This window comes from Lactuca serriola, chromosome 3, assembly GCF_051521515.1.
Source record: "Lactuca serriola cultivar US96UC23 chromosome 3, Lser_US96UC23_V15, whole genome shotgun sequence".
NCBI lineage: Eukaryota > Viridiplantae > Streptophyta > Magnoliopsida > Asterales > Asteraceae > Lactuca > Lactuca serriola.
In genome coordinates, this window is record NC_136410.1 from 96,086,993 (window position 1) to 96,159,081 (window position 72,089).

The following is a 72,089-nucleotide window of genomic DNA, read 5'->3' on the forward strand; positions in this document are numbered from 1 at the left end:
TGTTATAGATACACTTCCTCTTTCAGTTCACCATTAAGGAAAGAACTCTTCACTTCCATTTGATGGACCTTGATATTTTTGTGCACTACATATGCTAGAAAAATACGTATTGCTTCCATTCGTGCAACAGGTGCATATGTCTCATCATAGTCAACACCCTCTAGTTGACTGTACCCTTTTGCAACCAAATGTGCCTTGTTGCCAATCACAACACCAGATTCATGTAACTTGTTCTTGTAAACCAATCTTGTTCCAACTACGGTGTCCCTTTTAGGCTATGGTACCAGCTTCTAGACTTGGTTTCTTTCGAGCTCAGCCAATTCTTCTTGCATTGCTAATATCTAATCAGGCTCCATGAGAGCTTCTTTTGAGGTTGTGGGTTCAACCGAAGATAGGAAAGCTGCATAATAACAATGATTAGTTAAGTCTATAGAGGAATCATTTTAAACACCTGTTGATGGGTTCTCGATGATCTGTCCTGGTGGATGATCTCTCGTTTAGATGTGTAAACGAGTTTGCTGATGGTTTGTAGCTTCACTTGAGGGAATATCCTCTACCTCAAATGAGTCTTCGGGTTGATTTGAAGAAGGTAGTTCCCACTCGATTTGAGAGAAACCCGCAAATGAATCTTGGAGTGGTGGGATTGATTCTACGGCTGGTGATGGAAGTTCCCCCTGTACTGAAGATGGGAGTTCCCCCTGAACTGATGATGGTTCCCTCTGAACCAACAATGGGTGTTCCCCCTGGACCAATGAGTGATTGGTTATCCTTTGATCCATGGTAGTATAAATATTTTCAATTTCTTCATCCTCAGAATCTTCATAAGCAGTTGAGTGATTGATCATTGTTGATAGGTATCAGAGCAACATCTTCAATTACTAGAACCTTGATAGTTGTGACTTCTAATGGATTTGAACTTTCCCCTCAACCAGCGAGGTGGAAGTATTAAATGAAGTTCCTTTAGAAAGAGTAGGTCTACATACATCTGCATGTTGTTATTGTGCTATCGGAAACATCAATATTTCTGAAAGATGTGCAATCTCTGTGGGTTCTAAGAGGTCATCATAGTTGACTTCAACTGTGTTTAATGGACCCAAGGATGGTGGGATATCACTTTCTAGGATGAACTTTGTTTCTGTAAGGGGAGTCGTTCTTCGGACATAATAGTCATCAAATTTTACATCGAAGCTTTAGACTATTAGTCTTGTTCGCCTTATGAGAACTCTGTATGCAACCTTGTTTGTGGAGTAACCCAAGAAAATTCCTTCATCCGAATTTGGTTCAAAGTTGTTGAGGTGATCTTTGTTGTTGACCACAAAAAACATGCAACCAAAAATATGAAAAAAGTGTACATTGGGTTTTCGATTGTTTAGACCTTCATAAGGAGTCTTGTTGAGGCGTTTGCAAATGATACTTCGATTTTCAACAAAACAATCAGTTGCCACTGCTTCAGTCCAAAAGTAGAGAGGTAAGTTGGCAAAGCTGATCATTGATCTTGCAGATTCGACCAAAGTTCTATTTCTCCTCTCCACCACTCCATTTTTCTGTGGTGTGTATGGTGCCAAGAAGTTATGGTTGATAGCTTTTTATACCAAAAGCTATTTAACAACTTATTAGTAAACTCTGTGCCATTATCACTTCTTATTCTTCTTACGGGAAGTTTGATCTGAAGCTCTATATCTTTGATGAAGTTGATCAAGATCTATAGTGTATTTCTTGTGGTGAAGGTTGGCTACCGTTGATGGATCGGGTGACTTCCCTTGGTTTGTTTTCCACACTGACATGCAGGGCACAATGTATCGTTATTGAACATCGAAATTGGTAGTCCTTTGACTAACTCTTCAGTCACCAAGTTGTTGATGTATCTAAAGTTGAGGTGTGCAAGCTTTCGATGTCATAACTAGCTCACCTCATATACTGCTTTGACAAGAAGCATATCTACGGTTTGCCAATGATGAAGGAGACATGCAGTGGATACATTGTCCCTTTGGCTTTGGATTTGATCAAGCATTTGTTTCTATCACTCGTCATGATATAGCAATACTCATTGTCGAACTCAACCTGATGCCCAGCGTTGCACAATTGACCACTACTGATCAAGTTCTGTTTAATACCATCTACGTAAACAACTCGTTGAATTGAGAAGCTACCCATAGTTTACACCCTATATCCCCATATTATCTCGTTTTCATTATTCCCGAAGGTGACATGTCCGCTACCATTGATTGGCCTGAAGTCATGAAGGTATTCTAACCTTCTAGTCATGTCCAAGGAGCAGGCACTATGAATTAACCTTCTGATTGATGGGTTTTCGAGGCAGGTGAAGTGTCTAAAAACACCCTTTAATTTTGGTTATTTTAAGGAATTTTGTGATGGTGCTTGACTCCCTTTTGAAGGTTTATAGTGGTGTTTGATTGAATAGATTTTGTCACTGTACATGCCTTTTTGCACGATCCATCAGCTGTAGTGTGATTTTGAATTTTTTTTTTAGTGATGGGTTTTTTGAAATTCCTTTTGTTTGAAAATTTGGCCTGGTTTTTGAAAGTTTTGTTCTTTGAATCAGTTTCCCGTTGTTCACGTCGGGATATGAGCTCCTTTTCCGAGGCCAATTTTGCTTCAACTTTTGGTGGAACAACATCAAATATATTCAGTTGAGGTTTTTTGAAATTCTTAGATCTTAATATCGACCGAGGACTTTAGTCATCAAAATTAGAAAGTTCATGACTCTAGGAACATTTTCCAAACTCAAAATTGTCAATGGGAAGTTCATGTGAAATAGGTTGAAGAGTGGTTGTGAACTTCACTCGGGTCTGCGGTAATGAAGACTAGTGTACCACAGAGTAAGTTAAGGAAGAGTCTTTGTTGGGATATGTCTTGATTTCGGGTTCTTCCATAACAATTTCTTTGTCCACAACTGAACTGGACTGAGAATCGGGACTGATTGTGCCAATGATGGGTAAGAAACTATGTACGTTTCCCAAGGATTCGGGATAAATTTCCTCGATGTCACAATCATTTCTAAGTTCATGGAGTCTACCGAAGTGACATTGAATGTCTTCGGGAAAAGTCTTGTCATTGACTGGATAATGAAAGGCTCGGTCATGTGGGACATAAGGACATTCCACATCGAACCATGGAGGAGAGTTCTCATGGTAGAATAACCATTTGACCTTCCCCAATTATAAGTGTTGTCTACCGTCCCATTATTCACTAGGATCTCAATAGCTTCACTTTCATTAAACCGTTTTTCAATTAAATGATTCAAGCATAAAATTTCTTTTCGGACAACATCCCATTGATTAAAAGCAACATCTAACTGGGTTTCACTAAGAATTCTAGCATCTTTCTCTAACAATAGATCTTTTTTCTAACAAAATGACCTTAATATTTTTGTCTTTTAGTCTTCCTCTCACATGGTACAACTCTTAGGTCATTGTGTTCTTTTCATCTAAGTCCTTGTTGTAGTCTGAAAGGACGGCAGTACATGTTTCATTAAGTCTTTCTAAATGTGGTTCACAATCATGCATGTTATAACCATTAGACTGAATCATAACTTTTACTTGTTCGATGATGTTGAGGGTCCTTTCCATTGCCATGTAGCAAAAATTCTGTTGCAGGTTGGTAGATCCATCATCATCAATTGCTGCTATCATGCATATCTTCCCTCGTTTCCTATTGTTGTATGGCTCGTCATCTTCATCACCGGAGGACCACACCTGATGATCCCTGCGAACCTAGGACACACATGCCATTCTCTTCTCTTTCTCCTTAACCTCCATTTCTTGATCCATTCTCAGATAGAAGGTTTTATCATCCACTACATTTTCTATACAGTCACGTGCAAAGTGGTTTTCTCTGTGACACTTACCAAAACTCCATCCTTGTTGTCCTCAGTAAAAGGACCAGAGTCTTGTGACTTGTAGGTATGTAGGTTCTCTTTTATAAGGGGAGCATTTTGAGGCTGAGGATTATGGTGAAAGTTTTTGGGATAACTTTAGTGGTTGCTCTATTGGTTGAAGTTTCGGTTGAATGATGGTTTATTGAACTGTTGGTTTTTGCGAAAATTGGGCGGTGGAAGTCTGTTGAATTGTGACTGACGAGCGCAATGGCATTTTGAAATTCTTCCTCATCATCTAACTCAACATTTGCTTCATAAGATTGCAAAGAGTTGTCATACTTCTGCGGGTATGATGACTCTCCGGGATAAGTGTACTGGGGAGCTTTGATGGTAAACAAAGAAGTGTGGGCCAATAAAGCAAGTGGACCACCCAAGTCTGCACATTCTTTTAACACAGTGGACTCTTGAGCCAGAAGTTCACCCTAGAGTTTGAAAAGCGAAAGTACATGAATCTTCCTATCACCTTGAACTATCATCTTTTGTAACGCCCGCAAATCCGGGCTAGTCAAATTAGAGACAATAGGGGTCGAAAACGACTTTTCGACAAAAGATTATTTAGAATAAATAATCTTAACCAAGTTGTAGATTATGTTACAAGGTTTTCGTACATATAAAGAACGCCGAAATCCAAGTTATAACGAAGAAGTTATGATCCGTCGAAGTTTCGCGACAGAACCGGCACGATACCGGGAAGCGTAAATAGTGAATTTATGATAGAGCGAGATTTAGCCATAGCGCTCTAAACGAAAGTCGTATAATATGTTAAACTAAGAACATCGATAAAAAGAACGCCCAAATCTGACTTCGTATGAGGAAGTTATGATTTTTCTAAGATTTAGCATAGCAGTGTAGAGCCCGAAATCAGAATTTTAGATCGGTCGATTTTTAGCCGACGGGATCTAAATGAAAGTTGTAGTACTCGTAAATACCAACGCATGGATATAAAGAACGTCGATAATAGAGCTCGTATGCGAAAGATATGGACGAAGCTTAGTCCCTACTTTTCGAGCGCGGCGAATTCGATACAGTTTTGTAAATCCGAGATAGAATGAGAATTAGCCAACGAGGTCTAAATGAGAGTTGAAGATCTCATTAATAGGAACTCAACGGTAAAACGACAGACAAAAACAGAACTCGTATGCGAAAGTTATGGACGAAGCTTAGTCTCTACTTTTCGAGCGCGGCGTATTCGATAAAGTTTTGTAAATCCGAGATAGAATGAGAATTAGCTAACGAGGTCTAAATGAAAGTTGAAGATCTCATTAATAGGAACTCAACGGTAAAAAGACAAACAAAAACGGAGCTTGTATGCAAAAGTTACGGATGAAGCTTAGAGACTACTTTACTATAAAACTCCTATAAATACAAGGGTGAACTCCTCATATTTTCTTCACACCATAAGCCTCTCTTTCTCTCTCTAACTTCTCTCTAGCCTCCCTAAACCCCTCCCAAGTCTAGGGAACCTCCCTATCACGAGAAGAAAGCCCCGGAGCGCCCGACGGCTCCGAGAAGAAAAGCTTTCGGCTCGGAAACGCTGCTCTAGCGAAGCCCAAATTTTAATAAAAACCCATTTTAAGTGAGTTACGCCTATACGATATTTAATATAGCTTTTATTTAAATATAATAACATTATTAGGACCTTAAAATAATTATTTGGGCTATTATTATGAGTTATATTGAGTGTTATTTAACGCTTATATAATAGTAATAATAGCTAGACTATTAATTAGTCGCGATTAACGTTAAAACTAAACTCTAGTGGTATTAATACAAGGTTTTGGTCAAGAAAAAACTGTTTTAAGAAGTAACGAAGAGCTGTCTGAGTGCCGACTCACCACCTTACCAGGTGAGTGCATAGTTACTTTCAGCTTACACATAGATATGAAGTATTTATATATATTACGTGTTGTGAGTGCATAGTTACTTTCAGCTTACACATAGATATGAAGTATTTTATATAAATTACGTGTTATGTGTGCATATTACCTGAATACTTGCTATCTATGCTAGATGAACATTTTTAAACATGTTTTCAAAGATTTAAACTGTATATTTATTTTATATCTACGAAAATGTTAGGGTAAAACATGGGTAGATGTATTAGTTGTTGTGTGATAAAATGAAATAATGAGAGGCCTTGTTATAGATGTTATTGATGATCTAGTCATCTAGCGGAGTATAGATGACGACCACGGACTATTCTAGACAGTTCAGTGGAACACTAGCAGGCTCGCAACCTGTAGGTGTTTATTCGAACTGTGTGTTTATTTGAACTGTGTGCTCACCAGATGTACTCCATCCCCCACATGGTTGCCTTAAGGACATTTATTGTTGAGGAATCCCCTTAGCAGTAGTGTCCATCCCGATGATAATCCTTAGGATAGGTCCCTTATGATAGATGCTTAGGGACGTAATGTGAGGATAACGGGAACGTGTAATCGGGTTTATTTAATTTAATGAAGTTAATAAACTTATTTATTGTGGGTTGAAAACCCTATGTGCTCACCAGGTTTCCCAACCTGACCCACTCAGTTTATTTATATCACAGGTGTTGATATGAAGTGACATTACACTGAGAGATTTAAAGATATGTAGATCACTATTGTAAATAATTGTAAGTTATGTTTATGCTTATGTTTTTGTATTAACGATGACATCCCAAACGTTTTAAAATGAAATAAATACGTTTCTTCGAAAATGTTTTAATAACGTATTTACCATGTTTTTCTGGGAACAAATTCCACAAAATCTTTATAAAATGAAGTACTCTGATTTTTATAAAGCATAAACAAAATCGGTCTTTTCTGGCCGTGAAAATGGGGATGTCACATCTTTGTTGTGGTCCAATGTCTTCCTAGACCATTTAGGAACTGCAGGCTGGTTTCATGGTTGCTTCGAACAGTTCTAGCATTTGATAGCTTCGTGATTATGAGATTGAATCTTTTGACTGAATCTTCAAGACTCTCACCGGGCAGAGCTTTGAAGTTGGTAAATTCGTTGAGGGTAATGGTGAGCTTCTTGTCTTGAGCTTGTTCAGACCCCTGGTAGAGATTTTTGAGCACTTCTCAAATTTCTTTGGCAGATTCACAGTTGATGATGATGTCGAAGTTGTTTGGAGCAACACCACATGAGATTTCATAGAATGCAATTGCATCCTTCTCCATCTTTTCTAGATTATCATTGGTGGGTCTGTTCATCGCTTCTTGACCACCTCCAAGTCTGATTTGAGCACCGTCAGCTGCAACCGGAGTGAGAATTGGGACACGAGGTCCTTCTTCAACAGATCTCCACACATCTCTACCGAGTCTCTCAGATATCTTTCCATTCTCTGGTACCAATGTTGATATTCACTTGCAACGTGTATTGGAGCTCTGTTAGAGCCTCCAACACTGTTTGACTTGTTTAACGAATAAGCTTGTGCCATTTTCCTTCTTTTTTTATGAGCTTTTATGGTATAAAAGGCCTTTTAAATTAGAGTTTTTAAAAGATTTTTGTTTTTCTAAAAAGAATTGAAAGGCAAACACTTTGGCTCTGATACCAATTCTTGATAGAAAAACTTTGATAGTAGTTAGTAACGAGATAATAAGTTGCAGAATAAAAGTTATCTCAGTGGATCTTGTTAGCTCAACAATAATAAGTTAGATTACGGAAATGTAAGGAAAGTAAATAGCAACAAGTTTATATCGATAAGCAAGTAACAAGTAGACACTTATTTTAACCGTAACAAGGTTTGCATGGAAACACAAGTTAGTGTATGATGAAAAACATAAGTGAAGAAGGACTTGGTTTAAGTATCAGTTAAGATAACTTGACATGGAGATGAACGACCTTATCTATTATAAGTTCTGAAGTTGAAGTGGTTCTAGTGGTGGTAAGAAGACATGAAGTGGGAAACTCTGTTTATAGAGTCCCAAAAGTTACAAGTAAAAGATAAAATAACATAAAGTGACTATGGTGACCTTGAATGGCACACCGGATATTAAAACTATTACAAGATGACAAAAGGCTCATCTCTGGGTCATCTTCTCGTCCGTGGGTTCAAAAGATGACAAAAGATAGTCTCCGGGTAGCTCTTTTCGGTTTCACTTAGGCAAAGCGTCGGGTCTTCGGGTGTATCTTAGCTGAAGAGGGTGAGGGTGACTTTCTTATTTCAACACATAAGTTACTTGTTCTCTTCAAAGGTTTAAAGATAAATATCTTTCTCAAAAGATTAGGTTTAAACACCTCACTTGAATGCAAGGTATCTGACTATGGTCGAAGGATATGGGGATCGATTTATGTTTTAGTAGATAGAAACTGTAGCACCTTGTTCTTGGTACGTATTCTTTTATTAATTCTTTAAAATATTTCGCATTTTGGCCTTGGACTCGGCGAGTTGAAGGACCGACTCACCGAGTAGAAGCGAGAAGAGACGCGGGGTTTAAGCAGTGGACTCGACGAGTCGGGTCCCAGACTCGGCGAGTAGGCCCTGTCTGGACAAAAACCCTAATCCGAGGGTTTGCACCCTATTTAAACACCTTAACTCGGCCTCCTTCGTCCCATTTGCTCCCATAAGACCCCCATAGCAAACCCTAGCCGTTATTGAAGCAATCTAAGGCATTTCCAGTGATTTTGGTGCTTTTGTGATCCAAGGAAGGAAGGAAAAGCTTGAAGGATCAAGAGGAGGCTAGACGGATCCGATTTTGAGCATCATTTGTAGTCTACAAAAAGTATAAAGTCTATACCTTGTTTGTTCTTTTGATAGATCCCATTTTGTGGAGTTTTAGGGCTTTTCTAAGCCATTTTGTTCATCGACCATGATTGCAAGCATGTTTAGGGATTGATGTTTAAGATCTAGGTCCTTAGAGGGGTTACAAGACAGAAAGGGGTGGCTTTTGCACTCATAGAAGGCCCCATGCATTGTAAGAGCTTGTGTTTAGGACCTTTTGAGCTCAAAGTCCCATGCGAGCACGTAAAGGTTGTAACTTTACGTGATAGATAGATTGTAGAAGCATAGATCTATCTTTTGATCAAGGGTTGTACATCAGAGATCGAAGATTTAGTGAGAAGATGTGGCCGACTCGACGAGTCCATCCTTGGACTCAGCGAGTCCAAGGTTTCTGTCCCATATCAGTTGAGGGTCATAAGGACCCAGTTGAGTGTGGAAAGGTTTTAGGGAGTCCCGGGGAGTGACCCAACGTTCTGGACCAAGCTATTGTTTTGGAAATTCATGGGACTCGGTGAGTGCATGAACAGACTCGGCGAGTCCAAGGCAATCTTCTTTCGGATGAAGATGAGCTCGACGAGTTGTTCATACAACTCGGCGAGTCAAGGACAGGACCTGTGTATCAGTTGAAGATAAACTCGATGAGTTGTTCATACAACTCGGCAAGTCAGATGAAGATTTAGTCGATGTTCAATTAGAAGGAAAACTCATCGAGTCATCGCCTAACTCGAGGAGTAGAGACGGGTATAAGGACAAGTGGAAGGATAGGGACTCGGCGAGTCAGGTCAACTGCAAGTTGACTTTGACTTTGAATTTGACTTGGTCAGGGGTAAAATGGTCATTTTACCCTAAGAACAGTTAACAGTGTATGACTAAGTGTTTCGTGGGAATTATAGCCGGAGGATTTCTGGAGCAGCAGCGGCATCAGTCAGAGGATTCCCGCACAGATCAGCAGCTACTACGAGGTGAGTTACCTTCCAGTAGCGGTGGGTCTACGGCCACAATGTCGGCCCACCAATAGGAGTTGTATGTTAGATGATTGTCTTTGTGATATCATGCAGGTTTGCTACTACCTGATATGTTATATGCTGGCATGATATGTTATATGTGATAGTAGTAGAGTTCGGTTGTTAGGACCGAAGGGTAGGTCAGACACCCCAGATATGTCTGACAGTATGTGATTATATGTTTATACGCTGGCATGATATGTTATATGTGATAGCGGTAATAGGAGGGGAATAGTCCCCAAGTTCGGTTGTTAGGACCGAAGGGTAGTTCGGACACCCCACATATGTCTGATAGTATGTTTATGTTATGATATATGTGATAGTCCCCGAGGGTCGGTTGTTAGGACCAACGGGTAGGTCAGCACCCGAGAATGGCTTGACATGGGTAGGTCGGCACCCCAGAATGGCTTGACACGCGTAGATCAGCACCCCAGAATGGTCGTACGGGTAGGTCGGCACCCCAGAATGGTCGTACCGGGTAGGTCGGGCACCCCAGAATTGACAAACAGTGTGTATGTTATGTGATTGTATGGTATGTGGTATGATGGGGGAACTCACTAAGCTTCATGCTTACAGTTACAGTTTTGGTTTCAGGTACCTCTTCAACAAAGGGGAAGGAGCTGGCGCGGTAGCGGCACATCAGACACACACATTGTTTTCCGCACTATGAGTTATTCTGGGATTTGTACTATGAAATTATTATGTTTTTACGATACGGTTTTCATACACGAGACATGTTTTATGAAATGATATGATTAGTTGATATTTTGTTACAAATGTTTTGCAAATCACTTAATCAAAAATAAAATTTTTGGACGTGAAAATTGGGTCGGTAGAAGTTGGTATCAGAGCCCTGGTTTAAGGGATTCAGACACACCTTCGGGGGTGCCTGGACTCAAACCAAGGGATTAAAAGATTTTTACAAAGAAAATGACTTTCTAAAAGCTAGGATAAAAGAGCTTTGAGAAGGAACAAGTGTGTGATGTGCGCAACCGGCGGAGCTCAAGTAAGTATTCCCTATAGTACCCATACAAGTTATCTTATGTTTATTAGTTGCAGTATAACAGCATGCTAGAATAGGACTAAGGATATAGGGATGATGCCTTATGTACCTGCTTTATGTGCTTCAGCTTATGAGAATTGCATGCTAGTATTGAGTAGACAGTAACAGGATAGGTTGTTTAGGTTATGCCTGGTAGTATGAGCTCAGTATTAGATGCTAGTTCAGCTTCTCATTATAAGAACATATTAGTTTGAGTAGTTTTCCTGCGTCCGAATACCGCTTGCTTTATGTTTTGTAGGACTCTGAGTGATGGGAGTTAGCCATTAGGTGAATACGTCACGTCACATGTGATCAGGGTTGAATAATCTCAGAGTGCTGGATTTGGCTCTATTGCGCAGCTCTTGTCTGAGTCTAACCGTTGTAGGGACGAGTCTGTTACTCGAAGGATTATCTGAGTCTCGTCACATGTGATAGTATTCTAGTAACAGCAACTGAGTACCGGTTTAGGTGGAGTCAGATATTTTCCCTAGGGTAAGCCTAGAATGAGAATAGCAAAGAATCAACAATGGTGAAAGGAACTTGTTGGAGTCAAGGCAGTCCTTGAGGAAGGTACGGATAGATGTAGAAGGTAGTATGGCCCGTATTACTGAAAGCAGAGGATCCGTACCTAAACTGAGGAAGGCTGAGACAAGACCAAGGAACTTGTAGTGGATGTGATCCCTCTAGATGTATTGGTATCACTAACGGTTGATATCATGTTTTGCAGAATGGTGGTGCTATGACAGAGGCCAATAGTTGGCAGTTCAGGAGAGGGATCGGGTTCGGGATCAGGTTCCAAGCAAGCAGATGAGAGGCTATGCGAGTTCATCGCGTCAGAGATCACCAGAGGCATCCTTGATTCGACCCCCATCATCTTCGGGTCGATCAAGGAAGGGATAGTTGTGCTAATGGAGGATTGCCTCAGGGCGTTCAGGAGTGATATGGCGTCTGGCAAGTCGGGATCCCGTACACTGTCCTTTAAGTACTTTAGGGGCAGTGGGGCGCCGGACTTCCACGGGGCGAATGACCCCATTGCTGCCAGACAATGGATTGCGGAAATTGAGTCTGCACAGCTGACCAACTTCTACCCCGAGGGGTTGAAGGTGAGATATGCAGTAGGGTGTTTGAGAGACAGAGCTAGAGATTGGTGGGAGACTGTTGGCAACTCATTGGGAGCCTTCACTGTTAAGGCTATGACCTGGTCAGACTTTGTGACCAGATTCAGGGTGGATTTTGCGCCAGTTGTAGAGCTTCAGCAGCTGGCTAGGGAGTTTTTGGACATGAGACAGACTACGGAGACTGGATCACCGCCAAGTTCTAGGAGAGGGCATTGCTGGTGCCCCAGTATGCGGGAGATGAGGATATGAGGAGAACCCGCTACCACGACATGCTACGGGCTGACATTCGGGAGCATGTTAGTTTTTCAGCGTGCCTTACCCTGGATTCCATGATTACCAGGGCTAGGGAGAGGAAGATAGATCTGGAGCATGTTCAGAAGAGGAAGATTGAGGAGGGTCAGATGACTGGGGCTTCGGGGAAGAAGCCTAAGGGAGCAAATGGTAGGCCGAAAGGCCAGTCAGGACCGAGCCACTACAGGAAATACAGCAGGCCAAATGAGGGGGCGTGTAGATTGGGATCGTCGGGTTGCTACAAGTGCGGCAAGACGGGGCACTTCAGCAGAGATTGTACTACCCCTGCACTGGTTATTCAGACGTTTGAGTTGCTATGTTTCCACTATAACCAGAGGGGCCACAAGAAGGCCAACTGCCCCCAGCTAACAGCAGCATAAGCGTCAGTGAAGGTGCCAGCTCCAGCAACCCTACGGATCACCGATGGCCGGCAGGGCAAGGCATAGGCTCCAGTGGTGAGCTGTCGGGCATTCCATGTAACGCCCGCAGATCCGGGCTAGTCAAATTAGAGGCAATAGGAGTCGAAAACGACTTTTCGACAAAAAGATTATTTAGAATAAATAACCCTAACCAAGTTGTAGAATATGTCACAAGGTTTCCGTACATATAAGGAACGCCGAAATCCGAGTTATAACGAAGAAGTTATGGCCCGTCGAAGTTTTACGGCAAAACCAGCACGGCACCGGGAAGCATAAATAGTGAATTTACGATAGAGCGAGATTTAGCCTTAGCAATCTAAACAAAAGTTGTAGAAAATGTTAAACTAAGAGCGTTGATAAAAAGAACGCCCAAATCTGACTTCGTATGAGGAAGTTATGATTTTTCTAAGATTCGGCTTAGCAGTGCACGGCCCGAAACTCGAATTTTAGCTCGAGCGGTTTTTGGCTTACGCGACCTAAATGAGAGTTGAAGATATCATTAATAGGAACTCAACGGTAAAAAGATGGACGAAAACGGAGTCCGTATGAAGGAGTTATGAATTCTTCGTGGTCATTTAACAGTCTAAACGCCTCCTACTGTTAAATTTGAGATCGGTCGAGAATTAACCGACGGAGTCTAAATGAAAGTTGTAGATCTTGATTTTACCTATGCGTGGATATAAAGAACGTCGAAAATGGAGCTCGTATGCGAAAGTTATGATTTTTCTAAGTTCGAAGGCTGATACGCGATAGGGGGTGACGTGGCACCACCAGAATTGGACACGTGGCACCACCAGAAGGTTGCCACATGCACCAACTCGGCGAGTCATGACTCAAACTCGGCGAGTCCATCAGATTTCTCCCCTATAAATAGAGGTGTCGGGTTCCCTCATTTTCTCACCCCTCAACCTTCTTCTTTCTCTCTCTATACTCTCTCTCTAAGCTCCCTAACCCCCCCTAAAAGCCTAGCTAAACCCCCTAGCACCCGAAGGAAGCCCCGAGGCTCCCGGAGTCCTGAGAAAAGAGTCTTTCGGCTCGTAAACGCTGCTCCAGCGAAGCCCGGTTTTCGAGAAAACCCGTTGTAAGTGAGCTATGCCTACGCTATCTTAGTTATAGCTTATGTTTTAATATAGTAACATTATTAGGAACTTATAATGAGTATTTGGGCTATTATTATGAGTTATATTGAGTGTTATTTAACGCTTATATAATAATAATAATAATAGTCAGACTATTAGTTTGTCGCAGTTATCGTTAGACTAAACCCTAGTGGTATTGATACTAGGTTTTATCGAAGGAAATTGTTTTGAGAGTATCGAAGCGCTGTTCGAGTGTTGAGTCACCACCTACTCAGGTGAGTGCATAGTCCCTTTCATCTTACACATAGATATGAAGTATTTTATATAAACTACGTGCTATGTGTGCATATTATCTTAATACTTGCTGTCTATGCTGGATGAACGTTTTATACATGTTTTAAAGAATTTAAACTATATACGTATTTTATATATACGAATATGTTGGGTATGAGATGGGTAGATGAATGATGAGAGATAGAAGATGGTGAGAGCATACATTGGCAGGTATAGACTTAGTGCCTATGGGACAAACGCCGGTAGCTATGGACTTAGTACCTGTTACACATTGGTAGCTATGGATTTAGTACCTGTTAGGAATTGGTAGCTATGGACTTAGTACCTGTTGAACACTGGTAGCTATGGATTTAGTACCCGATGAGTAGGATATAGCAGCTATGGAATTAGTGCTTTACGAACTAACATCGACAGCTATGGATTTAGTGCCAGTCCTATAACCTTGGAAGTAAGGGACTTCGGAATAAACAAATGCAGGATAGACGACTCTTAGGTTAAATCCTTAAGAGTAAAGAAGATAACGGGGATGGGTAATGGGGTTAATTGTTTGATGATTAAACATAACAATTATATTATTGTGGGTTGAAAACCCTATGTACTCACCAGGTTTCCCAACCTGACCCACTCAGTTTATGTATATCACAGGTGACGAAGTGAAGTGACATTACACTGAGAGATTTAAAAGAGATGTAGATCACTAGTGTAAATCATTTTAAGTTCTGTTTATGCTTATGTTTCGGTATTAACGATGACATCCCAAACATTTTAAAATGAAATAAATACGTTTCCTCGAAAATGTTTTAATAACGTATTTACCATGTTTTTCTGGGAACAAATTCCGCAACCTTTTTATAAAACGAAGTACTCTGATTTTCATAAAGGATAAACAAAATCGGTCTTTTCTGGCCGTGATTTTGGGGATGTCACAGTTGGTATCAGAGCATTAGTTTAAGCGAATTAGGAATATGGATTTATTTCTAGACTTAAACTTAGAATGCTAAGCGATGATTGTGAGGTGTTAGCACTAGCTTATTTTAGGAATGATGCCTAAATTGCTTTTATGTGCTAAATGCTTTGTGCATGATATGTTGTTAATTGTTCGGATCTATGGTCTGTTGCCGACCGGATCTGGAAACCTTATGTGTTTAGGATTCTAAATGTATGACTACGATATTAGAACTAGCATGTAAACGTTTCGGGGTGATAAGGATGGTTTAAGACGTCAATCCTAAATTAAGATCTAGATTCACCTTATTCAGTGTATAGATCAAAATGACAAGAACCCGTAGCGGAGCTAGGAATGCAAATGGGAATAGGAATCAACCCCCAGTGGTTCAGCAAATACCTGTTATAGAAGAAGTTGCGCCTGAGCCAGTCACCATGGCTGGAGTTCAAGCCATGATTCGGGCTATGCTAGCTGAACAAAGGGAAGAAATGAGACAGATGCTCCACGAAAATAGGGACGAACCTACCGTACGTGTTGAACCGATGGAGCCAGTTCCCGAGCAATCTGAAGAAGGAAACTACAGCCGCCAAGTGAGTCAAGTAGGGACTCAAGGTCTGCAAAGGGATGGCCCAGAAGGGAGAAACAACAAGGATGGGCGGATGTACAAGAATTTCTTGGGTGCGAAACCCCCAAGTCTCTCAGGAATCCCGAATCCGGTTGAGATTATGGATTGGATCTCTGAGATGGAGATGGTGTTTGAGAGCTGCAGCTGTAACGAGAAACAGAAGACTGTCTTCGCAGTAAGACAACTGAAAACTGGAGTCTTGAGCTGGTGGAAGCTATTGGCAGATACGATGCCACGAGGAGAAGCCTTAAGGATGTCGTGGGAAGAGTTTTTGGAACATTCGAAAATGCAGTACTCCTCAGAGGTAGATCTGATAGACCTAAACAACGAGTTTCAGAACCTGAAGAAAGGGAAGATGAGTGTTGATGAGTATGCCATCGCATTCACCGAGAGGATGAAGCTATTCCCCTACTTGGTGCCTACTGAACTCTCCAAGATTGATAGGTTTGCTAACGGACTGCCCACTGACTTTGGCCCAATGGTCAAAATGGCAACTACCTTGAAAGCAGCTGTTAGGGAAGCTAAGAACGTAGAGGCCCAGATATGAGAAAAGGGTCTAGAAAAAGATAAGGCAGGAGAGAAGCGGAAGTTTGAAGGATCTTCGAGGTAGAACAAGGAAAGCAAATTCTCAAAGCTTGGAGGAGGAGATGGAGGTGAATCGAGATGGTGTGATAAATGCAAGAAGAAGCATGGTGGGAAGTGCAATGAGGAAGTGACTTGTTACAAGTGTGGGAGGACTGGTCACTATTCCAAGGACTGCACACATAATGATAAAGTATGCTACAGATGTGGAGGCAAGGGGCACATGTCCAGAGACTGCCCAAGGAAAAATAAAGCAGCAAGACCAGAAACGCCACCAAGGCCAAGGGCATTTCACATGATCCTCGACGAGGCAGAGAACCAGGCGAGGAATCAAGGATGAGAACTTCATATCGGAAGATCAAGTTACGTAGTAGCCATAGTATTTTATGATGTAGCCTAATAGAGGCATAGTCTAGGGTGAACATGAACACCTATGTAATCCTTTCAAGAATTAATATAAAACCTTCGTTTTGTTATCTGATGTGTCGAATGATTGTGTGATTTGCTGCATGGTGACTTGGGAAACTGCGAGACAATACTTGGGACGAGTATGAGTAGGTGTGAATGGTAGTAGAGGCCTATACTACCGGAAGCACATGACTCACACTTGGATCAGGGAAAGTCACAAGGGTACCAAGAAGCTAGTAATTGATTTCATTTTATTCAAGTATGTCGTTACCATTGTTTCGGTAATGACTAAGAAGATTGTTGATATTCCGACCCTAGTGGTCATATCGAATTGAGTCCGACTACGCTATGTATGCTATGTGGTTTAGAAAATCAAGGTCGATGTAGCGTCCGACTTAAACCAAACGATTGGAATCAAAACGATCAATAAAAATATCATGCTCGTTGTTAAAGAAGTTGGAAGCTAGAAATGCCTAATGTTAAAGTGTGATTATATCACATTAGAACATGAAGGAAGGCATAGTCTGTTTTAGAATTTAACTCTAAGAGACCTAAGTCTAAGTGTTGCAACATACGATGATAGGTCATTAGAACATGACACATTGATCCATAGTAGTAATAAAAGAAATTATCTCAAGTTCGTATCCAGGGAGGATCGAGATTGTGACTTGAAGATCATAATTGGGAGTCTAGCCTGAGGTAGAAAACAGGTGCATGATCGAGTACTCACACAGCCAATGGGTTTAAGAGATAGACTTGAAGGAATGTAGAAGTCATAATTATTACCTAGGATGAAGAGATGACGTATGGAGTCATTATACGACCCTGTTTCGTTGATGATTCCGGGACGTAATCATCCTAAGGTGGAGATAATTGTAACGCCCGCAGATCCGGGCTAGTCAAATTAGAGGCAATAGGGGTCGAAAACGACTTTTCGACAAAAAGATTATTTAGAATAAATAACCCTAACCAAGTTGTAGAATATGTCACAAGGTTTCCGTACATATAAGGAACGCCGAAATCCGAGTTATAACGAAGAAGTTATGGCCCGTCGAAGTTTTACGGCAAAACCGGCACGGCACCGGGAAGCATAAATAGTGAATTTACGATAGAGCGAGATTTAGACTTAGCATTCTAAACAAAAGTTGTATAAAATTTTAAACTAAGAGCTTCGATAAAAAGAACGCCCAAATCTGACTTCGTATGAGGAAGTTATGATTTTTCTAAGATTCGGCTTAGCAGTGCACGGCCCGAAACTCGAATTTTAGTTCGAGCGGTTTTTGGCTTACGCGACCTAAATGAGAGTTGAAGATCACATTAATAGGAACTCAACGGTAAAAAGATGGACGAAAATGGAGTCCGTATGAAGGAGTTATGAATTCTTCGCGGTGATTTAACAGTCTAAACGCCTCCTACTGTTAAATTTGAGATCGGTCGAGAATTAACCGACGGAGTCTAAATGAAAGTTGTAGATCTTGATTTTACCTACGCGTGGATATAAAGAACGTCGAAAACGGAGCTCGTATGCGAAAGTTATGATTTTTCTAAGTTCGAAGGCTGATACGCGATAGGGGGTGACGTGGCACCACCAGAATTGGACACGTGGCACCACCAGAAGGTTGCCACATGCACCAACTCGGCGAGTCATGACTCAAACTCGGCGATTCCATCAGATTTCTCCCCTATAAATAGAGGTGTCGGGTTCCCTCATTTTCTCACCCCTCAACCTTCTTCTTTCTATCTCTATACTCTCTCTCTCTAAGCTCCCTAACTCCCCTAAAAGCCTAGGTAAACCCCCTAGCACCCGAAGGAATCCCCGAGGCTCCCGGAGTCCCGAGAAAAGAGTCTTTCGGCTCGTAAACGCTGCTCCAGCGAATCCCGGTTTTCGAGAAAAACCCGTTGTAAGTGAGCTATACCTACGCTATCTTTAGTATAGCTTATGTTTTAATATAGTAACATTATTAGGAACTTATAATGAGTATTTGGGATATTATTATGAGTTATATTGAGTGTTATTTAATGCTTATATAATAATAATAATAATAATAATAATAGTCAGACTATTAGTTTGTCGCGGTTATCGTTAGACTAAACCCTAGTGGTATTGATACTAGGTTTTATCAAAGGAAATTGTTTTGAGAGTATCGAAGCGCTGTTCGAGTGTTGAGTCACCACCTACTCAGGAGAGTGCATAGTCCCTTTCATCTTACACATAGATATGAAGTATTTTATATAAACTACGTGCTATGTGTGCATATTATCTTAATACTTGCTGTCTATGTTGGATGAACGTTTTATACATGTTTTAAAGAATTTAAACTGTATACGTATTTTATATATACGAATATGTTGGGTATGAGATGGGTAGATGAATGATGAGAGATAGAAGATGATGAGAGCATACATTGGCAGGTATAGACTTAGTGCCTATGAGACAAATGCCGGTAGCTATGGACTTAGTACCTGTTACACGTTGGTAGCTATGGATTTAGTACCTGTTAGGAATTGGTAGCTATGGAATTAGTACCTGTTGAACACTGGTAGCTATGGATTTAGTACCCGATGAGTAGGATATAGCAGCTATGGAATTAGTGCTTTACGAACTAACATCGGCAGCTATGGATTTAGTGCCAGTCCTATAACCTTGGAAGTAAGGGACTTCGGAATAAACAAATGCAGGATAGACGACTCTTAGGTTAAATCCTTAAGAGTAAATAAGATAACGGGGATGGGTAATGGGGTTAATTGTTTGATGATTAAAGATAACAATTATATTATTGTGGGTTGAAAACCCTATGTACTCACCAGGTTTCCCAACCTGACCCACTCAGTTTATGTATATCACAGGTGACGAAGTGAAGTGACATTAAACTGAGAGATTTAAAAGAGATGTAGATCACTAATGTAAATCATTTTAAGTTCTGTTTATGCTTATGTTTCGGTATTAACGATGACATCCCAAACATTTTAAAATGAAATAAATACGTTTCCTCGAAAATGTTTTAATAATGTATTTACCATGTTTTTCTGGGAACAAATTCCGCAACCTTTTTATAAAACGAAGTACTCTGATTTTCATAAAGCATAAACAAAATCGGTCTTTTCTGGCCGTGATTTTGGGGATGTCACATTCCAGTTGACTACTGAGGAGGCACGTGCTACACCCGATGTGGCGACGGGTATGATTTCTTATCTTTATGCTTTTATGATGCGCGACTGCGATTTTGATATGTTATGTATGTGCTGTGTTTAGGATCGTTCCATGTGAACGGTATCCCAGTTCAGGTATTATTTGATTCGGGGGCTACCCGATCATTTGTCTCTCTTGCGCTTAGCAAGAAGTTTCCTGAGTCTTCTGGCATGTTGGATTGCCATTTAGAGGTAAAGATTGCAGATGACCGATCGGTGCGAGCATCGGCGGTATTCCGAGACTGTGTGCTGAGATTATTCGAGGAGCGTTATCTGGTAGAACTGGTTCCTATTCCGTTGAAAGGGAACAAGGTGATTATAGGCATGGATTGGTTGAGCCCCAATGGGGCAGTGATAGATTGCGTGCAGTAGTTGGTTCGGATTAGGACCCCAAGTGGGGGAGAGTTGGTAGTTCAGGGCGAGAGGCCACAACAAGGACCAGCAGTATGTACAACAGCGATAGCAAGGCGTTACCTTCAGCAAGGTTACGCAGGATATGTCACTTATGTCATGGACACTCGAGAGGCGGGTAAGGCGACAGTGGGCGATGTACCCATGGTGCGAGAGTTTACGGATGTATTCCCCGAGGAGTTGCCATGGATACCTCCAGAGAAGTAGGTGGAGTTTAGGATCGACCTGGTCCCTGGTGCGGCTCCGATAACCAAGGCACCGTATCGGTTGGCTCCTACTGAGATGCAGGAGTTGTCTACATAGCTGCAGGAGCTGTTAGACAAGGGATTCATTAGACCAAGTAGTTCTCCCTGGGGAGCCCCGATTCTATTTGTGAGGAAGAAGGACGGGTCGCATCGGATGTGTATAGATTATCGGGAGCTGAACAAGGAAACGGTGAAGAACCCTTACCCACTCCCGAGGATTGATGAACTCTTTGACCAGCTACATGGAGCATCTTGGTTCTCCAAGATTGATTTACGTTCAGCATATCATCAGATGAGGGTCATAGAGGAGGATGTACAGAAGACTGTGTTTCGGACGCGCTATGGCCACTACGAGTTTGTGGTGATGCCCTTTGGGCTCACCAATGCTCCTACCGTATTCATGGACCTCATGAACCGCGTGTGTAGACCGACGTTAGACCAGTCTGTGATAGTGTTTATTGATGATATCTTGGTTGACTCCAAGACGCAGGAGGAGCACGAGGAGCATCTGCGAGAGGTTCTGGAGACTTTAAGGAGGGAGATCTTGTATGCTAAGATCTCCAAGTGTGAGTTCTGGTTCTGCGAGGTGCAGTTCCTTGGGTATCTCGTCAACCAGAAAGGGATTTTAGTAGACCCGACCAAAGTGGAGGTCGTGATGAGGTGGGAGGTTCTGAAGTCTCCATCTGAGATTCGGAGTTTCCTAGGATTAGCCGGCTACTATCGGAGATTCATCCAGGATTTCTCCAAGATAGTCGTACCCCTGACCAGGCTATAAGGAAGGTCGTGGTCTTTTGTTGGGGGCCTGCACAGCAGGTCGCGTTCGAGACACTGAGACAGAGATTGTGCAAGGTGCCATTCTTAGTCCTGCCAGAGGGCATGGAGGATTTTGTTGTGTACTGCGATGCGTCCATCTTAGGTTTGGGCGCAGTATTGATGCAGAGAGGGCATGTCATCGCCTACGCATCGAGGCAGCTGAAGCCTCACGAGGCGAGCTACCCGACACATGATTTGGAGATGGGGGCTGTTGTATTCGCCCTCAAGAATTGGTGTCATTACCTCTATGGGGTTTGTTGTACCGTCTACACGGACCATAAGAGTTTGAGGTACCTCATGGATCAGCCGAATCTAAACATGAGGCAGCGTCGGTGGATGTACGTGGTAAAGGATTACGATTGTGAGATCCTTTATCACCCGGGGAAGGCCAATGTGGTGGCTGACATGCTTAGCCGCAAGGCAGCGCCGATCAGGGATATCTGCCTGAGGATGACAGTGGTGACTCCGCTGTTGGAGCGGATTCGGGAGGCCCAACAGGAGGCCATGAAAGAGGAACATCAGAAGAGCGAGTGGGTCATGGGGTAGGTTTCCTCCTTCGACTATAACAACTGAGGATTACTGACACTACACCGTAGGGTGTGGGTGCCATACCACGGGGTGCGCGCCAGGTTTTGATGGAGGAGGTGCACAAATCTCGGTTCTCCATTCATCCCGGGGCGACGAAGATGTATAAGGATCTTCGTCTGGATTATTGGTGGCCCTGCATGAAGCGGGATGTGGCATGGTTCGTGGAAAGGTGCTTGACCTGCAGGAAGATCAAGGCTGAACATCAGAGACCTCACGGCAAAATGCAGTCGTTGGATATTCCGCAGTGGAAATAGGAAGACATCACGATGGATTTTATCACCTAGCTTCCCAGGACCGCACAGGGGTTGGATTCGATCTGAGTCATTATTGATCGATTGACCAAGAGCGCTCATTTTATCCCGATTCAGGAAAGCATCTCGGCCGAGAAGTTGGCCGACATCTATATCCGGGAGGTGGTGGCGCGGCACGGTGTGCTAGTTTCTGTGATTTCAGACAAGGATGTGCGGTTCACTTCCAGGTTTTGGAAGAAGTTTCATGACGAGCTGGGTACTCGTCTGCATTTTAGCACCTCCTTTCACCCGCAGACGGATGGTCAGAGCGAGCAGACTATCCAGACCCTGGAGGATATGTTGCCAGCATGCACGTTAGACTTTGTGGGTAGTTGGGATACCTACCTTCCTTTGGCAGAGTTCTCCTATAACAATAGTTATCATGCGAGCATAGACTATCCTCCCTTCGAGATGCTATATGGGAGGAAGTGCAGGACCCCGATATTTTGGGGTGAGGTTGGCCATAGGGTAATAGGGAGCACTGAGGTATTGCTCAAGACGATAGAGAAGATTCAGCAGGTCCAGAGCGGGCTTCAGACTACTCAGAGTTGGCAGAAAAGCTATGCTGATAAGCGCCGATCAGACCTGGAGTTCCAGGTTGGGGATATGGTTCTCCTGAAGGTGTCGCCATGGAAAGGCGTTATCCGATTCAGGAAGCGGGGCAAGTTGGGCCCCACGTATATTGGACCGTTCAGGGTTATAGCCTGGGTGGGCAAGGTGGCATATAGGCTGGATTTGCCAGCCGAACTCAGTCAGATACACGACACTTTTCAAGTTTCTCAGCTGCGAAAGTGCCAGGTGGACGCCTCAACAGTGGTACCCTTGGAGGACATTCAGGTGGATGGCAGCCTGAACTACATTGAGCGACCGGTGGCAATCCTCGACCGGAAGTCGAAGGATTTGAGGAGCAAAAGAGTGAAACTCGTGAAGGTGCAATGGCAGCACCGGAAGGGGTCAGAATGGACTTGGGAGCCGGTGGACGAGATGATGGAGCATTACCCCGAGCTGTTTCATGATCGAGCAGCAGACTTCGAGGACGAAGTCTAAAATAAGTGGGGGAGATTTGTAGCACCTTGTTCTTGGTAAGTATTCTTTTATTAATTCTTTAAAATATTTTTCATTTTTGCCTTGGACTCGACGAGTTGAAGGACCAACTCGCCGAGTAGAAGCGGGATGAGACGCGGGGTTTAAGCAGTGGACTCGACGAGTCTGGTCCCGGACTCGAGGAGTAGGCCCTGTCTGGACAAAAACCCTAATCCGAGGGTTTGCACCCTATTTAAACACCTTAACTCGGCCTCCTTCGTCCCATTTGCTCCCAAACCCTAGCCATTATTGAAGCAATCTAAGAAATTTGGAGTGATTTTGGTGCTTTTGTGATCCAAGGAAGGAAGGAAAAGCTTGAAGGATTAAGAGGAGGCTAGAGGTATCAGATTCTGAGCATCATTTGCAGTCTACAGAAGGTATAAAGTCTATAACTTGTTTGTTCTTTTGATAGATCCCATTTTGTGGAGTTTTAGGGCTTTTCTAAGCCATTTTGGTCACCAACCATGATTGCAAGCATAGTTAGGGGTTGATGTTTTAGATCTAGGTCCTTAGAAGGGTTACAAGACAGATAGGAGTGGCTTTTGCACTCATAGAAGGACCTGTGCATTGTAAGAGCTTGTTTTAGGACCTTTTGAGCTCAAAGTCCCATGCAAGCATTTAAAGGTTGTAACTTTACGTGCTAGATTGATTGTAGAAGCAAAGATATATCTTTTGATCAAGGGTTGTACATCAGAAATTGAAGATTTAGTGAGAAGATGTGGCCGACTCGACGAGTCCATCCTTGGACTCGGCGAGTCCAAGGTTTTTGTCCCATATCAGTTGAATGTGGAAAGGTTTTAGGGAGTCCCGGGGAGTGACCCAGCGTTCGGGACCAAGCTATTGTTTTGGAAATTCATTGGACTCGGCGAGTGCATGAACAAACTCGGTGAGTCCAAGGCAATCTTCTTAAGGATGAAGATGAGTTCGACGAGTTGTTCATACAACTCGGCGAGTCAAGGACATGACATGTATGTCAGTTGAAGATGAACTCGACGAGTTGTTCACACAACTCGACGAGTCAGATCAAGATTCAGTCGATGTTCAATTAGAAGGAAAAGTCGTCGAGTCATCGCCTAACTCGAGGAGTAGAGACGAGTATAAGGACAAATGGAAGGATAGGGACTCGGCGAGTTGGCGAACCAACTCAACGAGTAAGGTCAACTGGAAGTTGACTTTGACCTTGACTTTGAACTGGTCAGGGGTAAAATGGTCATTTTACCCTAAGAACAGTTATCAGTGTATGACTAAGTGCTTTGTGGGAATTATAGTCGGAGGATTTCCAGAGTAGCAACGGCAGCAGTCAGAGGATTCCCGCACAGATTAGCAGCTACTACGAGGTGAGTTACCTCCCAGTAGTGGTGGGTCTACGGCCACAATACCTGCCCACCAACAGGAGTTGTATGTTAGATGATTGTCTTTGTGATATCATCTAGGTTTGCTACTACCTGATATGTTATATGCAGGCATGATATGTTATATATGATAGTAGTAGAGTTTAGTTGTTAGGACTGAAGGGTAGGTCAGGCACCACAGATATGTCTGACAGTATGTGATTGTATGTTTATATCTTGGCATGATATGTTATATGTGATAGCGGTAGTAGGAAGGGAATAGTCCCGAAGTTCGGTTGTTAGGACTGAAGGGTAGTTCGGACACCCCACATATGTCTGATAGTATATTTATGTTATGATATATGTGATAGTAGCAGTAGGGGTGGAATAGTCCCCGAGGGTCAATTGTTAGGACTGACGGGTAGGTCAGCACCCCAGAATGGCTTGACATGGGTAGGTCAGCACCCCAGAATGGCTTGACACGCGTAGATCGGCACCCCAGAATGGTCGTACAGGTAGGTCGACACCCCAGAATGGCCGTATCGGGCAGGTCGGGCACCCCAGAATTGACCGACAGTATGTATGTTATGTGATTGTATGGTATGTGGTATGATGGGGAAACTCACTAAGCTTCATGCTTACAGTTACAGTTTTGGTTTCAAGTACCTCTTCAGCGAAGGGGAAGGAGCTGGCGTGGTAGCGGCACATTAGACACACACATTGTTTTCCGCACTATGAGTTATTCTGGGATTTGTACTCTGACATTATTATGTTTTTACGATTCGGTTTTCAGACACGAGACATGTTTTATGAAATGATATGATCGGTTGATATTTTATTACAAATGTTTAGCAAATCACTTAATCAAAAATGAAATTTTTGGACGTGAAAATTAGGTCGTTACAGAAACCCACTTATTACTAGATATATGTTGGATCATAAAGACTTATATCAATGGATTGACAGGGATATGTCATACAATGAGAAAGTACACGCACACATTTAACATTAACATGTTAACTACGACACTAGGAAAATCCTAATATCTTTGACAAAATCCCAAGAAATTAACACTTATGTATTAAGCTACGAATAACTAAGCATGGACATTAGCATGTTCACAAGTACCAAGATGTTCAATAAAATGAAAATTCAATTCATTCTTGAGCATTTTCAAATATTTGACTCTTCGAAGTTCTCTTTTATTTTCTCTCAAAGTTTTTCACACTTATCTTCATGTTTTTTCCTAAGATTTAACATTTATGTCTTTCAAAATTCGTCTTCAAAAATTTTGTCTATGCTCTTTAACATTTTTCTAATCAAGATCTCTTTGAAAACTATATGATAACGAATTTGCATTAGCTTTTTGAAAATTAACATTACTCAAAAAAATTCGAGTTTTCTTACCTTTCAAAGATCTTTCAAAAATTATTTCAGAAGTTAAAATCCTTTAGAAATTATTTCTAAATTTCAATTTTTTTCTTATGTTTAAAATTTTCTTAAGAACTCTAGATTTTTAACTAAGATGTTTCAAATTTTATTCTATGTTATCAAATATTTTGATGTTGCCTTATGAAAGTCTAGTTTTTTCTTGTATATTTATGCTTTTATTCTCAAATCTATAGCAAGAAAATATTATTTAAAGCATCAATACCGAAGTGGTAAGACTAATCTTGAGAAAAATCCATCTTTCAAAATCCTCAAGATGTAATTTCTATGGGCGATTTTGGTGGGTCAAATTTGTATCCTTACTTTATTATGTCCAACATCTTGAACTTACACAAACATCTTGAAGGGCCGAAGATCTTGAACTAGTCAATATCTTAGGGCTGCCATTGTATTTCTTGTAATATTATATGCCAGGGTTAGAGACTTAATCAAAAAGGCATGGACAAATGAATAGACACGTGGGCAACAAAGAAGAAACGTGATTACTTCTAAAATACCTTGCTAAGAGAAGATAAAGGAAGATGCCTGATTTGTAGAAAAGTTAGTTAGCCATCAAATGTATAAATAGATCACTTCACAACACATGCGGCACAATCACTTCTAATTAGGCCTCAAACTCTTTACTCTCTTAGTCATCTTTTAGACTACACAATCCGATTGCATCTATAATCATTTTTAATTTTTTTAATAATATTTATAAGGGAGGGTGACGATTTTCACCTCACAAGGTTTTATATCATTTTTAATTTTTTTAATAATATTTATAAGGGAGGGTGACAATTTTCACCTCCCAAGGTTTTATGCTCAATATCTTGAGTGATCAAGGGCTATCCTCGTATATATTGTGTTGCATTATCTATATTTACATTTATTTCTGTCAAATACCCTTAATTGTTACTTATTTCAGACATCGTGAATCTTAAGGCCCCTTGAACATCTTGAGCCCAAAACATGTTTCACAGATCTTAAACTTTGGTATTCTTCCAATATCTTAGGACTTCATATATCCAAAATATTTTTCACATTTATATCCAAACATATTAAATCTACATTGCTTTTACACATCTCCATCTCCATACTTAATAAAATAATCCTTTTTTTACACGTGTCTTCTTCTTGAGCTATCCTGAGCTATTGTTAAAAAAAAAATACTAAAATACCCTTTTTTTTTCTTCAAAACCGTAAGGCCTTATAATCTCCATAAATCTCGCAAATTCTCATGCTACAGCTCCATAAATCTTGCTAAATACATTAATCACCGATCTTTTTTCTATTTTCTCTCTAAAACCCTAATCATCTTCCATTTTCTATCGGTGAAGCCGCATCAAGCTCCTCTTCGATTTTAGCAACGATATCACGTTAGAGCTTTTCCTCAACTACTTATTTTCTCTCAAAATTCCTCATCAAGACTTCATGAGTTAGGTATTTTCTCTGTATGATGATAACTAGGATTTTTTAATTGTAGATAGCCGATGTTGTGACTTTTGGTTAATAGAATTGAGGTTTTTGAATTCAAGGTTTTTTTTTTCTTTTGTATTCATAAATATTGATTGAGTTTCAGTTTATTTGATTACATACACAAGATTAGTAATCAGATATCAAAAATCCGCCATATAATCAAATCCGAAGCTTGCACCTAATTTTGTAATGTTTCTCTATCGAATTCCTATGGGACGGTTATTCTTTATGGCACCTTTGACCCCCTACATGATGGTTATTGGACTTTTCTTAAGGTTCTTTTACCCATATTTGTCTATCTATTTCATACAACATCTAAACACATGCCCACAACTAGGTCTATGTTTGTTGGTTAATCTAATTCTAATGTTCTCTCATCTTTATTTGCAGCTTAATCTTCTCATATTGTTTCTACTTCATCCCCATCAGTATAACATTCATTGTTTTCTTCCCTTTTTCTTTTTCTCCCATGTTCACCGATATTTTTGTATTCAGGAGAGGATCTGGTGTAAAAGGCACTAGAACCTGTTGGACAATAAGGATAAGGTCCTGAAATCTTTTTCCATATTTGTTTAGATGAACGCTATATATTTCTCTCACCCGCATGTTGGTTATTTCATAATTTTTTGATTTCAGCATAGCATTTATGATTATCCATTTGTTGATTTCAGTGAAAGCAACATACTTCAAGCATCGCTATCAATCCTTGATTTTCAACTTTAAACTTAGGTAACTTTCTAACCTAGAGTTCTATGATATTTCATCTATTATATGTTACTATGATCCTAAAAACAGAGGAACTTTTTGGTTTATATAGACATGAAATGTGTTATATGCTTTTTGATTTGAAGCTTGGGAAACAGTTAAAACAAGTTGGGATTAAACCATAGTTTCACATGCCTTGGTCTATAGATACATGTTATGGGTTGGCTACCAACACCTTCTAATTGTGTAAAAAATATTTTTTAATGATGATTTTCTGAAGTTCTTTATTCTATCAAACTCATTTTAGGGGGCACTTTTTCATTCTAAAATTTGACCAAATAGTCCTTTTGGCTACACATTCCCCTTTTTGTTAGCTTCACTACATCTTGTCAATGTTCAGGTAATTCCCCTAATTCATATTTTATTATTATTGATGGATATAGAATTCCCAAGTTAAAAAGTTAACAATTTTTTATTGAGAAAGCATAAACTATTGAGTGCATTGAAAAACCATGGGCAAAAGGAATTTTGGTAAATAATGTATAGTGTTAATGGGTATTATTTTAATTTAAATTGTGAGTGAGTGATATGAATTGAATTTATGTGGAAGATAGGAAGGATTTTTGAATTCGTTTAGCTAAGGTAATTCATGGGTAGTGAAGTAATTCAATTTCTTTTCTTTTTTTAACCAAACACATGATTTAAAGGGATCTGGGTTCCAATTAAAGCAAAATCCCAGCAAATGTTGCAAACTAAAAGCCCCCTATATTTCCTACAACAAAAAATGGAACCGAAAGCGATTCAGACCAATTGCAATGATGGTTTTCGAAAAAATCAAAAGTGACTGTTCATTTTCTTGCTTTGTCAATATCTATTTTTTGCTCATTTTTATAATTCATAATAAGTTACAAAAAATTGATAGTATAAAGTAGAAAAGTGGTGCAAATATGGAATGACACAATCTTTTTCTATATAAAGTTATTATTCTTTTGATGTTTTGCATTTTTTTGACATATAGTTTGTAGGTTTATATCATATTGGCTAGGTAAACATGAGTTATCAGGTTTATTTGGTTGGTTTAATTGTAAGATTTACTAAACTCAACGAGTTTTTATTTTTTAAGTTTTGATGTTGCATCTAGGCTGTAAAGGAGCCCTATGGCGGTTATGAAAGTATTACCATAATTTCTTAAAATATATTACATGTTAAAGTTAAAAAATAAACAAAATTATGGTATTTATTTCAGGCATTATAAAAATTGAAATTGAAGTTAGAAAAATAAGAATTGCAACCCTTTAAAGTAGATTAAATCGTTACATGTATATACGAAAATATGTTATTAAAGCAAATGATATGTTATTAAAAGTGTTTTATGTTATAAAACACTTCATTTATTTTTATTACCATAATCCCACCCCTCCAACTTTTCAATAATCTAAATTTTCCATTTATCATAAATATCTCCGACCTAGAGAAGCTGATAATATACGTATATTTAAAAAAACGTACAAATATATATATATATATATATATATATATATATATATATATATATATATATATATATATATGCTTAGGTTATTTTTTTTACTAAGTATTATGTGCCAGAATGCACAGATCCGGACCAATGGACGAAATTAATCAATGGACATGATTTGAGAGTGTATGATATTACAATGGGGTAACATGTAGCATATAATCACATAATTTTAAGCAAAAGGGTATTTTGGACAATTAACTACATTTATAAAAGGAAATTTTCGGATTTTTAGGGATGATTAATTATCCTAATTTTAAAAAATCTGAATTTTTTATTAATTCAATTTCAATTTTTTACCAATTTTATTCTGTCAGAATATTTTTTTGTTAGAATGATGCTCTTTCAGAACTTTATTCTAATAGAATATTATTTTGTTAGAATGACAGAATGCGAACCATAAACTAGTAAATATATTTTCGATTTTATTCTTGTTGAATATATTTCCAATGCAGATATTTGATTTGTGAAATAAAAAACAAATTCATTTATATTCTTACAAACTAATATCCTTATACATTTAAAATAGTTATACATATTCTAAAAGAATATCATCAAAGATGAATAAAATTCTTAAAAAATAGCATTCATGAATATACAATTATTGAACAAATACACTTGATCTTCTTCAGTGGTCCGTATAATCCACTTGATCTTCGCATATATACTTGAATTCCTTCTCTATGTAATTCTGAAAGAATAAGATACATTACTCGTTAGTATTCCCCGCTAAACAAATATACTAGTTAACAAACATTCGTAAAGACATTATAACATAATACATTTATATAAATAAATTCTGACAGAAAACATTACAAAATGCACTCAAATAACATTCTTTTAAAAATCTTTTGCGAATAATAGGCATCAAATTGATGATTGTTACTAACATCATTCTAAAAGACATTCTGCAAGAATGATTCATTTAAGCTGTAACTAAAAAAAACATACTATAAATTCTGAAGTACACAATACAACCATTCTAATAGAATGTTGCAGACATTGAAATTCTATCAAAATACATATAAACAATTAACCAAAATTCTATTATAATGCATATAAACAATTAATCATTCTAATAGAATGTGGCAGACATTGAAATTCATTTACACAAGTATCTGAATTACAATTGAAATTCTTACTAACAATTAACTAATGGTTTATTTTTACACCAAATAACATGACCAAAACCAGTAAAAAAACCTAGATTTCAACTATGCATTTTATCGAACACTTGGTGTGCTTCTTCAATTTCTTCAAAAAAAAAATTAGTGAGACTGTTATCAATTCAGTTTCTTGGTGGTCAAGAACTGAAGATACAACTAAAAAAATATATTATGATTAGTACAAGAGCATACCAATTTAGTTTCTTGGTGGTGTCGTTGACGACCTAAAATCCCCTGTTGCCTTTGTTTTCACCTCTTTTTGCAGACTCCACAACAGGCACCGAGCACCTCTTCACCGCCATCTGCTGTTGTTGCTTTTCCCCGATTTCTGTTCAACAGATTGATTTAGTTCAAACACAAAATCAATTAATAAGATTAGAATTGATTTTGATGCTAGATGACTCGATTAGTGATAAACGATTTCATGGAATTGATATTTTCCTCCTCCTCCTCCTTCGAATCGGTGAATTAGTGGAGGTGCTTCCCGATTTCTGATTCCAATCATGCTTCTACTCCTTAATCCGACGAAGATGAGTACAGGGGGGATACTCCGCTTGATCTTCTTTGCTGTCGACGACGGGAGACGAACGAAGAACCGTTGACTGCCTTCCTTCGCATCTTCCGCCATTGAAGAATTTTTCAATCGCATCTTCCGGTTGGTGAACTAGGAGTGAAAAGCGTTTGAGGATTCTGGAGGTTTTATTAGACATGATTTAAGAGAGAGACTAGGTCAAATATACTTATTCTATTTCCTTAATAGCAAGATTCAATTAAATGATTTCCTTAATTAAAAGTATAAAAGGTCCAAAATACCCTTAAATGATTTATTTAACTGTTTATTATTTCTTGAATTCTCATTGGTGCATTTAGGCACACAATACTTGCTAAAAACATTTGAACCTAGCTCTCTCTCTCTCTCTCTCTCTCTCTCTCTCTATATATATATATATATATATATATATATATATATATATATATATATATATATATATATATATAGGTTCAGGTTCATTTGAGAACATTCTAATTTTGTGAGACCGTGAGACCAAATCTAAAAATTAAAATACAAAATAAATGGAAAAATCCAAAAATTCTTTTTTTAAATATTATTTTTGGAACTTGAATTAACTAAAAAAAATTCTGTTTTTTTTTTTTTTTGAAAAATACGTGAAATATTCTAATAGAATATTACACTGACATATTCTAAAAAATAATTTTAAAATGCAGAATAAATGGAAAAATTCTAAAAATTCTTTTTTTAAATATTATTTTCGGAACTTGAATTAACTAAAAAAATAAAAATAAATTCCATTTTTTTTTGAAAAATACGTTAAATATTCTAATAGAATATTACATTGTACATATTCTAAAAAATAATTTTAAAATACAAAATAAATGGAAAAATCCAAAAATTCTTTTTTTAAATATTATTTTTGGAACTTAAATTAACTAAAAAAAAATAAATAAATAAAACTCACAAAATTAAGCCGTCTCACATGAACCTAACCATATATATATATATATATATATATATATATATATATATATATATATATATATATATATATATATTAACTTAAAAAACACATTCTTGTCATTAGACAACTCTTCTAAACTTTTAACATTTGTGGAGGGAAAATATTATAAAAGGAACCAAAATCAATTAGAAAATCTTTTGCTTTAAATTTAAACATTGAAATATGATACGTCCATATGTTTGGTCATTTATATTGAAATTCTTTTCTTTACAACATGGATTTAATTTTTTAGCTTATATTTTGAAAAATAAATGATAAAAAATTAAGATAAAGTAAACAGTCTATCTAAAGTAGTATAAACGACAATTAAAATTAACATTTGTACAATTACAGTTGATGCATCTAAGTTTTCAAATAAATGAATTTTTTCAAATGTATTATTATCTGTAAGGCTTTAAAGTTGTTTTAAGGTGTCTTTGTGTTATTTATTTGTATTACATTTATGTTTTATTTAATTCTTCTTATATCAATGTTATTTTTTGTTTGATTGTGTTTTTCTACATTCAATTCAAATAAAATATATATTAATTTTGAATAATTAATATAAGAGTCTAAACAAAACTTATATTTATTTGTTTAATATAAATTTTATAAATCTTTTACCCGTGATTTTCACGGGTTGTAACCTAGTCTTAAATATCTTATTACTTTTTCATATCTTAAACATCTTTCAACCATTTACGTTATTTATTCGCTTATAGAGAGTTTTCTTGTACATCTTAAGCATATTTTTAACTTCTGGATATCTCAACCCTATTAAGCATTTATAATATTTATTTGTATTTGTATTTTATCTTTAACATCTTGACAATATTCAAGATCTTCAATATCTTCTAACATTTTTATATATTACTTAATACATTGCAATCATTATTTAAAAACTCGAGCATTTAGCATTTGTTTAGCATACTGAACATTTTGATACTTTTTAGCACATTTAACATATTTACAACATTAACACCAATTTTGTCCCATATTCCAAACATCTATTTTTCTACATGTTAAATACAATTAAGATTCTGAATAGATTTTGCATATTGAATCAATATGATCTTGACCAACATTTCTATTATATTCTCAAGATCTTGACCACGTTCAAGATCTTTGGTACCTTGTAAAATCTTCAGTAGATTACTAATTATTTTCTCAAATATTTATACAAAACATCACACCACACTTACTACTTTGGTGTACAAAGTTATTTATATGATTTTTGACCAAAACAATATTAAGTTAGACTTTTTTGTTGTATCTTGCACAATTCTCTGTTTCCTCCTTAGGAGGATACTGAAGAGAAGGTTCAATATTTTTTACAAGTTCCGAAGTGATACTTCTTTGATCATATTGGCCTTATGTGACCTTTCGACTACTTATTAAAAGATCAAGCTTCTTTCAGGTGGTGATATTTTTTCCTTTTTATGTATGGACCGGAAACTTGTGACAATATTCAACTTATAAGTTATTACATCTTTGGATATACCTTTCATATTTTTGTGTTGCCATGTGAATGTTGACTTTCTTTGGTTTAGGAACTCGGTAAGATTTTGCTCAATATTTTGTCAATGTTAATTCCAAATAGCACTTTGATGTTGGGAGCTTCAAGAGTTAGTGAAACTTCTTTGATCTTGCTTTCTTGAGATTTTAGGACATCTTGTGATGTCTTCTTTAATTGTTATTCTTGTCTTCGTATAGTTGGATTCTTTATGGATGTTGTGTAACAATGTTTTTCTTCAGGTTGGTCACTACTAATCTTGACTACCCCCAAGTTGTTGGCATCTTAACACATTGGTGATATGTCGAATGAAAAACCGTCATGTCATCAATCTAGGAACTTCCTAAGATAATATTATAACAAGATAAAGAATCTACTACATAAAAGTGTTGAATAGAATAAACTCCATAAATTTATATTGGTAATTTGATTTCTCTAATCGTATTCTTGGTTTCACCATTAAATAAAATCAACACTAAAGATCTCGGACTGTCTCAGAATCCAAGATATTCATTATCTTGTGAGTTTCAAGTAGGATGATGTTGACTGAACTCTCACCATCTATCAAGATTATTTTAAAGAAAAATTGTTAGCTACATATAATGTTATTACCAAGTCATCATGATGGAGATCTAACACATATTTTTCTATCATCTTCATCAAAGGAGATTTCCTTCTTGTCGATTAAGAAAGCATTCTTTCTTGGTTTCTCTTCGTTCTCCATATTGGAAGTCTTGGCATGTCTCTAGGTTGTAGAGTAGTGTAACGTCCCAAAAATTACAATAAATTTAAAATTTTTAAAAAATTATTTAGTTAATATACAATACAGTTCATTTCAGCATTTAACCAAAACCGTTAGCAGCAGAATAAAATCAAATCAACATACCAGAAATAAAACATGAAGTCTCTCCCATGAAACATGAAGTCTCTCCCATAAAACATGAAGTCTCTCCCATGTTTACTATCACGTCTTGCCTTTCCCTATGGTACATGCAGATTGAAACAATTGTTTATAGGAAAATGGTAAGCATGAAGCTTAGTGAATTCCAACACCACACCATAGTCTTGGAAGAAAAACCCTAACTATTGGAGTATCCCTATTTAAAGAACATCATGCCTTCATATCCAACCACCATTTTCTCACACCTTCCTCCTCTCAAAACCCTAGATCTCGTTTATTAGCTTGTGAGTGCTTTTGGAGGCTTAGGAAGTAATCTTGTAGGATTCTTTTGAGAAGAAGGAAATTTGAAAGAAGAAGAGTGGATGTTCAAGCTTATGGATTTGAGTTTCCTTGAGGATGAAGCATCATTCAGAGGTATCAAGCTCAAAGCTTTACTCTTATTTTGCATAGTTCATTTAAAGGTCCATTTTAGGGTTTATGTCCCCAAAGCTTGAAGCTTTATGGGTTGGTCCACCCCAGAACCTTGTACCTGTCCTCCTTGATGTATTAAGACGTTAGAGTTCATAAAAATGGAGTCTTGGTTGTCAAGACCTTCCCCTTTAAGAGATACAAGGATTTTTATGGTGAATGAGTGAGATTAATTGAGATCTAGACTTATTCAGCCATGAGGGGGCTTAAAGTCACCAACTTTATGCTATAAGAGACTTTATTGGACCGAGATCTGAGATGGTAGCTTTTATCTTAATGAGTAAAGACCAATAGAGTTGAATGAACAAGACTGGGATGTACGCTGAGCGTACTCCCAGTTACGCGCGGCGTAGTGCTGAGCCACCCCCGTTGCATGCATGGCTAGGCGTACACCCAGCATAGTGAGACGTACACCCAGCGTATACACCGTGTGTTGACCTCTTCGTTGACTTTTAGGGAATCGATCAAATGTGGATTTAGAGGGGCAAAATGGTCTTTTCTCCCTCCCGAGAATTTGTAAAGGGTTATGGACTGTAAGGTTAAATCCATTTGGGGTTGGGCCCAATTGGGAAGATTGGGCCATTAGTGGGCCCTTGTGTTGGGCTTGCCTTTTACTCAAGTTTAAGGGTTGAGATTTGAGTGGACCCATTTAGTATTGGGCCTTGGTGGGCCCAAGGAGTTTGAGTTATTGTGGACCGAGTTAGTGGACTATGTTTAGACTTAATGAGTAAGGGTATAGTCTTGGGTCCTAATTAGGGTGACTATGGGTTTGGCATAGTGTTAGAGGCCGGTGTGCAACGGCAGCATGTTTAGGGGCCGTACTTCATCCAAGGTGAGTCTTCTCACTATACTTTACCTTGAGTGGTAGTTATGTGTGACCGGAAGGTCTTATGTGCTTACATTGAGTATTATGTTATCCTGCTTTATGTGTTATGTTGTGCATTATTTCTTTGTGATTTATGCTATGCGGAGCTTTACAGACCGGACCGGAGGGTCCAACGAGCTAGACCGGGCCAGAGGGTCCAACGAGCTATAGGACTGGAGGGTCCCACTGAGACACATCGACCAGAGGGTCTAATTGAGTTATAGCCTCGAGTGGCTAATGTGTTGTGTGTAGTATTTTATGGAAACTCACTAAGCTTCGTGCTTACCATGTTATGTCTTATGTGTTTCAGGTTTTCTCAGTATCACGGGACGGCACCGACTTGATTGTACACACCAAAGCAAGAATTATGTTTCGAGGATCTTGGATTATTAAACAAACAATTATGGAGATGCATTTTGTAAATTAAAGAAACGAGATTTATTATTGTGACATTGTGTTTTTAAATTGAGAAAATGGTTTTCAAAATTTACTTCATTACAAGTTGCTATCAGAGCCTTGGTTTGAGGGATTCGGATGCACCTTCGGGTATGTCTGGACTCAAACTGAGGATTTGACAAATGATTTTCAAAAGAGATAAAATTTTCTAAATGAGAAAGATTTTAAGAGAAAACGAGTTGGAGGAGTGTGTACGATCAGCCAGAGCCCAAACGGTGAATTCCCAAATACCCTTATTTTGTATTATGAGATATGTATGAGATGTTATGAGATATTATGCATGATAGAGGATATGCTAGGTATTCCATATTTTAGGGCTAGAGTTGCCTGATTTGTGATGCCTGGGGTTGCTGCTATCTATAATGTGCTTTGAGTATATATCGAGTAAGAGTATCCAGCTGGAATCACCTATAAAGAAAAAGAGTTCTGAGTCGAGAGATAATCTAGGAGAGATACCTAGATGAACATTTGAGGAGTCTATTGAGTAGAGTAATTAGATACCTTGAGAGGCAGGATTGTCTGAGTCGATGATGTTTTGTGAGTTATGAATAGAGCAAGAGAAATTATATGCCATAGTGGCTTTATGTATTAGTGGAGGTTATTCGATGCCCGATTGCTTCTTGCTTCGTGCATTGTGGAACTCTTGATGATGGGAGATAGCTACTAAGTGAATATGATGATATTCAGGAGGTAGATGGCTGGCATCATGAGGAGTTCTTCAGCAGCTGATGGCAGAGAGGAGTGAGAACCTAGGAAGAGCCTAGAGAGTGAACTGAGTCAAATGAGTACGCTGATAGAGGGGAGTATCTCACTGGAGAGCGAACACGTGTGTCGGGATTGGTGATTGAGAAGGTTGAGCAATTACTTAAAAAATTTGGGACGATCCATGTGGAAAGTATGGGTAGGTGTGGCAGGTAGTATGGGCCCGTACTACTGAAAGCAGATGACCCATACTCGAAGCAGGGAAAATTCTAGAGGTTCTAAGTAGCAGACTGAGAAGAGGTAACATGGTTCAGGTACCATGATCTGTTGCGGTTAGTGTTTCTGGTTTGCCAATTATTCTGTAGTGATTGATTAGGCTAAGATCAGTTGTGACACACTGTGGGGCTAAAGGGCCATGTCGAGAGAGTTTTAATGGAGCATACCTGGAGAAGGAATCGAGTTAGTTTTCGGGAGATTTATTGGTGAAATGTTAGTGAAAGTCAAGACAGGGGTTAGTAGAGATGAGACTTTATGGAGAATTGCGGACTGAGTTGAGCAATTAGTCGATAGTTGAGATGTCACTTTCTGTGATAAGAGTTGTGTTGTTCCCATTCATGGAAAAGCAAAATGAGATGTTGAGCTTCCGGTTGCAGAGTTGCAGGTAAACCCCATGGGTAGCATAGGGATGCAACCTTTTCACCAGAGTATTTGGGCAATGTGTTGCTGCGAGATATTCCTCATACCACGAGAGAGCCATTAGTGGAGACTGAGATGAGGACAAACAGATGCCTTAGTCGAGTCAGGCATGCTTTTAGCAGCAGTTTCAAGTGATCAAGAGGAGTATACTGGGGTGGTGGCCCTCGTTGTTATGCTATGTATCGGTTGTGGGAGTGAGGTCTCATGCTTTGATGATGATTCCTGTTTTGGGAGGTTGTATGAGGAGATAGAGACGAGGTGTGTGGTAGTGCATTATTTCCAGACCGAGAGTCACGACTGTATTGGAACAGTTGGCATACCCGACAGTGTGTCAGTCTGAGGCTTCAAGATGACTAGAGGCAGTCACGTCGAGAGGATTTTGTTATCATATTTGTAAGTTAAACTTGAAAATTAGTTCGATTCCTTATCATATTGGGATTATATTCACTAAAACTATACATATACTACATGAAATGCTTATAGGACTCGGGATATAACTCGTAGAAATAACATCCTATATTGAACCTCCAATTGAATCACTCACAAAAGGTGAGTTCATACCCCTACATTTTTATGATTTTTAACTGTTTTAGGGGGGGAATACAAGTGCAACACAATGAAAATGTGTTAATATCTAAAATGTTTTTAAAGTTTTTAAATTGTTATAATTATCAAAAATTACATATTTATGTATGTGTAAATTATATAATTTGGATTCAAAAGATTTAGAATATATAATTTGACCCCATTTCTTGTTCCTTGTTTGGTTGTGGACTTGGGGTAAAGTTATTTAATCGAAGGTCTAATTAATCACAATTATATAAATATTACATTTATAAAAATATAAAAGGGTTTTCAAATTGTTTAGACTATTTGGTACAAACAATGAACTTCATGGAATAACGGTATTACCGATTCTTACCAACAGTTAAACTATAATAGGTATAGTTTAGAGAACTCACTCATTGGTTTCAAATTTCAAAGCACATAACAGAAAACAAATAGAGTACTTAACGGAAAACGAGTAGAAAACATTCTTCAGAAAACAACCATATAAAGTATATCTTATATAGTTTATGAAACTGAACTACTAAGTATTTAGACAAAATTACAAAAATGGTCCCTGTGGTATGCAAATTTTTGGGGTTTTAGTCCAAACCCCGTGTTTTTTGGATTCATGGTCCTTTTGGAGTGGTTTGTATGTGGAATTGGTCATCAGACTTAACTTTCGTTAAAAAGGATCTATTAATCCCTCATATGCCTCACACGTGAGGGTATATCTGTCATTTCATATGTAAAGGACCATTTTTGCAATTTTTTCTGTTAAAATTATTGAGTAACAAAATCTGTATCTGGTTTCCAGTTGCTCTTCTCCTTCTAAGATTCTGCAAATTATGAGCAGCATCTGTATCTTTCACCACAATCATCTTATTCGTTCACGAAATTTTCAACATGATAATCGTTGTTGCAGAGTTCAATCATTCATACAAATCCCTGATTCTTCAATTCGATTTCAAACTCTACCCAAATCATCATCCAGGCAAAACCCTAGAACTTCATCCCCTGAACGCCCTATAGAAAAACCTGGATTTAAATCCCAAACTGACTCAGATGATGATTGAATGAGAGATTAGATGAAGTCCCTCCTTCTTCATCTTCCAGTTCCATTTCATCCAAGCCATTCTCGTCGTTGATTAAAAGTTTTAGGTAATATTTCTTGACAATTTTCTAGCTTTTACCATCGATTTTAAATATCCGAATTCTAGTAGTAGTTTAAACGAGTTGATTTGGGGAGTATGAGTGTATAAAGGAGAGGTATGATTGATTTTTTCTTATCGAAGTGTGTGATTTAGTTGTTTTGATTGTTTTGGAGTGCAGAGAGAAGCTTAAGTTAGATGAACTTGGAATGAAGATCATGTCAATCGTATTTCTAATTGCATTAACTCTTCCTGCTGATCCAATTACTTTAATAGTTGATACCACATTTGTTGGTCATTTAGGTAAAAACTCATTTTCATAATCTCTTTACAATGCATATTATCAGGTTTCTTCAATTGACAATGTTTTCTCTGATAACATTTATCCAATTCTCATATAAGCTTCTAATGTGTCTAGCTACTCCTTTTAGGGTTTGCTGAATTGGCTGTTGTTGGCGTTCCAATATCAATAATCAATCTAGTAGCAAAATTGTTCTATATTCCTCTACTCAATATCACAACCTTATTTGTTGCTGAAGAACAAGCAGTATTAGCCAAGGATGATGATGATGATGATGACTTCACTTTTCTCAGCCATGGTAATTCTAATTTCTATATCAATAAGTACTTGTTATTACTCCTACTTAACCTAATCAAGAACAACCTTTTTTTGTTTAGATAGCATGAGCGGAAGCAAGAAGAAGTTTCTTCCATCTGTTTCAACTTCTTTAGCCTTAGATGCTGCTTTTGGGATTGGGGAAACCATAACACTTTTCTTTGGATATGGATCACTATTGAACCATTGTTGTTGTAACAGAGATCAAGAAGAAGGGTAGAAAACGAGATGTTGGGGAACATTAGGGAAGAAGATAGCAACGGTGGGGATCTTTAAAAGGAATTAGGCCAAAAAAGCTTTATGCAAAAATGGTCCCTTATATATGAAATGACGGATATACCCTCACATGTGAGGCACATGAGGGAGTTAATAGATCCGTTTTTAATGAGAGTTAAGTCCGGGAACCAATTCCACATTAAAACCACTCTAAAAGGACCATGAATCCAAAAAACTTGGGGTTTGGACTAAAACCCCAAAAATGTGCATACCACAGGGACCATTTTTGCAATTTTGTCGAGTATTTATTACAAAGTAACTTGTCAATATTCTATACATAATCATCAATATAGCATTTGTGAGACAACCTTCATGTACTTTTATAAGTACCCTTAAGTCCTGAAATTATAACTAGAGTCTCCTGGAGATAGAGCGACACTTGTATATAGATCAATATGGGGCTGACAATCCCACACCTAAACTGTTAGCTACAGTTAGGTAGGCATGCCTAGGGTGACAAATGTCCTACCAATTGCGACGCCTGAATAACGTCGTGTTCAGGTGATCATAGGTCATCTAGTATGGTTATAATAACTCAGACTTTGATATTGAATAAAATGATTAGTGTATGAATAAGTGAAACTTCACATAGTTTGATCTTTATAAAGCTATAACATAGTATTTTACAAGTATTAATACAAAATACTATTTTTGTATAGTAAAATGTCTTTTTTTTGGTTTTATGTAAACTAAACTACATTTTTACCACTTAAGAACACATAAACCTTCACTCTTTTGCTTACTTTATAATACAATAAAAAATATAAGATTTTATGGGAAAACGTGTTTACTTTATCAAAGAACGAGAAAACGGATTTGAGTTATAAACATACTAATGAACTCACCAAATTAATTGTTGACACTTTTTCAAAACTAATTGTATTCTCAGGAAATCAGTAGATAGATACACCACCGCTTTTGAGAAGAAGGAGCTCTTTAAACTCATGTCTTTTGAACTTATACTTTCGGTGTCATGAATATTATGTTTTGAACACAAATGTAAAACATATAACTTTGTAAATACAATGGTTGTTGTTGCGCTTTGATTAATATTATGCAATGTTGTGATATTGTACATGACGTCCGCTGCCCCCGAACGTTTCCGGCGTTTCGGTTTGGGGGTGTGACAGTTTGGGGGAAGATGGTGTAAGCTTTCATGGCGCACGGGTATTTGAAAGCTTTGGCAATGGTGAATAAATTGGATAGAGTGGGTGAACATTGCCATCAGGGGTCGATTTTGAGGATCTCCGGTTTTGACTATTAAATGGATTTCAACATGAAGATGAAAAAAATGCTTAGGTGGCACATGACACTGGCCAATATATGTTAAAGTGACTAAAAAGACAGCTTACTTCAGAGTTTATTCACTCATAAAGCACAAAGAAAAAAAAAGTTTTGGGACTAAATGGACAAATTCGAAATACTTTGATAGGCCAATGTGTCATTTTACATTGAAATTTTCTAAAAATATATAATTTTAGAATATTATACATATTATATTTTTATGAACAATAGAATGTTAGAATATTTCAACAAAAAAATGGATCTCAAGGTCTTATAAAATTAGGTTCATCTCAAAAGAACTTATATATAGAAATATTTAAAATAAACACAAATACGCATTGTTGTGTTGGTTTCTAAAAATATTTAAAAAAAAATGCAAATACGCATGTGCGCGCACACACACACACACTCACTCACACACACACACACACACACACACACACACATATATATATATATATATATATATATATATATATATATATATATATATATGCACGTTCAAATGTGCATGTATACATACGTGAACATTTCGAGAAAAAAATCTTCAATTTTTGTAAGCATAGATATGATTTAGTCATTGCTTTTGAAGATTAATATATGTTAGGGGACTAAAAAGATAGTTCACATCAGAGTTTATTCCCTCAGAAAGCACCAAAAAACGTTTGGGACTGAATGGAAAAATTCGAAATACTTCGATGGGCAAATGTGTCATTTTACATTAAAATTTTCTAAAATATATCATTTTATAATATTATACATATTATGTTTTTATGAACACTAGAATGTTATAATATTTCAACAGAAAAATGGATCTCATGGTCTTACAAAATTAGGTCCGTCTCAAAAGAACTTACATATATATATATATATATATATATATATATATATATATATATATATATATATATATATATATATATAGAGAGAGAGAGAGAGAGAGAGAGCTAGGTTCAAATGTGGATTTATATCTATTGTGTGGACGTGTGGATAATGCTATTTTGTGAAAATGACAAAGAAAATATGTTGTTTGATAATATGAATACGTTCAATCTTATATAATTATTGTAATTATTATGCATTTTCACTAATTAAATCGTCTATAAGGTTATTATACACTTTTTTTTAATTATTATCATTCTGTCAGAATGTTATCGGGATTTTTTTTGAGTCGTATTCACTAAGAATTAAAATAAATCAAAAATGATGCATGAGAACAAAAATGAATTAGAGTTGGTGAGAATCCATTAAAATAACAATAGTTCTGTAAGATTGAACGTATTCACATTACTAAACAATATATTTTCTAAGTAATTTTCATAAAATAGCATTATCCACACGTCGACACAATAGTTGTCCATCCACATTATAACCTAGCCCTATATATATATATATATATATATATATATATATATATATATATATATATATATATATATATATTGTGCAAATCAAAAGATTTGTGAGAACTTGCGAACTCTTAATCAGGTCATCATTTTTCAACACCAAAAAACATCAATCTTCTCTAAATTGTGTGTCTAAGCAATATCTAGGCTAAAAAAATATTTAACAATATTTTTATTTATAGTCAAAATTTGCATGCATGCACAATCAAGAGCTGTACGAACTGTTGATGAGCACAAATAACAACCATATGGACTGTAGATGTGCACAATCAGCAACCATATTGACTGTAGATGTGCACAATCAGCAGCCATATAGACTATTGATGAGCACTCAACAGTCCATATGACTGTTGATTGTGCTCATTAACATTCCATATGACTGTTGATTATGCTCATCAGCAGTCTGTACAATTATTTGATTGTGCTTATCAACAGTCATACAAAAAAAAGTCAAATATTTTTTTGAGCTTAGATATGGCTTAAACAAACCATTTGGAAAAGATCGGTCTTTTTGGTGTTGAAAAATGATGACGTGATTATGAGTTCACAAGTTCTCACAAATCTTTTGGTTCTCAAAATAACCTGGCACACACATACACACACACAGACTCTTTCTCTCTCTCTAAGAGAGAGGGGGAGAGAGGAAAGTTCTTTTGAGAACATAAAATATTTGCGAGAACTTGAATACTCCTAATCCGCACTTCATATTTGAAAACCGAAAACACACTTGGACTCCTATACCAACGACTAAGACACATTATTCATCCAAAAAAATATTTGACGAACTTTAAAAATACAATATGCATACATGTACATCTAAATATGCATGCATATATATATATATATATATATATATATATATATATATATATATATATATATATATATATATATATATATGCAAGTTTAAATGTGCATATATAAAAACATTCACATTTCTAGAAAAAAATTGTGAATTTTTTTCTGAGCCTAGATATGACGGATTCGCTGCTTTTGAAGATTATTAATGGTCCTGGTTTTGAAAAGATGAACGATTTAGGAGTTGTCAAGTTCTCGCAAATCTTTAAGTTCTCGTAATATATATATATATATATATATATATATATATATATATATATATATATATATATATATATATATATATATATATATATATATATATATATATATGGTAACACTCCCCAGGGATCACTACCTAGTAGTCTTACAATCTTATGCACCGGATTTTGGAAAGACTCTGTTTTGATTTTCTAACTCGTGGATGAGGAGAAATGGTTTTGATTTGGTGGTGTATAAGGCATGGGAGAACTTCAGGGTGTATAGATCCCCGGACGGTTATCTTGCTGCAAAATTCAGATTCTTTAAAAAGGAGATTAGGAATTGGACGGCAAAAGAATTCCCAAATGAATCAGACGGGTTGAGAATGGCTAAGTCTAGAGTTCAGGAGCTAGAACTAGAAGCTGAATCTGGAACTCTTGATGACTATGAACTTGAAGATCGCCGAACAAATTTTAAAAAGATAATTGAACTTCAAAAGCTGGCATACCTTAACCTAAAGCATAAATCAAGGGTAAAGTAGGCTGCGGATGGGGATGAAAACACAAAATTTTTCCATAGTTATGTTAATAAAAAAATAGAGGAATAACATTCATGGTTTAATTATAAATGGATCTTGGAACACGGATGTTGAAGCAATTAAGAAATAAGTGTTTGAGTTCTATAAGGCGAAGTTTCATGAAAAATGGCCTAGCAGACCTAAACTGGTTAGTCAAAAATTCAATTCCCTAGACTCGTCTATTAGAATCAGTTTAGAGGCTCCATTTTCTTTTGATGAGATAAAAAAAGGCTGCCTTGGCCTGTGAAGGCGAGAAGGCTCCTATGCCCGATGGCTTCATATTCAGTTATATACAGAAATATTGGGATTTGGTGAATGTAGAAATCATCTCCTGTGTAAACTACTTTGAGTAGTTTGGAAAACTTGAATATGGGCGTAACTCCTTTTTCCTTACCCTTGTTCCAAAGGCCAAGGATCCTCTCAAACTCTGTGATTTCTGACCAATTAGTCTCATTGGTTGTGTCTACAAGATAATATCCAAACTGCTTGCCACTCAGATTAAAGGCGTAATTAACCATAACATTGTGGAAGTTCAGTCGGCATTCATTGATGGGAGGAATATTCTTGATGGGGCCCTTTTCATCAACAAGTTATGCACTTGGGCAAAGAAAGTCAAGAAGAAGATTCTTCTATTTAAGTTCGATTTTGATAAAGCGTTTGACTTTATAAATTGGGATTATCTTGACTCCGTTCTCGAACAAATGGGGTACGGGGTGAAATAGAGAGGGTGGATAAAGGGGTGCCTATATTCGGCTAGGGTTTCCATTCTTGTCGGTGGTTCGGCTACTGAAGATTTCTCCATGAGCCAGGGTGTTAGACAAGGTGATCCACTCTTACCCTATGTCTTCATAGTTGCAATGGAAGGGCTAAATGTGGCTATGAATTTTGCGTGTGAGAAAGGCCTGTTTTCCGGTATCAAGGTTCCAAGTAGTGATCTAATGGTATCTCGCTTGCTTTACACGGATGACGCTCTTTTTGTTGGGGAATGGTCTAAAGAAAACATTAAAATACTTGCTAGAATTCTCCGATGCTTTCACGTGGTTTATGGGCTTAAGGTCAACTTCAGTAAGTCCAAGGTGTTTTGTGTTGGAGCTGACCCAAAGGAAGTAGCTATATGGGCTACACCCATTGGATGTAAAACTGATGAACTACCACTTACCTATTTAGGAGTCCCTGTGGGTGCGAACATGAAATTTTTGTAGCATTTGAAGTCGTTGGTAGAGAAGTTCCAACATAAGTTATCTCTATGGAAAGCAAAAACTCTATCTTTCGGCAGAAGATTAACACTAGTAAAGGCTGTGATGGGGAATTTACCCACTTACTTCTTCTAATTATTTTTGGCTCCAAACGGAATCATTGATATGCTTGAAAAAATTAGGAGAAGATTCTTATGGGGAGGTTACAAAAACAAGAGGAAGGTTCATTGGACTTCTTGGGACAAGGTGACTAAGCTCAACAGAGGTTGGTGGTTTGGGAGTTGGTTCTTTGAGGGCTTTAAATATATTCCTTATTGTTAAATGGTGGTGAAGACTTAGAGAGAATCAGAAGTAATCTCTATAGGCTAGGGTAATATCGGGATGTCACAATCTCAATAATAAGCCAGCAAATTGTATTTCCAAAAAAAACTCTCAGGGGTGTTTGGAATAATATCGTTGAAGTCCAAATGGGTCTCTAAAAATACGGAATTAATATTGATGATGTTTTTTGGAAAATGGTGGGTAAAGGAGAGGATACCCTATTTTGGCTTGACAGAAGGATTGGTCCGGTCCCCTAAAAAATGCTTTTCTAGAGTTGTATTGCCTGGAGAGACAAAAACACTACAAGGTTGTTGATAGATTGTCTGATACGGAGCTCTCCTGGAAATGGTCTGTTATCCCTTCGACTGTTTCTCAGTTATAGGAACTTCAAGTGATCACTACACTTACTTAGCCGTTTAATCCGACATGCTGTAGTGATCGTTGGATATGTTCTTTGTCCAGAGAGGGTGTTTTTCATATGGATGTTCTCCAGAGGTGGATTAAGGTTTCTGGGAGCATATCATCAATTAGAGTTATATATTGGATACATGAAGTTCCCATTAATGTCAATTGCTTTGTCTGGAGGGATAATCTCGGGCGCATCCCAGTTTTGGTGGAGCTTGAAGCAAGAGGATTGCTAAATAGGTCCATTGTATGTGGTACCTGCTTAACTGAGGTCGAAACTATGGACTATGTACTGGTAAAATGCTCATTTTCAAAGGAGGTATGGAGAAAGCTTCTGTCTTGGTGTGGATTACCTAATTCATCATTAATCAAGGTTAGTGATGTGGTTAGTTTTACTGACCAATTGTGGTGTTGTCCCAAGAAAAGGAGGAATCTTATTAGTATTTGCTACGACACTCTTTGGTGGATTTGGAAGGCCGGATGTGATAGAAATTTTAAAGGAAATAAGTTTCCAATTGATATGGTGATAGATAGTATAAAGTTTGTTGTATTCACTTGGTTGAAGTTTAGGAGAGACAAGAGCTCATATGTTTGGGTTGAATGGTGTTCTTGCCTGTTTTCTTGTTTGTAAACTTGTTGTTTTGTTCCCCCTTTGTCTAGCTGCTTGTTAGACTTTGGTGGGGCTTTCATTTTAATGATATTTTATTTGTCGATTGCAAAAAAACCTAAATTTGTTATAATGTATGACGGTTTATGGCAAACTTTGTATGTCACGAAAAACTGTTTTTCCAAAACTTCATAGTAATATGAATGTTTAAATTTAACTTTCTTTACCTTTGAAGTCCAACCACTACTACAAAAATGGGTATTCCTGAAAAAATCTTAGCGACGGAAAAATTCGTCGGTAAAAAAGACGGAATATGGTGGTTGTCGAGGCCAACAAAATTAATAACCCTAAATCTTACACACTAAGATATTATATAGTGGTAAAAGGGTCGAATCCACGAAGATTGGTTCAATTTATAACTCTATGAAAAATCTCTTTGTAAAAATACTTATAAAATAACAATAAAAAAATAAAAAGGGGGGGGGGGTGTTTACTTCTTTTGATTGTTTGACAAAAATTAAAACTAGCTAGAATGAAAATATGACAAGTAAACAAGTAAAATATTGGATTAAATACAAAGAAGTGGAATTGGTTGATTTTGCGGAACACCTCATGGATGATATATTTGACTTATCATTAGACTTAATGGAATAACACTTGTGAATTGGTTTAACTTGGTTATAGCAATTCATAAGCACAAACTACATCAACTCTTCTTAGAAATTAAAATGGTTAGAGGAGCTCTTAACACATTTCCTTAATTGAAGTCACAAAATCAATGAAGCATAAAATCTTGTGAAAATCAATTAGCTTTAAGTTGTAAGAGTTACCAAGTCCAAAAGATAATCAAATGCTTACATTATCATTATGGAGGAAACATTTCCATGGTCTAAATGAAATGAAAACAAACATATAAACCACTTGTTGCTTACTAATTTGAAGGTCTATTACTTAACCAAGAAATTAGTCAACAAAAACAAGCATTCATTCATCCAAGCTCATGATCAAAGATAAATAAACACAACAAGATGTTTAACTAGAAAACATTCCCATAAACATCAAACACAAATGTAATGATAAGTCTTCAAAGCAAATAATCATCCATGGGTTAAACCCTAATCAACCAAATGAAAATTTAGCCAAGCATGGCCAATGTAAAAGAAAAACAATATAGTTTAGTGGTATCAAACATTGTCTTAGATGCAAGATGAAATGAAATTACACTAATCTTCCAAAAATTCTTCAAATCTTCCAAAACTCTTTGAGAGAGTATGGTGTGTGTTCTTCAAGTCCTCTCCTTCCTTCTTGCTTCAAAACTCCAGTAAAAGTGGTCAAAAATCGGATCCAAAATTGCCCAAAAGTATTCCACCAACTTTCCCCAAATAGAGGCAAAAGGCTAAAATTCGGGTTCTTCACAATGCGATCCACGCGGACCGCGTGGATTCTGTTGAATGGGCTTTTTGGCCCATTTAATTGGCACTTCTAGATTACTCTTCTCATCTATGGTCCATCCCGTTTGTGCAAGTTCTTGATAGCCCAATTATGTCTTCCAAACTCTTCCAAGATGCTCCAATGCTCCTTTAATCTTCTGTAGCTTGAATTCTCGTCGTCCCACCCGAAATTTAAGTCTGACGTGCTTCTTGCTTATATTGACACCAAGCCCAATTACACCACTTCAAGTCCATGAACAAATTGCAAGCCTCCAATAGTCCCACACTCCTTCCAAAACCTCCAATGACAAATAGTCTTCGATTAATCCTGCAAATAAGCTCAAAAGACTAGAAAGCACCCGGTAAAGGAGAAAAATAACAAAAAGAGAAAATATGCATGAAGATTAACTAAAATGAGATGGAATGTGCTACAATAAACCATAAAAAGAAGTAAGTAGAACAAACTATCAAAACACCCCAAGCTTAAACCTTACTTGTCCTTAAGTAAGACAAGACTAAAATGAACTTGGGATGAACTATCCTAGCGAAAAATAAAAAGAATTGATAGAACCGCGGAACCTTTTCACCGTTAGTCAACATGGTCAGAATTGATCTTGCTATTACCTCACGAATTTTTCATCCGATGACAATGGAACCATAAACCACAGCCAGGACAACTCCTTTAAGTGAGTAAGGAGGGATGAGCAGTCGCAGCCTCAATGGAACATGCATACAATGAAGAACATCTGTAGTAGGGAGAAAGCATCTGGATGGGCTCGATCGGGTGGAGCTCTTCTTTAAATGTACACTCTGATCTCACGTCTGTCGGTTTCTCTCATGTGTAACTAGGTTTAATCGCTCAGGCACAGTTCTAGGAATCGGTTCACTTGGTGTTGGCCCAAACCTCCCGTAGTATCCGACTCGACAGCCTCCTAACATCACCAATTTGCGAAAAACAACTCGATCTAAATACAATAAATTAAACCTATACAAATGAATATCAAACGCCGAGTGATCAAAATGTTGGAAAATTTTGTTCAATAATTGAACCGGTCAACCTTCTCAGATTTCTATAGCTGGGAATTTGCCTGCCCTTTTTGTTTTTGTTTTTAACTTTTTATTTTATTTTATTTTTTTGATTTTTTTTGACTTTTTTTTTAATTTCCATACTTGAAGGTAATGTATTAACAATCGAAATTTTTAACAAGAAACACATTTGACTCAAAATTTAGTTCCTAAAAGTGTGTAAGTGGAACCGAAAGGGTAGTAATATAATCCGAATGGTCTAAGTGTGAAAATGACCATGTGTGGAGCATAAAGATGCAATGTAAGCTCCTTTTCAAACTTGTGATTTTTTTCAAAAATAGTGAAAATGTCCACATGCGGACTAAAAGACTCCATAAAATCATAAGAAAATTGCAAAAATATATGGTGATGTAAAGAGACCGGATATGGATTCTACTCGGGGACAAGCACTAGTGTTTCATCCTAACGGTTCAAACATGTTTAAGTGTGATCCTCTCGGCGGTAGTGACCGCAAGGCTAAGACATCCATTGCTATAGTATATCCTACAGACATTAGTATTGTATGCATAATTGTTCATGAAAACTACCCGGCCATGATCACATACCCCTTTAAGCTACCAGCATCTGATCCCAAGTATGAAATCCCAAACTGCAGCTAATGGTCCCGGTTCGATGGGTGAGATAGCAACAAGATCGTGGACCAATAATGATACAATAACTGTAAACCTGTTCCATTGCATCCAAGAGAGGTGAGAATAAACAGAAAACAAAAATGCATGAATGCTAATGCCCTAAGCTAAATTTCATGTAAAAATAAGAGTGAAAAAGAAGAAAATAAAATCTTTTTGGAGTTGTGTAAAAAAAGGATGCAATTTAAGGCTAAAATGCTATGCAACCTAATTAAAATGCATGAGAAATCAAAAAGAAAAGGGAATATTGTAACGCACGTAGATCAGGGCTAGTCAATTTAGAGACGATAAGCATCAAAAATGACTTTTTGATGGAAGATTATTTATAAGGATTAATCTTAACCAAGTTGTAGTATATGTCACAAGGTTTCTGTGCATATAAAGAACGCCAAAATCCGAGTTATAACGAAGAAGTTATGACCTGTCGAAGTTTCGCGAGAGAACCGGCACGACCTAGCGCGACCCAGCACGACGTAAATAGTGAATTTAAGGTAGATAGATATCTATCCTTAGTGATCTAAATGATAATTGAAGATCTCATCGATAGTAGTGCAACGACAGAAAGACGGACGGAATCGGAGATCAGATGAAGGAGTTATGAATTTCGAACGGAGTTTTCCTGTCCTGGCCTACTAAAGATAATATATAAGTAATATACTTATAATATATTAAAAATAACTTCATAATTAGCCAATGGAGTCTAAACAAGAGTTGTAGAGCATAATCTCACCTGCGCGGCGATATAAAGAATGTCGAAAACGGAGTTCGTATGCAAAAGTTATGAATTTCTGAAGTTCGGGGCGCGAAACCCCAAAACTGTCAGAGAGCACGACGTGGAACAAGGTTGCCACGACGTGGCAAGTGTCCTGACACCTCCGGGGGGGCCCCCAGATGCAACTTGGGATGACACATGCAGTGACGACCAAGCCCACGACGTGGAACAAGGTTGCCACGACGTGGCAAGGGCCAAATTTGCCCTATAAATAGATTTGAAGGGCCAGCCGTTTAGGGTTGCTATTTTCTCTCTTCTCTCTCCCGTTTTGCATCGATTTGCATGCCAGAAGTACCCCGAAGCCCCGGTATCATTCCCGAGCCCCGAAGATCCCGAGAAGTGCGGTTCCCGAGCCAAAGCTCTGCCTGCGAGAAGTTCGATTTTTGTGAAGATCTTCCAGATCTACCGAAGAATACTACTTCTACAAGCCGTAGTGTTGTCCGATCATCTTCTGATCAGGTGAGTGTATACTACCTTTCATAAACACGATTATAATACAAGATTGTTTGAATGTATTAAGTATATGTTTGGTGTGAGTGTATAGTCACTTTCGTCTTACACATAAATATGAAGTATTTTATAAAATACGTGCTATGTGTATATATATAGTTGTTTATATGTGTGAGTGTGTGGTCACTTTCTTCTAACACATAAATATTAAGTATTTGCTATGAAATACGTGCTATGTGTTTATATATTGTTGTTTATTTGAGATGTTGGCGGAATACATGAACTATATAGGTTTTAATAAGTTAAACTGTATATTTATTTGGTAATTACAAATATGTTGGGTAGGACAAGGTTAGCTTTAGATCTGTGACTATGGATCAGGTAGTTTTAGACCCATGAGTATGGATCAGGGGAAAAGGTTAGTTTTAGATCCGTGAGTATGGATCAGGGGAAAAGGTTAGTTTAGATCCGGGAGTATGGATCAAAGCAGGATTTAGGTATAGTAAATTGTCCCTAGTCTGGGAGTATGGATTGGGCACAGTTTTAGATCCGGGAGTATGGATCAGACCAATAGGTAAACTTGTTATTAATCCGGGAGTATGGATTAAGACATAGTTAATTGTCCCTAGTCCGGGAGTATGGATTGGGCACAGTATTAGATTCGGGAGTATGGATCAGACCAATAGGTAAACTTGTTATTAATCCGGGAGTATGGATTAAGACATAGTTAATTGTCCCTAGTCCGGGAGTATGGATTGGGCACAGTTTTAGATCCGGGAGCATGGATCAGACCAATAGGTAAACTTGTTATTAATCCGGGAGTATGGATTAAGACATAGTTAATTGTCCGTAGTCCGGGAGTATAGATCAGACCAATAGGTAAACTTGTTATTAATCCGGGAGTATGGATTAAGACATAGTTAATTGTCCCTAGTCCGGGAGTATGGATTGGGCACAGTTTTAGATCCGGGAGTATGGATCAGACCAATAGGTAAACTTGTTATTAACTCGTGAGTATGGATTAAGACATAGTTAATTGTCCCTAGTCCGGGAGTATGGATTGGGCACAGTTTTAGATCCGGGAGTATGGATCAGACCAATAGGTAAACTTGTTATTAATCCGGGAGTATGGATTAAGACATAGTTAATTGTCCCTAGTCCGAGAGTATGGATTGGGCACAGTTTTAGATCCGCGAGTATGGATCAGACCAAGAGATTAGTTTAGATCCGGGAGTATGGATTAGACCAAGAGGTTAGTTTTAGGTCCGAGAGTATGGATCAGGTGGAGAGATTAGTTTAGATCTGTGAGTAGGGATCAGATAAAGAGGAAAAGTTTAGATACGAGAGTTTAGATCGTGTCGTTGTGAGGATCGATGGGGTGGGATAAGAGTTGCTTTTATATGGTGAAATTATATAATTTTGGATGTTCTATATATATTTATATGATATAACATCGTGGAATGAAAACCCTATATGCTCACCAGGCTCCCAAGCCTGACCCACTCAATTTCCTTTGTATCACAGGTATCAATGCGAAGACATATTTCACAGAGAGATTTAAAGGAGATATAAATAATTAGTGTAACTGAATGTAAGTTCTGTTTATGCTTATATGTCTGTATCGGAACATGACATCCCGAGGTTTTATTAATAAATGAAAATACATTCTCTTTGAGAAATGTTTTGATAAGTTATTATCATATCTTGTATTGGGAACAAATTCCGCAACTGTTTTCTGTAAACGATTACTCTGATTTTATAAAACAAAGCATAAACAAATCGGTCTTTTCTGGCCGTGAAAATGGGGATGTCACAGTTGATATCAGAGCATTAGTTTAAGCGAACTAGGAATTTGTAGGATTTCTAGACTTAAACTTAGAATGCTAAGTAATGGTTGTGAGGAGTGTGTCTAAAATATGTTAGGTAGTACACCTAAATTGACACAAGCACTAGTTTATTTTAGGAGTGATGCCTAAAATGCTTTTATGTGCTAAATGTTTTGTGTGATAGCTATATTGATGCTATTATTTGTTCGGATCTATGGTCTGTTGCCGACCGGATCTGGAAACCTTATGTGTTTAGGATTCTAGGCGTATGGCTACGATATTAGAACTAGCATGTAAACGTTTCGGGGTGATAAGGAGATTTATACGTTTATCGTAATTAAAGCTTTCTTATCTTAAAATTCTCGCTTGGTACACCGAATGTCTGCTTGGATGTACAAAAGGTCATGGTGAAGACTTGTAGAGAATTGAGTAAATGGAAGAAATAAAGAAGGCTTATGATAGTGAATGACACCTATCGGAAGATATCATAAGAGTGGTATCCTGCCTTTAGAGTATGTCTTATGAAATAACAGTACGTTTAGAGGAGTACGGTACGTCTAAAGTACACCTTCGATTGGCATGATGATGGAACGATTGGTGAAGTACTTGAAGTTGTCTCATCGTCTGATATTTTCATCACCAATCGAGTTGAAGTAGAGTTGATGATTGAAGATTGAGGAGTGAAGAAGTCCTAGTAGAGTCTAGGGAAATTGTTTATGATTACTTGGACACATTCGTATGTGTTAAATTGTTTTGTGATTTTCTTGTATGGTGACTTGGTCGACTACGGGACAATACTTGGGACGAGTATGAGTAGGTGTGAAAGGTAGTAGATGCATATACTACCGGAAGCACAGGACTCACACTTGGATCAGGGAAAGTCACAAGGTTACCAAGAAGCTAGTAATTGATTCCGTTTTGTTCAAGTGTGTCATTACCCTTGTTTCGGTAGTGACTAGTATGATGGTTGTTATTCTGACCCTAGTGCTCATATCAAAAATTGAGTCCGACTACGAGGAGTTTGTTACGTGGTTCATGGAACCAAGTTAGATGTAACATCTGACCTAAGTCAAAATATTGAAATCAATGCGATCGATAGCATCACGCTCGTTGTTAAGGAAGATTGTAGCTAGAAATGCGACATGTAAAAATGTGATTATATCACGTTAAAATATGAAAGAAATTTGACTCTAAGAGACTTGAGTCTAAGCGTTGCATCATACGATGAGAGGTCATTAGAACACGACCTATCAGTCTGTTACAATGGATAAAGGAATGTATTTATCCTCAGAAGAAGAAGGAGTTCGCAACAAGGACTTATTTTGTAACTCGAAGGTTATGATTGAAAGTCCAAGATAGTACGAAGAGCAGATGCAGGATTGAGCATCAAGGTTATTACATAGGATGGAGAGATAACGTATGGATTCATTATATGAATCATGTTTCGTTGATGATTCCGGGACGTAATCATCCTAAGGGGGAGATAATTGTAACGCCCGTAGATCAGGGCTAGTCAATTTAGAGACGATAAGCATCAAAAATGACTTTTTGATGGAAGATTATTTAGAAGGATTAATCTTAACCAAGTTGTAGTATATGTCACAAGGTTTCTGTGCATATAAAGAACGCCAAAATCCGAGTTATAACGAAGAAGTTATGACCTGTCGAAGTTTCGCGACAGAACCGGCACGACCTAGCGCGACCCAGCGCGACGTAAATAGTGAATTTAAGGTAGATAGATATCTATCCTTAGTGATCTAAATGATAATTGAAGATCTCATCGATAGTAGTGCAACGACAGAAAGACGGACGGAATCGGAGTTCAGATGAAGGAGTTATGAATTTCGAACGGAGTTTTCCTGTCCCGGCCTACTAAAGATAATATATAAGTAATATACTTATAATATATTAAAAATAAATTCATAATTAGCCAATGGAGTCTAAACGAGAGTTGTTGAGCATAATCTCACCTTCACGGCGATATAAAGAACGTCGAAAACGGAGTTCGTATGCGAAAGTTATGAAGTTCTGAAGTTCGGGGCGCGAAACCCCAAAACTGTCAGAGACCACGACGTGGAACAAGGTTGCCACGACGTGGAAAGTGTCCGGACACCTTTGGGAGGCCCCCAGATGCAACTTGGGATGACGCATGCAGTGACGACCAAGCCCACGACGTGGAACAAGGTTGCCACGACGTGGCAAGGGCCAAATTTGCCCTATAAATAGATTTGAAGGGACAACCGTTTAGGGTTGCTATTTTCTCTCTTATCTCTCCCGTTTTGCATCGATTTGCATGCCAGAAGTACCCCGAAGCCCCGGTATCATTCCCGAGCCCCGAAGCAAGTCCCGAGATCCCGAAGATCCCGAGAAGTGCGGTTCCCGAGCCGAAGCTCTGCCCGCGAGAAGTTCGATTTTTGTGAAGATCTTCCAGATCTACCGAAGAATACTACTTCTACAAGCCGTAGTGCTGTCCGATCATCTTCTGATCAGGTGAGTGTATACTACCTTTCATAAACACGATTATAATACAAGTATTGTTTGAATGTATTAAGTATATGTTTGGTGTGAGTGTATAGTCACTTTCGTCTTACACATAAATATGAAGTATTTTATAAAATACGTGCTATGTGTATATATATAGTTGTTTATATGTGTGAGTGTGTGGTCACTTTCTTCTAACACATAAATATTAAGTATTTGCTATGAAATACGTGCTATGTCTTTATATATTGTTGTTTATTTGAGATGTTGGTGGAATACATGAACTATATAGGTTTTAATGAGTTAAACTAAATATTTATTTTGTAACTACAAATATGTTGGGTAGGACAAGGTTAGTTTTAGATCCGTGAGTATGGATCAGGTAGTTTTAGATCCGTGAGTATGGATCCGGGGAAAAGGTTAGTTTTAGATCCGTGAGTATGGATAAGGGGAAAAGGTTAGTTTAGATCCGGGAGTATGGATCAAAGCAGGATTTAGGTATAGTAAATTGTCCCTAGTCCGGGAGTATGGATGGGGCACAGTTTTAGATCCGGGAGTATGGATCAGACCAATAGGTAAAATTGTTATTAATCTGGGAGTATGGATTAAGACATAGTTAATTGTCCCTAGTCCGGGAGTATGGATTGGGCACAGTTTTAGATTCGGGAGTATGGATCAGACCAATAGGTAAACTTGTTATTAATCCGGGAGTATGGATTAAGACATAGTTAATTGTCCTTAGTCCGGGAGTATGGATTGGGCATAGTTTTAGATCCGGGAGTATGGATCAGACCAATAGGTAAACTTGTTATTAATCCGGGAGTATGGATTAAGACATAGTTAATTGTCCCTAGTCCGGGAGTATGGATTGGGCACAGTTTTAGATCCGGGAGTATGGATCAGACCAATAGGTAAACTTATTATTAATCCGGGAGTATGGATTAAGACATAGTTAATTGTCCCTAGTCCGGGAGTATGGATTGGGCACAGTTTTAGATCCGGGAGTATGGATCAGACCAATAGGTAAACTTGTTATTAATCCGGCAGTATGGATTAAGACATAGTTAATTGTCCCTAGTCCGAGAGTATGGATTGGGCACAGTTTTAGATCCGCGAGTATGGATCAGACCAAGAGATTAGTTTAGATCCGGGAGTATGGATTAGACCAAGAGGTTAGTTTTAGGTCCGAGAGTATGGATCAGGTGGAGAGATTAGTTTAGATCCGTGAGTAGGGATCAGATAAAGAGGAAAAGTTTAGATACGAGAGTTTAGATCGTGTCGTTGTGAGGATCGATGGGGTGGGATAAGAGTTGCTTTTATATGGTGAAATTATATAATTTTGGATGTTCTATATATATTTATATGATATAACATCGTGGAATGAAAACCCTATATGCTCACCAGGCTCCCAAGCCTGACCCACTCAATTTCCTTTGTATCACAGGTATCAATGCGAAGACATATTTCACAGAGAGATTTAAAGGAGATATAAATAATTAGTGTAACTGAATGTAAGTTCTGTTTATGCTTATATGTCTGTATCGGAACATGACATCCCGAGGTTTTATTAATAAATGAAAATACATTCTCTTTGAGAAATGTTTTGATAAGTTATTATCATATCTTGTATTAGGAACAAATTCCGCAACCGTTTTCTGTAAAGGATTACTCTGATTTTATAAAACAAAGCATAAACAAATCGGTCTTTTCTGGCCGTGAAAATGGGGATGTCACAGTTGATATCAGAGCATTAGTTTAAGCGAACTAGGAATTTGTAGGATTTCTAGACTTAAACTTAGAATGCTAAGTAATGGTTGTGAGGAGTGTGTCTAAGATATGTTAGGTAGTACACCTAAATTGACACAAGCACTAGTTTATTTTAGGAGTGATGCCTAAAATGCTTTTATGTGCTAAATGTTTTGTGTGATAGCTATATTGATGCTATTATTTGTTCGGATCTATGGTCTGTTGCCGACTGGATATGGAAACCTTATGTGTTTAGGATTCTAAGTGTATGGCTACGATATTAGAACTAGCATGTAAACTGTCACACCCCCAAACCTGAACGGCGGAAACGTTCGGGGGCGGATGACTTCATGCGGTAACGTAACAAATGAATACATAGTAAAGAAAGCAATACAACCATCATATATATAATTGAAAGTTTACATTTGTCAAAAGTTACATGTTCAAAACTCAATTACAATATGATGTCAAAAATACGAGATTAAACTGGCGCCGCAGCATCCCTTCATTAAACTGTCTCGGGAAACGGATTTTCCTCGGGATTCTCGGGAATCTCGGGAGTAAAATCGACCTTCGGGACTTGAGCCAAAAAGACCAGAGCTTCGGGTTTGAACGGACACGGAAAACGAGGCAAAGTTGGGAGAGAGAGGAGAGAAATGGGCCCTTTCTTTGGAAACCCTCGCATCCTATTTATAGTAAGGCTGGTCTGCCTCGGTATGCGGGGCGTACGCTCGTACGCAGCGCGTACGCGTACGTCATGCATGACCGAAGCCTCGACTGCCTCGGTTCGGATGGGACGGGTTGCTGGGTACGCGGGTCGGATGGGACGTCGGGTCGGACGGGTCGGGGCTTCAGACGGGTCGGTTTCTTCGGATAGCGTGACGTGGACGATCAGAGGCCAATCCTCTCGGTTACGCAGGGCGTACAGGGGTATGCAGCGCGTACCTCGGATGAGGACGCTGACTCCCCTTCGGATAATATCCGAATTTTGAATAAAATAAATAATTAATTTATTTAATAAACTTCAAAAATTCATATCTTCTTCATACGAACTCCGTTTTCGATGGTCTTTATATCCTCGAGTAGGTGAGACTACGCTCTACAACTTTCGTTTAGACTCCGTCGGCAAATTCCAAAATTATTTTTTTATTATTTATTAAAAATCCATCGTGTTTAAGGAATTTCTTAGAAAATTCATAACTTCTTTATTTGATGTCGGTTTTTGCCAGACTTTTTACCGCTGGAATACCATTGTCGAGACCTTCGATTCTCGTTTAGGTCATTCCGGCCAAAAGTCGCTCGATCTCCGATTCGAGTTTTTAGTTGTCTGTTGCTAAGCCGAACTTGGAAAAATCATAACTTCGCTATATGAAGTCGGATTTGGGCGTTCTTTTCACGTACGATCATGGTTCAAAGACATTTAATCATAGAAGGAAATTAAGTAGAACTTATTTATACATTTTATTATGAAAGTAAATTTTTATTATTCAGAAGTGGTTACAATACTTGACCCATTTTGGTCGTTACAAAGAGTTGAAATATCGGGTTGTCACATCATCCCCCCGTTAGAGAGAATTTCGTCCCGAAATTTAAAGTAGTAAAGATACTAGTGAACATGAAAGAGATGAGGGTACTTTTGTTTCATCTGATCTTCGCGTTCCCATATGAATTCGGGTCCCCGCTTGGCGTTCCAGCGAACCTTCACGATGGGTATGCGACTTTGTTTTGTTTGTTTGACCTCTCGGTCCATGATTTCTACTGGTTCTTCCACAAAGTTGAAGCTCTCGTTGATCTCGATCTCGTCGAGTGGAATAACAAGAGTCTCGTCAGACAGACACTTTTTCAAGTTTGAGACGTGGAAGGTTGGATGGATGTTACTAAGTTCGCGCGGTAGGTTAAGCTTGTAAGCCACAGGGCCGATTCTGGCAAGAATATCGAAAGGCCCTATGTATCTTGGATTTAGTTTCCCACGCTTTCCAAATCGTATTAAACCCTTCCAAGGTGAGACCTTTAATAAGACGTGGTCTCCTACCTGGAATTCCAAAGGTTTCCTCCTTTGGTCAGCGTAGCTTTTCTGTCGGTCTCTTGAGGCTTTCAATCGTTCACGAATCTGAACGATCTTCTCTGTTGTTTCTCGTATGATCTCCAGACCGGTGAGAGTGCTTTCAGGAACTCTTCCTCTAGCTAACTGGGTATCGCCAACTTCAGTCCAGCACAGAGGGGATCTGCACTTTCGACCATAGAGGGCTTCAAACGGAGCAGCCTTTATGCTTGTATGATAGCTATTGTTGTATGAAAGACAAGGGGTAAATGAATATCCCATGCCTTTCCAAAGTCAATCACGCAGGCTCTCAGCATGTCTTCTAAAGTTTGTATTGTTCTCTCACTTTGTCCGTCTGTCTGTGGGTGGTAGGCTGTACTCATGTCTAGCCTAGTTCCCAGGGAACTTTGTAGTGACTGCCAGAATCTTGAAGTGAATCTACTATCTCGATCGGAGATAATGGATATCGGAACACCATGCAGTCGCACTACTTCCCTTAAGTAAGTTCTTGTAAGCTTCTCCATTTTGTCAGTCTCCTTGATGGGTAGGAAATGTGCGGATTTGGTCAATCTGTCGACAATGACCCATATGGTATCGAGTCCACTGGTAGTCTTGGGTAACTTGGTTATGAAGTCCATAGTAATCCGCTCCCATTTCCATTCCGGTATCTCTGGTTGTTGTAGTAGTCCTGACGGTTTCTGATACTCGACCTTAACCTTAGCGCAAGTAAGACATTTACTCACGAAGGTAGCAATTTCTGCTTTCATGTTAGGCCACCAGTAAAGTTTCTTAAGATCCAGATACATTTTATCTGAACCCGGGTGAACGGAATATCTTGAGTTGTGAGCCTCGGTCATGACTACGTTTCTGAAACCACCATGATTTGGGGTCCAGATTCGGTCCATGAGATAGTAGGCTCCGCCACCCTTGACTTCTAAATTCTTCTCCATTCCTCGCAGGGATTCACCCGCCACATTTTCAGGTTGCAAAGCTTCCATTTGTGCTTCCTTAATTTGTGTGGATAAGTGGGAATGGATAGTCATGGTCAGAGATTTGACCCTCCGACCAGTGTATTCCTTTCGACTGAGGGCGTCGGCTACTACGTTGGCCTTGCCAGGATGATAACGAATTTCGCATTCGTAGTCATTCAGTAACTCAACCCATCGTCGTTGTCGCATGTTGAGTTCCTTCTGATCGAAAATGTGTTGAAGGCTCTTGTGATCGGTGAATATGGTACTCTTTGTTCCGTATAAGTAGTGCCTCCAGATCTTCAGAGCAAATACCACTGCTCCTAACTCGAGGTCGTGTGTCGTATAGTTCACTTTGTGTGTCTTAAGCTGTTGGGAGGCACAAGCGATAACCTTCCCTCTCTGCATAAGAACACAACCAAGTCCTTGATTTGACGCATCGCAATACACTACGAAGTCTTCTATCCCTTCGGGGAGGGATAGTATCGGCGCGGTGCACAAGGCCTGCTTTAGTGTCTGGAATGCCTTCTCTTGTTTCGCTTCCCAGTCAAAGGCCACACCTTTCTGGGTTAATGAAGTAAGAGGTTTCGCAATGCTCGAAAAGTTCTTTATGAATCTGCGATAGTAGCCAGCTAGACCTAGAAATTGACGAATTTCTGTAGGTGTCTTTGGTGCCGACCAGTTCTCAATAGCCTTAATTTTGGAGGGGTCTACGTGTATACCTTTCTTGCTAACAACGTGACCTAAAAATTCGACTCTTCGAATCCAAAATTCGCATTTAGAGAACTTCGCATAGACTTTCTCCATTCGCAGTGTTTCTAGGACCTTTCGTAGGTGTTGACTATGCTCTTCCTCACTTCGAGAGTAGATAAGTATATCATCGATAAAGACGATGACGAACTGATCCAAGTAAGGGCGGCATACCCTATTCATTAGGTCCATAAATACTGCTGGTGCATTGGTTAATCCGAACGGCATCACCACGAATTTGTAGTGTCCATAACGAGTTCGGAAGGCTGTCTTTGGAATGTCCCCCTCTAGAACTCGTAATTGGTGATATCCGGATCGCAGGTCTATTTTGGAGAAGTAGTTCGCCCCTTGAAGTTGATCGAATAGGTCGTCGATACAGGGTAGAGGATAGCGGTTCTTGACAGTAAGTTTGTTCAGCTCTCTGTAGTCGATGCACATACAGAACGATCCGTCTTTCTTCTTTACAAACAAGACCGGTGCTCCCCAAGGTGAGAAACTTGGTCTTATGAACCCTTTGTGAAGGAGTTCATTAAGTTGACTGGAAAGTTCCTGCATCTCTGCTGGTGCAAGACGATAAGGAGACTTCGCTACTGGGGTAGCTCCTGGAATTAAGTCGATTCTGAACTCGACTTGGCGTTGCGGTGGTAATCCTGGTAGTTCTTCTGGAAAGATATCGGGAAAGTCGTGTACTATCGAGATGCTCTTGATGTCCTTCAGTTCTTGACTTGTATCAACGATGTGCGCTAGGAATGCTCGACAATCCTTCCGCAAGCACTTTCGAGCTTGGATGCACGAAATGATGCGAAGGTTTGCACTAGATTTGTCGCCGTAGATAACTAATGTTTCGCTGTTAGGGAGGTTAAGACGGACTGCTTTCTCAAAGCACATGATGTCGGCGCGAAGATGACTCAACCAATCCATGCCGACTATGACGTCGAAACTTTTAATTTGAACCGGCATGAGATTAATTGGGAAAGAATGGCCGTCTAATGTTAACGTACAGCCCATGTATATGCAATTTGTGTTTTCGGTTTTTCCATTGGCCATCTCTACAGTGAATGATTTTTCTAACTTGCTAGGTTTAGGTTTAAGTAAATGAATAAAGTTTTGACTCACGAAGCTTCTCTCCGCTCCACTATCGAATAATATGCATGCGTATGAATTATCGAGAAGGAACGTACCAGCAACTATAGTTGGGTCAGCTACAGCTTCGTCGTGGCCTATTGCCAAAACTCGTCCCACACCTCCGGTGCCTGCTGCCTTAGGACAGTTTCTCTTGTAGTGGCCCACCTCGCCACAACCGTAGCAAGCCTGCCCTACACCCGCACCGGGAACTTGAGTGATCGGCTTTGCGGGTTCCTTGCAGAAACGGGCTGTGTGTCCTTTCCTGCTGCAGTTGGCGCACTGCATATCTCGACAAGGTCCATGGTGGTGGTAATTGCATTTGGTGCATTTTAGGAGGTTTCCTATATAAGGCTTTGTTGGGTAGGTATTTGTAGGGGCTGTAGCAGGTACAATGGCAGCATTTACTGACACCAGTTGTTTCTTTGCGGATTCTTGGGAAGACCCACCCTTCCCTTTAATCCACGCTCTCTTCCTGCCATTGTTGTTGTTGTTGTTATTGTTGTAGTTGTTGTTGTTGTTGTTTCCTTTCTGTGGTGCTGGTGCAGAAGTGGTTGAGTTCTGATGACCTCCGTAGTCGATCAGAGATTGTGCCAGTTCCTTAGCACTTTCAAAGGTGTCAGGTTTAGAAGCTAACACGCTTGACCGCATTTGGGGCGTCAGTCCCCAAATGTACCTTTCTATCTTCTTGCTCTCGGGAGCAATCATATCTGGACAAAGGATTGCCAGTTTGCAGAATCTGTTGGTATAAGTAGCGATGTCGGTACCCACCATTCCGAGAGTCCATAGCTCGTGTTCAAGCTTTTGAATTTCTCCCCATGGGCAGTATTCTCTCATCATCATGGCCTTCAAGCTCTCCCAGCTTATGGAGTTTGCCACGATTAGGGTAAGTACTTTAACGTGGCCATTCCACCAAGTTAAAGCTTTATCGAGAAGGGTGAAAGTTGCAAATTTGACCTTGCTGTGCTCGGGGCAGGAGCAGATTTCAAAGACTGCCTCCGTCCTTTCAATCCACTGCCTCAGGGCCATCACACCACCAGTACCATAAAACATCCGGGGCTTGGCATTAGTGAAGTCCTTATAGGTGCATTCTCGAGGTGGTCCATGACTCTCGCCATGGTTGGATAGGTGTGTGCCAGATCCCGAGCCATTAGTACTCGAGTTATTGATCTGTGACATGGCAGCTGCTACCGCTGCGGTGACTGCTGCTTGAAACATAACAACATCAAATTGGGGTGGTGGAGGTGGTGGTGGTATAGGTGCTTCCTCACCGTTGTTTCGCCTTGGATTCCTACGCGGAGGCATCCTTCAACTATAGGTTGAAAAGACAAGGATAAGAATTTCATAGAATAGAAAATGTGTGTGTCTCATGAACTAAATCGCTATAGTTCAACAACAGATGATAGTATGAGTCTTAAAATAGAAGAATGAAAGTTATTTGTAAGACTGAAGGTATGAAACAAGTATTTGGGTTCACAAAGACCATTCAAGGTTCGAACGAAATACTCAACATAGTAGTAATAGTGCCACTTATATTAATATAAAAGTTGTTACCACGATCATGAAAATTTGACTCCTATAAGGGTCTCCGATTACAAAGTTCGAGAAATTTAAAGACTTTTAGCCGAGGTCCTAAGCTATAACAAAATTTGAGTCCTTGACAAGCACTACTTGCGTCGAAGGTTGCGCTTGGAGCTTGACTCCGTATCTGATTGCTTTGACTCCATTAGACGCCTATCGAAAGCGGCTTGTTGTTCCCTTAGTTCGGCGAGGGCTGCAATCATTTGCGCTTGAAAAGCTTCGGTTTGGAATTGAGCGTTGTCTTGCATCTTGTCCAGCCTACGGATGTCAGAAGTGTGAACCTGCACTTCCACGTTGATATCCCGGAGTCGACTAGCTTGTACTCCAGACTGATAGGACTGATTGGCTGACTTACCCACCATTATCGGGAGTGCTCGATCAGCCGAACCTCCACCTCGGACATCATAGAAGTCCCGGCACATGCCGTAGGGAGGGCGTAGGTTTTGCTATTGGCTCCAATGGTGGAGGTGACTTCCCCAGACGGGAGTCGGTCCTTGAAAGTTCCTTATGAAGACGGGAGGTTGAATGGGTGGTGGATCGATAACTTCTGGCTCTGAGTCGGTACCGGAGTCATCACCCACTTCTATGGGTTCCTCGTCCTCTTCGGGATCATATTCGATCCATCCTCCGTTGCCTTGGTTGGGAAAGTAGGGGTCGCCAGGGTGGTGAAATCCAACCATTTGACTGTACGAGAAATAGGGTTATAAGAATTGAATAAAGTCGGAACATGTAAAACATGTAAGTTAAACTAGTTTAGATGGAAAATACTCCTATAGTATTTAAATTCTTGTGTTTGATTCTTGTAATGGTTTGGTAAGTTTTGACTTGTTGCTTACTACGATCATTCCTCGATATGCATTGGTCCAATCTTGGGCAAATATAGTTGATCACGCTATATTTGTCCAAAATCTGATTACATATATCGAGTCTCAATCGTAGTGTCAACATGTCTAGATACTTGTATAGTTGTATAACATGAAAATAGTTTGTGGTATGCATGTAATTGTACTTAAATGAACTATCAATTTAAGTTGAACGAAATGATGCTTAAGTGTAAAAAGAAAATTTGTTTTGTCAGAGAGTTTTAGTCCCTTAAGCATTTATAGTTTGTATATCTTATGTGGTTCGATATACTTAGTTCACTATAAACATTGCTCTGATACCAATCTGTCACACCCCCAAACCTGAACGGCGGAAACGTTCGGGGGCGGATGACTTCATGTGGTAACGTAACAAATGAATACATAGTAAAGAAAGCAATACAACCATCATATATATAATTGAAAGTTTACATTTGTCAAAAGTTACATGTTCAAAACTCAATTACAATATGATGTCAAAAATACGAGATTAAACTGGCGCCGCAGCATCCCTTCATCAAAAGCGAAATGAATACCTGAAATTACTGATTTCCTGGGACATACAAGTAATTTTGAAAGAGTAGATCAGCATTTAAGCTGGTGAATTTCATAAGTATTTAAGTGACAATGTTTGAATGAAATGAAATGTTTTATCTTTGTTTGTTTGTGTTTAGAAAATCCTATATTTTCTACTAGTATAAAAGTAGCCTTCACTCAAGACCAATGTTTGTTTCCAAAATGTATGTAAATGTAAAATAACCAATGAGTTTGAAAAACCTTGTAAATCAATGCATTTTTAATACCCCTTGTGAGTTTTATAACCATAATATTGACTCTGAATGCCTATACACAATGTTCTTCAGGCGTTGTAATGTTATGACGTTTGTCACCCCAAACGGTGGACTGCAGCTAACAGTCAGGGCGCGGGTTGTCAAGCCCGTATAGATCTATACACAAACACCATGCTCCCCCTCCGAGGGATTCTGGTATATAATACAGGACTTGAAATGTGTACTCGAACGTACATGAAGTTAGTGTCTCACAAAACCGTGGTATAAAAACAGATCTACTTGTTAAAATGTTACGTTTGTTCTTGTATACGAAAGTAAACTTCTTGAAATATATGTTTCTAGTACATAAGAGTTAGAAATCTGTTCGTAAAACTATACCTATTATAGTTTTCAAAAAGTGTGTCTTGTTTGTTTAGAAATACCTAGAAAAAGAATCACTTGTTTATGAAAGCATAGATTTTTGGTGTAGAGTCTAAGATAGAAAAGAATAATCTAAGAACAGTTTAGTTTATACATACATTACAACAACTTTATATTTTAACAGATAAAATGCTATTGTAACATATGTTATATATATATAAAAGTTCCTTAAAGGTTTATAAATCGCATGTGATTTGAATATATAACAGTATATAAAAGAGTTTCTTTATGTAACACACGATAATACTCGTGTATTTGACTTGTAATCCCCCCCTTGAAAGCATATAAAAGTATTTAGAATAATTAAAACGGTTGATTAAGGGGTATGAAACTCACTTGAAAGTTTGAAGATAGCGAGATGGAAAACCGGGCAGAGTTTCGTCTCGGGAAACGGATTTTCCTCGGGATTCTCGGGAATCTCGGGAGTAAAATCGACCTTCGGGACTTGAGCCAAAAAGACCAGAGCTTCGGGTTTGAACGGACACGGAAAACGAGGCAAAGTTGGGAGAGAGAGGAGAGAAATGGGCCCTTTCTTTGGAAACCCTCGCATCCTATTTATAGTGAGGCTGGTCTGCCTCGGTACGCGGGGCGTACGCTCGTCCGCAGCGCGTACGCGTACGTCATGCATGACCGAAGCCTCGACTGCCTCGGTTCGGATGGGACGGGTTGCTGGGTACGCGGGTCGGATGGGACGTCGGGTCGGATGGGACGTCGGGTCGGACGGGTCGGGGCTTCGGACGGGTCGGACGGGTCGGTTTCTTCGGATAGCGCGACGTGGACGATTAGAGGCCAATCCTCTCGGTTACGCGGGGCATACAGGGGTACGCAGCGCGTACCTCGGATGAGGACGCTGACTCCCCTTCGGATAATATCCGAATTTTGAATAAAATAAATAATTTATTTATTTAATAAACTTCAAAAATTCATATCTTCTTCATATGAACTCCGTTTTCGATGGTCTTTATATCCTCGCGTAGGTGAGACTACGCTCTACAACTTTCGTTTAGACTCCGTCGGCAAATTCCAAAATTATTTTTTTTATTATTTATTAAAAATCCATCGTGTTTAAGGAATTTCTTAGAAAATTCATAACTTCTTTATCTGATGTCGGTTTTTGCCAGACTTTTTACCGCTGGAATACCATTGTCGAGACCTTCGATTCTCGTTTAGGTCATTCCGGCCAAAAGTCGCTCGATCTCCGATTTGAGTTTTTAGCTGTCTGTTGCTAAGCCGAACTTGGAAAAATCATAACTTCGCTATATGAAGTCGGATTTGGGCGTTCTTTTCACGTACGATCATGGTTCAAAGATATTTAATCATAGAAGGAAATTAAGTAGAACTTATTTATACATTTTATTATGAAAGTAAATTTTTATTATTCAGAAGTGGTTACAATACTTGACCCATTTTGGTCGTTACAAAGAGTTGAAATATCGGGTTGTCACATAAACGTTTCGGGGTGATAAGGAGATTTATACGTTTATCGTAATTAAAGCTTTCTTATCTTAAAATTCTCGCTTGGTACACCGAATGTCTGCTTGGATGTACAAAAGGTCATGGTGAAGACTTGTAGAGAATTGAGTAAATGGAAGAAATAAAGAAGGCTTATGATAGTGAATGACACCTATCGGAAGATATCATAAGAGTGGTATCCTGCCTTTAGAGTATGTCTTATGAAATAAAATTACGTTTAGAGGAGTACGGTACGTGTAAAGTACACCTTCGATTGGCATGATGATGGAACGATTGGTGAAGTACTTGAAGTTGTCTCATCGTCTGATATTTTCATCACCAATCGAGTTGAAGTAGAGTTGATGATTGAAGATTGAGCAGTGAAGAAGTCCTAGTAGAGTCTAGGGAAATTGTTTATGATTACTTGGACACATTCGTATGTGTTAAATTGTTTTGTGATTTTCTTGTATGGTGACTTGGTCGACTACGGGACAATACTTGGGACGAGTATGAGTAGGTGTGAAAGGTAGTAGATGCATATACTACCGGAAGCACAAGACTCACACTTGGATCAGGGAAAGTCACAAGGTTACCAAGAAGCTAGTAATTGATTCCGTTTTGTTCAAGTGTGTCATTACCCTTGTTTCGGTAGTGACTAGTATCATGGTTGTTATTCCGACCCTAGTGGTCATATCAAAAATTGAGTCCGACTACGAGGAGTTTGTTACGTGGTTCATGGAACCAAGTTAGATGTAACATCTGACCTAATTCAAAATATTGAAATCAATGCGATCGATAGCATCACGCTCGTTGTTAAGGAAGCTTGTAGCTAGAAATGCGACATGTAAAAATGTGATTATATCACGTTAGAATATGAAAGAAATTTGACTCTAAGAGACTTAAGTCTAAGCGTTGCATCATACGATGAGAGGTCATTAGAACACGACCCATCAGTCTGGTACAATGGATAAAGGAATGTATTTGTCCTAAGAAGAAGAAGGAGTTCGCTATAAGGACTTATTTTGTAACTCGAAGGTTATGATTGAAAGTCCAAGATAGTACGAAGAGCAGATGCAGGATTGAGCATCAAGGATATTGCTTAGGATGGAGAGATAACATATGGAGTCATTATACGAATCATGTTTCGTTGATGATTCCGGGACGTAATAATCCTAAGGGGGAGATAGTTGTAACGCCCGTAGATCAGGGCTAGTCAATTTAGAGACGATAAGCATCAAAAATGACTTTTTGATGGAAGATTTTAGAAGGATTAATCTTAACCAAGTTGTAGTATATGTCACAAGGTTTCTGTGCATATAAAGAACGCCAAAATCCGAGTTATAACGAAGAAGTTATGACCTGTCGAAGTTTCGCGAGAGAACCGGCACGACCTACCGCGACCCAGCACGACGTAAATAGTGAATTTAAGGTAGATAGATATCTATCCTTAGTGATCTAAATGATAATTGAAGATCTCATCGATAGTAGTGCAACGACAGAAAGACGGACGGAATTGGAGTTCAGATGAAGGAGTTATGAATTTCGAACGAAGTTTTCCTGTCCCGGCCTACTAAAGATAATATATAAGTAATATACTTATAATATATTAAAAATAAATTCATAATTAGCCAATGGAGTCTAAACAAGAGTTGTAGAGCATAATCTCACCTTCGCGGCGATATAAAGAACGTCGAAAACGGAGTACGTATGCGAAAGTTATGAATTTCTGAAGTTCGGGGCGCGAAACCCCAAAACTGTCAGAGACCACGACGTGGAACAAGGTTGCCACGACGTGGCAAGTGTCCTGACACCTCCGGGAGGCCCCCAGATGCAACTTGGGATGACACATGCAGTGACGACCAAGCCCACGACGTGGAACAAGGTTGCCACGACGTGGCAAGGGCCAAATTTGCCCTATAAATAGATTTGAAGGGCCAGCCGTTTAGGGTTGCTATTTTCTCTCTTCTCTCTCCCGTTTTGCATCGACTTGCATGACAGAAGTACCTCGAAGCCCCGGTATCATTCCCGAGCCCCGAAGCAAGTCCCGAGATCCCGAAGATGCCGAGAAGTGCGGTTCCCGAGCCGAAGCTCTGCCCGCGAGAAGTTCGATTTTTGTGAAGATCTTCCAGATCTACCGAAGAATACTACTTCTACAAGCCGTAGTGCTGTCCGATCATCTTCTGATCAGGTGAGTGTATACTACCTTTCATAAACACGATTATAATACAAGTATTGTTTGAATGTATTAAGTATATGTTTGGTGTGAGTGTATAGTCACTTTCGTCTTACACATAAATATGAAGTATTTTATAAAATACGTGCTATATGTATATATATAGTTGTTTATATGTGCGAGTGTGTGGTCACTTTCTTCTAACACATAAATATTAAGTATTTGCTATGAAATACGTGCTATGTGTTCATATATTGTTGTTTATTTGAGATGTTGGCGGAATACATGAACTATATAGGTTTTAATGAGTTAAACTGTATATTTATTTGGTAACTACAAATATGTTGGGTAGGACAAGGTTAGCTTTAGATCCGTGAGTATGGATCAGGTAGTTTTAGATCCGTGAGTATGGATCAGGGGAAAAGGTTAGTTTTAGATCCGTGAGTATGGATCAAGGGAAAAGGTTAGTTTAGATCCGGGAGTATGGATCAAAGCAGGATTTAGGTATAGTAAATTGTCCCTAGTCCGGGAGTATGGATGGGGCATAGTTTTAGATCTGGGAGTATGGATCAGACCAATAGGTAAAGTTGTTATTAATCCGGGAGTATGGATTAAGACATAGTTAATTATCCCTAGTCCGGGAGTATGGATTGGGCACAGTTTTAGATTCGGGAGTATGGATCAGACCAATAGGTAAACTTGTTATTAATCCGGGAGTATGGATTAAGACATAGTTAATTGTCCCTAGTCTGGGAGTATGGATTGGGTACAGTTTTAGATCCGGGAGTATGGATCAGACCAATAGGTAAACTTGTTATTAATCCGGGAGTATGGATTAAGACATAGTTAATTGTCCCTAGTCCGGGAGTATGGATTGGGCACAGTTTTAGATCCGGGAGTATGGATCAGACCAATAGGTAAACTTGTTATTAATCCGGGAGTATGGATTAAGACATAGTTAATTGTCCCTAGTCCGGGAGTATGGATTGGGCACAGTTTTAGATCCGCGAGTATGGATCAGACCAAGAGATTAGTTTAGATCTGGGAGTATGGATTAGACCAAGAGGTTAGTTTTAGGTCCGAGAGTATTGATCAGGTGGAGAGATTAGTTTAGATCCGTGAGTAGGGATCAGATAAAGAGGAAAAGTTTAGATACGAGAGTTTAGATCGTGTCGTTGTGAGGATCGATGGGGTGGGATAAGAGTTGCTTTTATATGGTGAAATTATATAATTTTGGATGTTCTATATATATTTATATGATATAACATTGTGGAATGAAAACCCTATATGCTCACCAGGCTCCCAAGCCTGACCCACTCAATTTCCTTTGTATCACAGGTATCAATGTGAAGACATATTTCACAGAGAGATTTAAAGGAGATATAAATAATTAGTGTAATTGAATGTAAGTTCTGTTTATGCTTATATGTCTGTATCGGAACATGACATCCCGAGGTTTTATTAATAAATGAAAATACATTCTCTTTGCGAAATGTTTTGATAAGTTATTATCATATCTTGTATTGGGAACAAATTCCGCAACCGTTTTCTGTAAACGATTACTCTGATTTTATAAAACAAAGCATAAACAAATCGGTCTTTTCTGGCCGTGTAAATGGGGATGTCACAAATACCCCACCCCAAGCTTAGAAATAAGCATTGTCCTCAACGCTCGGAGCGAGGCGAAAGTACCTAAACTGGGGGATCGGGAGGATGATATGGGTATGGATTAATGGTATCTTGAGGGAGAAAGAATGCATAGAAAGAGGGAAACAACCGACATGCTAATGAAGGAGAAGGGTTGCATGTCACTTAAGTTGTTTAGTCAAAAGTTAATGGAAGTCAAAGCTGGTCAACAAATCCACGCGGACAGTTTCTGGATTACACGCGGACCATTTGTAGTACACGCGGACAAGGCATCGGGTATACGCGGTCCGTTTGTATAAACAAGCGGACGACCCCTCGAGTACACTCGGACCGCGTAAAATGTTCTGTAAACCCCAAAATTTGAAGATGGATGCAGACATTTTTGGTGACCACACGTGGACCATTTGTTTATTAACGCGGACTCATCCCCGAGTACATGCAGACCGCGTATTTCCTGCTGCAACTTCTCAATTTCACCCTTTGACCAAAATGAATACTGGGACTTAAAATCCAACACTCTTTTACTACAAGAAGGAAGAAGAAGAAATGTGAAATGCAAAAAGGATTTATCTAAGACATTTATTCGGAATCAGAAAAGATGAAAACACAATGTTTTCCAAAAATTCCTTTCTTTAACGTCTTTG

General features: G+C 38.7%; 1 protein-coding gene and 1 long non-coding RNA gene across 3 annotated transcripts; both read left to right on the forward strand.

Annotated features, from left to right (window-relative positions):
- Positions 1-27,061: 27,061 nt before the first annotated feature.
- Positions 27,062-36,407, forward strand: LOC145094589 (uncharacterized). Of its 2 annotated transcripts, XR_013703426.1 has the most exons (4): positions 27,062-27,235; positions 27,767-27,817; positions 27,943-28,000; positions 36,254-36,407. It is a non-coding gene; the product is annotated as an uncharacterized LOC145094589 (long non-coding RNA). The 2 variants fall into 2 exon arrangements; XR_013703425.1 differs by lacking the exon at positions 36,254-36,407 and having other exon boundaries at positions 27,943-28,339.
- A 9,141-nt stretch (positions 36,408-45,548) lies between these two features.
- LOC145095538 (uncharacterized) lies at positions 45,549-45,893 on the forward strand. The gene has a single exon (XM_079033396.1). It carries the CDS (start codon positions 45,549-45,551, stop codon positions 45,891-45,893), a length of 345 nt encoding a protein of 114 aa, XP_078889522.1.
- The last annotated feature ends 26,196 nt before the right edge of the window (positions 45,894-72,089 follow it).

Bases quoted from the DNA above. Each gene is read 5' to 3' on its own strand.
- LOC145095538 (XM_079033396.1), top strand. From the start codon at position 45,549: ATGGAAGGGCTAAATGTGGCTATGAATTTTGCGTGTGAGAAAGGCCTG.